Source organism: Barbus barbus (assembly GCF_936440315.1).
Source record: "Barbus barbus genome assembly, chromosome: 39".
Classification (NCBI taxonomy): domain Eukaryota; kingdom Metazoa; phylum Chordata; class Actinopteri; order Cypriniformes; family Cyprinidae; genus Barbus; species Barbus barbus.
In genome coordinates this window covers 5043028-5115116 of record NC_136717.1, presented here as the reverse complement: position 1 = coordinate 5115116, position 72089 = coordinate 5043028, and the positions used below count along the sequence as shown (strand labels likewise).

General features: G+C 38.9%; 2 protein-coding genes across 2 annotated transcripts; both read left to right on the top strand.

The window, feature by feature from the left end:
* The first annotated feature begins 35236 nt into the window (after positions 1–35236).
* LOC306858875 (uncharacterized protein) lies at positions 35237–46804 on the top strand. Its single transcript, XM_079399649.1, has 3 exons — positions 35237–35307; positions 35405–35742; positions 42922–46804. The coding sequence occupies exons 2-3, from the start codon at positions 35472–35474 to the stop codon at positions 44595–44597; spliced, it is 1947 nt and encodes a 648-aa protein (XP_079255775.1). The 5' UTR covers positions 35237–35307; positions 35405–35471; the 3' UTR covers positions 44598–46804.
* Positions 46805–59844: 13040 nt separating this feature from the next.
* On the top strand, positions 59845–68027 carry LOC306858876 (uncharacterized protein). Its single transcript, XM_079399650.1, has 3 exons — positions 59845–59893; positions 60639–60802; positions 65471–68027. The coding sequence occupies exons 2-3, from the start codon at positions 60748–60750 to the stop codon at positions 67345–67347; spliced, it is 1932 nt and encodes a 643-aa protein (XP_079255776.1). The 5' UTR covers positions 59845–59893; positions 60639–60747; the 3' UTR covers positions 67348–68027.
* The last annotated feature ends 4062 nt before the right edge of the window (positions 68028–72089 follow it).

Genomic DNA, 72089 nt, shown 5'->3' with positions numbered 1-72089 from the left:
GGCTGACTCCATAAAAAATACAAAGCGAGCGGCCCAGGAAGGTGGGGAGATTTGCCAGTGCGATAAAGTCTCTCGTGTGGTCCTCGCTCTAGGCGGAGGAGCTGGACAGCGGGGATATCCATCCGGGAGGAGAGAAAAAATTGAGAAGAAAAAAAACAAAAAGGAAAGAAAAACGCCGCAAATTAATCTAATCTTGGTCTTGCGTTTTGTCACGGGTAGGTAGGGATGAGGCACACGGTGAAGGGGTAATCCAAAATAGAGTCATTAATAGGTCATTCCCAAGGAAACACTGGAGAATACAGGAGAAAACTACCACCAAACAACATTAACGCAAGACAAGGGAACCGAGGAAAACACATGGCTTATAAACACAGGGAACGCAATTAGGGAGAACAGAAACAGGTTTGGAGCAATTAATCAAAAACCAAGGCAACAAACCGGACAGGAGAACGGAAACACAGAAAACTAAAGCAAAACAGAACATAAATGTGACAATTTTCACGAAGCAAAAATTGCGGTATTTTTTAGCGATATGCCGTTTACGCTTAGTGTGAATGACTGGTCTCGTGCCTGGACTCCTTCCCCTCTCTGCAGTGTGTTCGGAACTGTTACATTGAGTGTCTCGCTGTGTTCCCAACGGGATGCCGTTTCACTGCGCTGCTGCCATTCTTTGCATGTTCTGTGTAATTAGGATGTCTGCAACTAATAAACTGGTTCCTAATTCTCAAGGCTCCTCGTCACACTGAGCAACAGAAATGCCTTCTCCGCATAGTTTTTACAGCATTTCAAATCCGCCAGTTATCTCCATCTCTGAAAAGCCAAGCTGACGTTGATTCTTGTTTTATCACAACGTCTGTCGCGTTCTTTTTTGCAAGCGTATTGTACTCTGTTCAACATTTGTTTTTCTTTTACAGGTGATTCTCCAGAGTTTGGAGATGTAGCTGCTCCGTGTCAACCTTTCTCACTCGTTGTAACTGACCTACGCCACTCCGACACACATCAAAGGAGCCGGTGCAACTTTTCTCTATTTGCTGCTATGACGAGATGCACGGAGGAGTGACATAAGTACAATTTTGCACAAAAAGCATCCCGCTCCGTCTAAAAAAGAAACGCTTATAACGGGCTTTCCTTAGTGAATCAGGAAAAGCACATTTTTGGAAGAAGGATCGATGGTGTATTCAGAGCGTAGAACAAAAAAGTTACACAGTGCCACTTTAATGGTTCTCTTTCCTCTTTCTCAATTCCTCAACCTTACTACTCTTGCAGACTTTTTGTTATTATGTCTACAAAATGCAAACACCAATGCCTTTGTACATTTTGTCACAATGGTCTGCACTCTAGTGGTTAAACAGCACTACTGTTGTTGGACAGATTAGCATGGGATAATTGTTATACCAGGCTGTTTTTAAAGCATGACGTTTCCGTTTGTCCCTAACCTAGAACATATATGGTCTCGCATAAACAAAGCATGTGCTGACAGGCTTACAGTACATATACAATGTGGGATAGAGCCAATTAAATGAATTATTAAAATAGTTTAACAAGTCACCTGATAGCGATTCGATTGGCGATGAAGGTGTTGGAGAGGTTGGTGGCTGTGAGGATGATGATGGTGCTGAGGTTTGTGAAGGTAGAGTAACTGGCAATCTAGATGATGAGGATGGCAGAGTTGGTGAGTGTGCTGCGCTCCATGTTGATGGTGGTAAGGTCGTTGATGAAGATGGTGGGGATGGAGATGAAGGCGGTGAATGCGCTGATGATGGTAAAGATGAGGAAGATGATATAGAATTAGCTTCTGTGACATTAAAGTGTTGTGGCTTTTTAACACTTTTTTAATTTATTTAGATTTCCTGGATGAAGGATTTGAGTTGAGAGTATGTAGTCTTACGCTGAAAGCATGTCTGATTGTAGTCAGGACAGCAGTCACCGATTGTGAGGCAAGCCTCATCACAATAACACCCACGGGAGCATCCGTTATCATGTCCAGGACAGCAGAGCAATGTGGGTACTGAACACTGGCCTGAAAGACACAAGACATCAACAAAGAACGTGAGTTGCGTGCGCCTCTAAAAATGATCAGGGCTGCGTTTCCCCAAAACTTCTTAACGCTAAGTCATTCTTAAATTATACCTTAAGCTGTACCTTATCGGTAATGCGTGTTTCCCGAAATTTTCTTAGTTAAGTAATAGTTAAAGCTGCAGTCCGTAACTTTTTTTTGGTTAAAAATGATCCAAAATCAATATTTGAGAATGCACATAACCAGCCAGTGTTCAAAACTATCACCTTTCTTTAGCCCGATTCACAACGGTTAGCTTATAATAATGTTTTCTAATTTGAGTGGTATGGGTAGGTTTCCGCGGGAAATTCGAGCATGGCACCGCGTCATTACGTCACGTTTGTAAACAAAGAAGTTGCCCCGGCTAGTAGGCTATCGTATGTGAGGATCCTGCAGGTGGCGGCTCATTTATAGCCTTTTCTCACAGCAGCTAGAATAACTAAATTTATCATTTTTGATTGAAATCTACACGCTAATATTATACCCATAGTCATGCAATGCTGATGTTGTTAACATTAATCATTTGAGAACAAAGTATAGCAATGATAATACTTTGCACAGTTCGATGTGATATGAGATAACTGATCTTTAGATTTAAATCACCATTGGTAGCGCAATTTATTGTAATGCTTTTTTTCCTCAGTTGGGCAGAACAAACGTGGCAGGCTTGTTACTTACTTGTTCAGATGGCAATATACGGTGAAAATTCTGATTTGGGTCATATCTTCCAAGACATGGGCTAGAATCTGTGATTGCGAAGTACAGTAAACATCCACACAGGTGCAGTGACTGACAACTACACATTCACCTCAGAACATTAGATTCATCCGCGCTGGAGCCGTGCCATATGACCGGATCACAACCCCACGCACGGAAGATAATTCCGCAAGAAACCGCAATTCCAGGTTTTCAAACATAGATGGAGACAAAGAGGTAAACGTTACAGACTGCAGCTTTAAGCAACCTTATGTAACTCATACTTTCGTAAGGTTGGTCTTGACCACTCTTAGGAAAGGAAGGAAAGGAAAGGATGTGGCATCTGGCCGAGTACGGTGTCCCATACTCGGAATTTGTGCTCTGCATTTCACCCATCCAAGTGCACACACACACACACAGCAGTGAGTAGGGTAAACGTACCTATTAAGCTCACCAAAATCTACATTGAGACTTTTTAGTGCACAGGATATTGTTTTTAGTACAAAAAGTTATGCTAAAATAAAATATGAATCTCTCGCACAAAAATATTTAATTTTATTCTAAATGTCAAAAGCATTTCAATTAAGATGTACATCATTAAATTCAAAAAGTCTGGCTGTGCTTAATGGGTACATTTTTGTACCCTTTAAGCACACCCCTGTTCCCGTTAAGCTCACATCATGTTTTATTAAAAATGCTTGTTTATTTTAAAATGGGTTGAAGGACCGAGGTAGAATCCAGGCCACGGAAGCTGGAGGCGGGGACAGGGGATCCTCACGCCAAGGCACAGACAGGAAGGACCGAGGCGGATCAGAGCTCCCGGATGGCGCCGACTGAGGGTGAGTTGAGGGACTGACAGGAACCAGACGAGACAAGGCTGAGGAACTGGTTGGTCTTAAGAGAGGAGGCGGGAGAGAGAGGCTGGGTGGGAACAGAAGAATAACAGGGGGCTCAGGAGACGCAGTAGAGCTGGATGGAACTGGCGGAGACTCGGGAGACGGGGTTCAAATCCATTCCCTCGATCTCCACGAGGACTCCCACAGCGATAGACGGTGTTGCTGGCTCACGCACCTTAATCACGGCGGGCTCTGACTCTACGTCTGCGGTGGGCTCTGACATCCGTTCCGCGCAGCGAGACGAAGGCTGGCTGGGCTCTGGGCTGGAGATGTCCTCCTTAGCGGGGCAGATGCTAGAAATACGGTCCATTATTCTCCAGCACCCACTCCACAAATGCGGCAAAACTCCCTCGAGGACCAGACACGGGCATGTTTGCTCTGGACCGCTCGCAGAGGCTGACTCCATAAAAAATACAAAGCGAGCGGCCCAGGAAGGTCGGGAGATTTGCCAGTGCGATAAAGTCTCTCGTGTGGTCCTCGCTCTAGGCGGAGGAGCTGGACAGCGGGGATATCCATCCGGGAGGAGAGAAAAAATTGAGAAGAAAAAAAACAAAAAGGAAAGAAAAACGCAGCAAATTAATCTAATCTTGGTCTTGCGTTTTGTCACGGGTAGGTAGGGATGAGGCACACGGTGAAGGGGTAATCCAAAATAGAGTCATTAATAGGTCATTCCCAAGGAAACACTGGAGAATACAGGAGAAAACTACCACCAAACAACATTAACGCAAGACAAGGGAACCGAGGAAAACACATGGCTTATAAACACAGGGAACGCAATTAGGGAGAACAGAAACAGGTTTGGAGCAATTAATCAAAAACCAAGGCAACAAACTGGACAGGAGAACGGAAACACAGAAAACTAAAGCAAAACAGAACATAAATGTGACAATTTTCACGAAGCAAAAATTGCGGTATTTTTTAGCGATATGCCGTTTACGCTTAGTGTGAATGACTGGTCTCGTGCCTGGACTCCTTCCCCTCTCTGCAGTGTGTTCGGAACTGTTACATTGAGTGTCTCGCTGTGTTCCCAACGGGATGCCGTTTCATTGCGCTGCTGCCATTCTTTGCATGTTCTGTGTAATTAGGATGTCTGCAACTAATAAACTGGTTCCTAATTCTCAAGGCTCCTCGTCACACTGAGCAACAGAAATGCCTTCTCCGCATAGTTTTTACAGCATTTCAAATCCGCCAGTTATCTCCATCTCTGAAAAGCCAAGCCGACGTTGATTCTTGTTTTATCACAACGTCTGTCGCGTTCTTTTTTGCAAGCGTATTGTACTCTGTTCAACATTTGTTTTTCTTTTACAGGTGATTCTCCAGAGTTTGGAGATGTAGCTGCTCCGTGTCAACCTTCCTCACTCGTTGTAACTGACCTACGCCACTCCGACACACATCAAAGGAGCCGGAGCAACTTTTCTCTATTTGCTGCTATGATGAGATGCACGGAGGAGTGACATAAGTACAATTTTGCACAAAAAGCATCCCGCTCCGTCTAAAAAAGAAACACTTATAACGGGCTTTCCTTAGTGAATCAGGAAAAGCACATTTTTGGAAGAAGGATCGATGGTGTATTCAGAGCGTAGAACAAAAAAGTTACACAGTGCCACTTTAATGGTTCTCTTTCCTCTTTCTCAATTCCTCAACCTTACTACTCTTGCAGAGTTTTTGTTATTATGTCTACAAAATGCAAACACCAATGCCTTTGTACATTTTGTCACAATGGTCTGCACTCTAGTGGTTAAACAGCACTACTGTTGTTGGACAGATTAGCATGGGATAATTGTTATACCAGGCTGTTTTTAAAGCATGACGTTTCCGTTTTTCCCTAACCTAGAACATATATGATCTCGCATAAACAAAGCATGTGCTGACAGGCTTACAGTACATATACAATGTGGGATAGAGCCAATTAAATGAATTATTAAAATAGTTTAACAAGTCACCTGATAGCGATTCGATTGGCGATGAAGGTGTTGGAGAGGTTGGTGGCTGTGAGGATGATGATGGTGCTGAGGTTTGTGAAGGTAGAGTAACTGGCAATCTAGATGATGAGGATGGCAGAGTTGGTGAGTGTGCTGCGCTCCATGTTGATGGTGGTAAGGTCGTTGATGAAGATGGTGGGGATGGAGATGAAGGCTGTGAATGTGCTGATGATGGTAAAGATGAGGAAGATGATATAGAATTAGCTTCACACACACACACACACACACACACACACACACACACCTTATCACTGTTGACAGTTCCGAGTTCTTTACATCTCAGTCTCTACGAAGTTGTAAATTGTAATACACCCAGTGTTCAATTAGGCTAGTAAATGAAGACACTATGGAAAATATATTACGATAATATAAACGACCCTTTCAAAGGCCAGTGAAGGCATACTGCCAGTTAGTGAAATGCATGGTACTTTGAGCATGAGGTTTCAGGTTCACACACTCATTTCGAAATTATGTAAAATTTCCAGGGATGGGCTTGGTATGTAATTTGGATTATTTTTATAAGATTCCAAGAGTCCTGATAAATGCAACTATTTCTGAAGTGCTTCTATTTGGAAAGCACTCTTACCAGAATGTTTTTCTGTTGGACTTTTGTAGGCCTATGTTTTTTGTTTGTTTTATTCCTTCTGTTGAGAGCTTTTACATTATTAAGGAGTGTCTCATGTAGGTTTTTTTCCCCCGTTTATTTTATGTGGTGACCACTGGGAGGTGACATATATTTTTCTAAGGTATAGTTCGGGGAACACGCCTAGAAAATATATACCTTTAGGTAAGATATACCTTTGAGTCTTCATAGTACGCTAAGAGACAACGTTATCAGTAACACTTTATTTTATAATGCAGTAACACTTTATTTTAAGGGTCCAGAATTATGCATTAGTTAAGTATAAATACACTAGTAATCAATAGAGACAGAGTGCATTTAGGCCACGCCCACACCGGGGGGAAGGGGGAATGCAACCCTGTCCATTGACTTTGTATTGCGGGAAGCTGCCTCCTTGTTATTTCTGACTTATAACAAAAACAGAACAATGTTTAAAAGCTGCTATGTGACCAGGTGTACAGCAAGCAAGCTAAAAAACCCAGAACAACGTTTTTATAAGCTGTCAACCAAAATTAACTAATTGGAGTGTTTAAGGACACAAATAGTTGTAGATCAGGGTATTTCACGTTGGGCCATTCAGTTGGATAATTTCTCAAACAAAAGGAAGGTAAGGAAAAGGGGCACTGACACAGACCAATAAAATTTAGTTTCTCAATATATCTCCTCCTCTCAGGTTCATATAGGGTGGTGAAATATTCCTTTGACATGGTTAAAAATAATGAATGTTTCCTGTCACCGATTACGTTTCTCTCCAGTGGGCGTAGTTCTCAGAGTAATATGACACATTGCGCTCTACTTTTGTGTCCTTAAACGCTCGGTTTTTTGGGGTCGACAGCTTATAAAAACGTAGTTCTGGGTTGTTTCACTTGTTTACTGTACACCTTGTCACATAAGTCAGAAATGACAAGGAGGCAGCTTCCCGCAATAGATAGTCAATGGAGAGCGTTGGGTTATTCAAGCACCCCCCCCCCCCCCCCCCCCCCCCCGGGTGGGTGTGGTTTTCCAATTATGACGCGTCGCTCTGTCTCTATGATTAACTTGTCCACAATTGTGCATTAATTAAGCATGAACACACTAGTAATAAATAACCAAGTTAACTAACAGTTAGCGCATATTAGCCGTTATTTACAATTTATTATCAATTTGAAGGACCCACATAATAAATAAACTAGTAATTAGTAATTGACTGAATGTACAGTAAACTTTAAACTATTAATTTACAACAGTTATGTTGTACGTTACTACACCATATATTGTTTTGGTGTAGTAACGTACTTAGTACTTTTTCAATTATGTTTAATTAGTGCTGGTTTTAGTTATAAATTGTTAGAATAGTGTAATAAAGACAATTTCCCCCCCTGTTCTAAAGTGGAAGTTATATCCACATTTATTATGGCACTTATTGGGTGATATTTAAGTTTCTTGATCAGAATAAGCATTCTCAAAATGCTGTGACTGACAACAGAACCAGATAATACACCAAAACGCAATAAAAATTCACAAAAGACATCAATTTAATTTGTTCGCTGTAATCCCCATCTTTAGAATCAATGCGATTGTGATGAACAAATCCAAATTCAAGCCTTTATTCTGTGATCTTCATCTCCATGCTCAGCAGCGAACGTAAACGTCAAATCCAGCGCTCGTTATGAATTTGAAAATGCCAAAAGCTTGACATTGCACGTTTTACGGCAGTGATATCGTTCATCGGCTCTCGTCTGCTTCGTCAAAAGATTGAGACATGCCATGTTTTGGGGGTTACTGTTGGTTTCAATGAGAAACGCGCGCCTTGTGAAGGAGTGAAGCGAAACGGTATAAAATTTTCAATGATTAATAACTTAAATTCTTCTCTGTACCTCATATAAAACTATTATATACCACCAGAGAGGACTGCGACGGCAATAAATCGCCGTTTGGACTGCTTTTGGCACCGCTTTTGACATTTTCGCAATAAATAAATGGCAGTGGCTATTTGCACTAAGTGATGCCATTTACACTAAGTGCAAATAGCAATGGATTTACGTCATGGGTAGGTTGGGATAAGGCACAGGGCGAAGGGGTAATCCAAAAGAGAGTCTTTAATTGATAATTCCCAAGGAATTATCCTTGGGAATTATTAAAGGAATTTGGCCTTTGTGTTCCGTATATTAATAATCCTGTGGTGCTCCTAGTCACCCTGGTGTGCTAAACAATGTAAATATGAATGGGAATATACTTCAGAGATATTTTACTTGTAAGAATTTCTAGGGATGCCAATAATTGTGGCCAGCATGCATTGGAGAAAAACATTTATTTCATTATGAGATTTTCTCCCCACTTTCAATTGTTTTACTTCAATGAAAGGTTAAAATTATTGTGATTTTTTTTTTTTTTTAAATAAAAGATAAAAAAAGATCAGCAAAGCAGATTTATTTTCACAGCTGCCTGTGCTCATATTTACCAAGGGTGCCAATATTAGTGGAGGGCACTGTATATATAAACTAGTAGTGTAATGCTTTGCAGAGTATCGTGGTTTAGACACAGAGTAACATTTGGTAAGTAACATATTAAGAAAATTTGGTCACACTTTAGAATAGGTAACACTTGTTAACTATTAACTATGACTTTTTCCTCAATAAATTCTTAATTTGATGCTTATTAATAGTTAGTAAGGTAGTTGTTAAATTTAGGTATTGGGTAGGATTAGGGATGTAGAATAAGGTCATGTAGAGTAAGGCATTAATATGTGCTTAATTAGCACTAATACATGGCTAATATTCTAGTAATATGCATGCTAATAAGCAACTAATAGATGTAACCGTAAAATGTTACCGAAAGTGTTACCGAAAATTTACATAAGTCATGTGATATAATTGAGAAAACCATAAATACAACACCCTTCAGTCTCACTAAAATAGTCAATGTACTTGATACATCATGAAATTAATCATGAATCTGGTTTTGAGTGAAAAAAGTATTAATACATATATTTCTCAATATTAAAGTTAAAATAGCTTACTATTTGAAAGGTATTGCATTAAAGTTACCCTTTTTATTTATGCTTTAATAACTGTTTATCAACAATTTGTAATGCATTTGTAAATGAGTTATTAGTCATTAATGAACACTTTAATTAACCTTTTTAGAAAGAAAACCTTAATCTAAAGTGTTACCACTTTGATTATAGATGAAAAATAATGCAGCACTTCTTTCTATCTTCTGTGATTTTTTTCCCCTGTGGTATATCACAAAATATGTATATACTCAGGTTACCTGAGGAGTATTGTCTGTCTTACCTGAAGCTAGGTTCCTGTTTCCTTGGTGCAGAAGTACTAAGAGAAGCCAGATATGGACAACTGAAACCTTCATCTTGGTCCAGGCATGTGTGTCTAACTCAACTCACTTTACTGTCACTTTACCATGTACACAAGTATGATGTGGTGTATGCGTGTACTCGTTTATAGGTGGAAAGAATTTGGCTGAACAAACAACATTCTTTGTTTTGAAAGGCTGCATACAATTACGTACAGTCAGGTCCATAAATATTGGGACATCGACACAATTGTAACATTTTTGGCTATATACACCACCACAATGGATTTCAAATGAAACGAACAAGATGTGCTTTAACTGCAGACTGTCAGCTTTAATTTGAGGGTATTTAAATCCAAATCAGGTGAACGGTGTAGACAGTTACAACAGTTTGCATATGTGCCTCCCACTTGTTACAACAGTTTGCATATGTGCCTCCCACTTGTTACAACAGTTTGCATATGTGCCTCCCACTTGTTACAACAGTTTGCATATGTGCCTCCCACTTGTTAAGGGATCAAAAGTAATGGGACAGAATAATAATCATAAATCAAACTTTCACTTTTTAATACTTGGTTGCAAATCCTTTGCAGTCAATTACAGCCTGAAGTCTGGAACGCATAGACATCACCAGACGCTGGGTTTCATCCCTGGTGATGCTCTGCCAGGCCTCTACTGCAACCGTCTTCAGTTCCTGCTTGTTCTTGGGGCATTTTCCCTTCAGTTTTGTCTTCAGCAAGTGAAATGCATGCTCAATCGGATTCAGGTCAGGTGACTTGGCCATTGCATAACAGTCCACTTCTTTCCCTTCAAAAACTCTTTGGTTGCTTTTGCAGTATGCTTTGGGTCATTGTCCATCTGCACTGTGAAGCGCCGTCCAGTGAGTTCTGAAGCATTTGGCTGAATATGAGCAGATAATATTGCCCGAAACACTTCAGAATTGATCCTGCTGCTTTTGTCAGCAGTCACATCATCAATAAATACAAGAGAACCAGTTCCACTGGCAGCCATACATGCCCACGCCATGACACTACCACCAACATGCTTCACTGATGAGGTGGTATGCTTAGGATCATGAGCAGTTCCTTTCCTTCTCCATACTCTTCTCTTCCCATCACTCTGGTACAAGTTGATCTTGGTCTCATCTGTCCATAGGATGTTGTTCCAGAACTGTGAAGGCTTTTTTAGATGTCGTTTGGCAAACTCTAATCTGGCCTTCCTGTTTTTGAGGCTCACCAATGGTTTACATCTTGTGGTGAACCCTCTGTATTCACTCTGGTGAAGTCTTCTCTTGATTGTTGACTTTGACACACATACACCTACCTCCTGGAGAGTGTTCTTGATCTGGCCAACTGTTGTGAAGGGTGTTTTCTTCACCAGGGAAAGAATTCTTCGGTCATCCACCACAGTTGTTTTCCGTGGTCTTCCGGGTCTTTTGGTGTTGCTGAGCTCACCGGTGCATTCCTTCTTTTTAAGAATGTTCCAAACAGTTGTTTTGGCCACGCCTAATGTTTTTGCTATCTCTCTGATGGGTTTGTTTTGTTTTTTCAGCCTAATGATGGCTTGCTTCACTGATAGTGACAGCTCTTTGGATCTCATCTTGACAGTTGACAGCAACAGATTCCAAATGCAAATAGCACACTTGAAATGAACTCTGGACCTTTTATCTGCTCATTGTAATTGGGATAATGAGGGAATAACACACACCTGGCCATGGAACAGCTGAGAAGCCAATTGTCCCATTACTTTTGTTCCCTTAACAAGTGGGAGGCACATATGCAAACTGTTGTAATTCCTACACCGTTCACCTGATTTGGATGTAAACACCCTCAAATTAAAGCTGACAGTCTGCAGTTAAAGCACATCTTGTTCGTTTCATTTGAAATCCATTGTGGTGGTGTATAGAGCCAAAAATGTTAGAATTGTGTCGATGTCCCAATATTTATGGACCTGACTGTATCTGCCTTTTGCTAAGCATGTTTTGCTATACATAAAAACGGCATTTGTCATAATGCTAAATAGCCTTGAAGTATGAAAGAAATGCTGGAAAAAATTAAGTAAAGTCGTGACGTATTGTCAAGTATGGTGACCCATACTCGAAATTGGTGCTCTGCGTTTAACCCATCCAAGTGCACACACACAGCAGTGAGTAGTGAACAAATGCACACACACACACACACCGTGAACACACACCCGGAGCAGTGGGCAGCCATGCTGCAGCGCCCGGGGAGCAGTTGGGGGTTCGGTGCCTTGCTCAAGGGCACCTCAGTCGTGGTATTGAGGGTGGAGAGAGCGCTGGATATTCCCTCCCCCCACCTACAATTCCTGCCAGCCGGGGGCTCGAACTCGCAACCTTTCGATTACGAGTCCGACTCTCTAACCATTAGGCCACGACTTCCCAATTAATGCTCTGAGGGGTCCGTTCGAAGGGAAATACATTTGATTTTTTACTTCTTTCTCTTATTAACGTTTTTTGTTTTGCATAATTGTTGAGCATAAAATATTGATTGCATATTTTCCCTAGTCTTGTTTAAGTGAGCCCACTGTTTATCTTAGGTACTGTTTACACCTGGTCACTTCATGCATTTTCTCTGATTGGATAGCTATCCGATTGTGAAAAGAGCAGGTGTAAATACCCTCCAAAATGCATTTGAGATTGATATCAATAAAAACTACTCAGCAGTAGGGATGGGCAGATCGATCCTAAAGTATCGATACTTTCGATACTGATGTTGTATCGAAAGAATCGATCCTCACATAAAAATATAAAAATATCAATTCTAAAGTGCTTTTTTTTAATCACTAATTTTATTAAGAAATTCTGTGCATAAATAAGCTTTTAAGTGTTAGTCTAATTGTGTTAAGAGCGATTTCTCCTGCTCGATCAGAACGCAAATGCTGAAAGACAGAATCAGTCAATCACAGACAGCATTCGCTGCTGACGCATGGCTCAGTCTTAGTGTTTGTTCAAATAGAGTTGCGTTTCCCAAAAGCATCAGAAGCATAAGTAGATCTTTATAAACCATTGCCACATTATTACATTACATATCATTGTTACTATGTATAAAATTAATTCTGAAAAATGCATCACGGTTTCCACACAAATATGAAGCAGCAATAATCAGAAATGCTTCTTGAGCAGCAAATGATATAATAATTTCTGAAGGATCATGTGACACTGAACACTGGAGTAATGATGCTGAAAATTCAGCTTTGATCACAAAGGCATTTTAAATTACATTTTAAAATATATTAAAATAGAAAATAGTCATTTAAATGGTTATATTTACTGTATTTTTGTTCAAATAAGTGCAACCTTGGTGAGCATAAGGTTTATTTAAAAAATATGACAAAATCTTACTAACCCCAAACTTGGTTTATGTAATATTTATTTTAAATAGGCTAGTTTGTGCAAGTAAATTTATTTAAACTGGTTGTTAAAAGTTCAAATGGATTCTGTAATTGCTGTTAATAAAAAAATATGCTAAAGTTTCACTTTTAGGAGTACAGCAGCCTGGGAGCCTTTTACAAAAATTAACCATGGTTTTATTACAGTAACCACAGTTTACCACAGTATTTGTAGTAAAACTGCAGTAACCACAAATTTATCATAATAATAATCATTTTAGTACTTATGTAACACCATGTTTATTTTTCAAAGCATGCATACTTGTATGGTACTAATATGCTCCCTTTTAGGGTAGGTGCACCTTTGAGGTTACTTTATTTCTTACGGTGTAAACAAAAAACAAAAACAAAAAAATCCTATGAAATGTTAAAAAACATCTAATATTAAGTGAGTAAAATTGCTGATTATATTTTTTTAATAATTTAAAAGATCAGTTTAGTCGAGGTTTCGGTATTGGTATCGGTATCGATATCGACGATACTGGGCTTGAAAATATCGGTATCGGACCGAAAATAAAATAAGTGGTATCGCCCATCCCTCTGAGTGCTTAAGTGCGTTAACTCAATTAGTTATGAAAAATAACATGATTAAAATATTTTATTGGAGTTAACGCACTGGCCCTGCCCCAGACCTGTACATTATCTTACATTTCATACAGTTGAATGTTGACAAATATGATGCAGGGCAACAACTCCATTCACGCCCTAAAATTTAAAGGGGTCATCAGATGCAAAATTCACTTTACATGTTGTTTGAACATAAATGTGTGTTGGAAGTGTATGTACACATCCATCCTATAATGATAAAAATCCACCCAGTGTTTTTTTTTTTTAAATCCCTATTTTAAATTCCCCCTTCTCTAATCAGGCTGCTCTGAGATTCCTGTCAGAATGACATAGTTCTGCACAGGCCGCTCCCACGATAGTTGATTGACAAGGCCGTCTTACCTTAGTCCTGCACTGAGTCAGCTGAGACTGTCCGCTATTGTGTCGACTCCGGTACAGGGGAAGACTAGAATGTCTCCGATTAAGTGATTGCTGTCTATGGGAGGATCAGAGAGCTGTCAGAATGCATCAAAAATATCTTAATTTGTGTTCCGAAGATGAGCAGAGGTCGTACGGGTTTAGAAAGACATGAGGGTGAGTAATTAATGACAGAAGTTTAATTTTTGGGTGAACTAACCCTTTAATCAAATGCAATTGTCATGTACATCTTGTCAGTAAAGCCGGTTCTGTAATCAGTAGTAAATCTCCATCATTTACTACACAAAGCCAAAGTTCACTGACAAGCTACTTAAAAAAAATTGAAAAATTTACAGACGATGCAATCATTATGAAATCAAATTGGTTTGCGTAGCTTCTTAGTGAACTACGGCTCTGTGTATTAAATGCTGCTCCATCCAAGTTAAAATAAACATGTATAAAATGTTCCACTAATAATTTTATATAAAAATGTTTGGTAACACTTTATTTTACAGTTACACCTATTAGTTGCTTATGATTGATTTGCATCATGATTAATTTCATGATGTATCAAGTACATTGACTATTTTAGTGAGACTGAAGGGTGTTGTATTTATGGTTTTCTCAATTATACCACATGACTTATGTAAATTTTCGGTAACACTTTCGGTAACATTTTACGGTTACATCTATTAGTTGCTTATTAGCATGCATATTACTAGAATATTAGCCATGTATTAATGCTAATTAATCACATATTAATGCCTTATTCTAGATTACCTTATTCTACATCCCTAATCCTACCCAATACCTAAATTTAACAACTACCTTACTAACTATTAATAAGCAGCAAATTAAGAATTTATTGAGGGAAAAGTCGCAGTTAATAGTGTTACCTATTCTAAAGTGTTACCAAATGTTTTTATATTGTATGTTTACAATGCCAAGAAAAGGCAATTAAATAAAATAAACAATTAAATAAAAGTGTAATTGACAGTAGTCTACCAGGGCTCCAGACTGCGACTAAATGGATATTTTGCAACCTTTTTTTCTGCCAGTGACACAAAATTTAGCTAGAGATCGTGCTGGTGCCACTACTAATCTGCAAATCTGATAAGCGTTAGCATTCTGTTGTGCATGATAAATACGTATTAAACGGCAAACGCATGAAAAGCAAAAATAAATAGTGCTTCTCGTTTGAAACCACGCGTCGTACAGACCTTTTATCAGCTCAGCTCAAAAGAAAAGAGAGCGCAGTGTGAGCTAAAGCGAATACATTTACTACATTGGCCAGTCGCAATCACGAGACCAGTAAACAGCGCTGTGAGATCTAGTGATCACGCTCGAGTTCAGCGCAGAGTTCTCCAGTACAAATCACATAGGTATGCGATTTAAACTAGTTTAAAGCCAAATAAATCAGAGCTGGATCATTCCCAACAACTGATGTGGAAACACCTGTGCAACAACGATCCAGTTAGAAGGCGTTTCAATCTACAAATCACTAACATTTACCATGGTTTTACTGTAGTAACATTGACAGTAACCATGATATTGTGGCAGAAAAGTAGAATATTCATATTGAATTTTATTATACTAAAAACGTACTAAATATATTAAGAGTAACGGAATATAATCACAGTATTTTTGTTATTAAGTTGTAAGGAATTTAAGCTCTTATTTTATTCTTTAGGGAATTAATTATTAAGATTCAATATTGATTTAATTAAATTAAGCAGATTTAAAACTTATGATTACACCTTATCAACTTAAAACATCCAGCGTCTAGCACTTAGTGTATCCTACTCATTCTGCTTGCTTCGTGGCCACCGAAGTTAGCATTAACCAGCATTTTATTTGTTATGAGCAAGGTAACAAAGGACCGACAGCGCAAAGCAGTAATTGATCAAGTACAAAACACAAACACTAAAATGAAAAAGTTTATTTGCTAATCTACGATAAAGTTGACATGATCTCCGGTTTCGTTTCCCTTTCCTGGTTGGGAAACCTCCGGGGCTGCTGAGGTCGTCGTTGCGTGACATCACTGGGGGAAGCCCTCCTGTGATCGGTTGGTTTCTTTGTGACGTGATGACGCTCTGGAAACTCTTAGGAAGTCTGTTTGCAAAGAGTTTGAGAGAGCAAGCAGCGCAAAGCCTTTGTCTCACGGAGTTTTAACAGGCTGAATTCTGTCCATCCCACGGCACTTGATCCAATCAAATTGTCCCTGTAGGCGGAGCCCCGCCCATACTGTTTCATTTGAACACAAAACTTAATCTAATCTGTGATCTTCCATGTGGGGAATATATCTGTAAATTCTATTAAAAATGCCATCTTATGAACACTATATATACTACTCACTTGTCATGTCATTCAACATCCTGCATTTAAAATAAGCTTCAACATGATACTAAACACTACTATTGTTACGAATCCTGGCCATGAACTTCCATTAACTCCCCACCAGAGGTCACTCACTCACCACATGGACTCTTGCACTACACTACTGTTGCACACCACCTCAGACTACAATTTCCATCATCCATTGCACTGACATCACACAGCTGATTGCACTGATCACACACCCTTCATAAACCATGGACTTCCTCTTCCTCTCGGCCAAGTATTGTCCTGCGTATAACACTCTCCTAGTGTTAGCTGCTCTACCGAGCCTTTCTGTGTTTATGTTTAGCTCCGAGTCTGGTTCTGTGTTTAGCACTCTCCTAGTGTTAGCTGCCTTACCAAGCCTTTCTGTATTCTTTAAGTATAAGTTTATTTTATTTTGTTTACCGTCTCGTTTCCTGTTTCCTGCCCTTGTATTGTGGATTAACCCTTGTCTCACCTTTTGGATTCAGTTTGCACCTCTCTTGGACTATTGCTCGTGTACCTGGATTATCTCTCTGCCTTGCCCTGTTGGATATTGTTTGCCGATCGTCGACCCACGTTTGCCCGAGGATTACTCTTTGTCTTGCCCGTACCATACCTGTTTGCCGTTGTTTGACCCTGCCTGTTTATTGACTACGCTTATAAATAAAAGCTAGCAAGAAGAAGCTAGCAAGACACAGCAAGAATTTTGCTAGCCCTTAAACAAGGCTCGCGATCGCTGGAGAACTATATCCGCACATTTTTAGCCATTGCAAACTACTCTGATTTACCGGACTGTTTGTTAATAGAGTTTTTTGTGACGGCATTAATAAACCACTGCAATCTGAGTTTAGACGCGAGGGTCTGCGTTCATCAATTGCTCAGTTTATGGATTATGCTTTATTGACTGTTGGCTCTTTGTTTACTGTGGGTATTGCAGAGGAAGAACGCGACTCTGCATTTATGACCGAGATAGCAGCTGCGTTAGAGCACGCTCACAAAATGACTGCGACAGCGGATCCCTTTCACAAAATGGCGGCCACAACAACACCCCGTCATGTCATTGCTGCCGCCTCAGAACCCATTAACATCGAGGCTGTTGCATCAGAGTCTGTATAGGTCTCGTATGATCTGTTAGAGTTCGGTCAGGTCACCGCTGATCTTAAAGATCTAAGTAAAGTCACAGTCAATGTTAATGAACCAAGCCAAGCCACAGTTGATCTTCGTGAGTCAAGCCAAGCCACAGTTGATCTTCGTGAGTCAAGCCAAGTCACTGTTGATCATCGTGAGTCTAACCAAGCCACAGTTGATTGTCGTGAGTCAAGCCAAGTCACCGTTGATCGTCCTGAATCAACCCATCTCACAGCTGATCTGCCAGGATCTTGTCATGTCTCAGCTCATCATCACAAGTCAAGTCACGTCTCTGCGGATCGTCTCAAGTCAAGTCACACCTCCGCTGATCTTCCAGAATCTCTCCTCGTCTCGGCCGATCATCCAGAGTCACACCACGTCTCCGCTGAGCTTCCAGAATCTCTCCTCGTCTCGGCTGATCATCCAGAGTCACACCACGTCTCCGCTGGTCATCCAGAGTCACACCACGTCTCCGCTAATCTGCCAGAGTCTCTTCACATCACAGCTGAGCAGCCTGAGTCTTATCTCGTCCTTTCTGTCACACCCAGATATTTAAGGTCAGTCCTTCGAGTTCCCTGTCTGGTATCCAGCGTGAGGGATGCACCGCTGGTGTCTGCACGCGCAGCTGGTATCCCCAAATCCACTCATTCTATCCCTCCTGTTCCTGAACTAACTCCCTTGTCTTGTCGCTCTTTTGTGTGTTTGGGTCGCGTACACCACCACAGAACTCCCAGAGATAGCGGAATGATGAATCCTCGTCCTGCCCTGTCACGGCTATGGAGGCCATCTATGAATCCTTGTCCTGCCCTGTCACGGCTATGGAGGCCGTCTGTGAACTCTTTGCCTGTCCTGTTGCAGCCAAAAGGGCTGTCCCTGAATTCTCGTCCTGTCTTGTCGTGGCTACAGAGGCCACTTATGAATGTTTGTTCTGTTTTGAACTGGCCACGGAGGCCATTAATGAACCCCCTGCAAGAGTTCGAAGGCCAGCGACATCAACGGCAAAGGTTAACGATTCTTTACCGTGATGTCATTCAACCCCCGATAGTCTATACAGGGGCGCAGCGAACCATCGTTTTTTTCCACAAAGAAGAACCCCGCCCCAGCTGGAGAGGAAGAAGGACGGATAATGCCTGCTACCAGAGAATCGTGTATATATCTCTCCATGGCCTCCCTCTCTGGTCCGGACAGAGTAAAGGCGCCCCTTAGGTGGGGAAGTGCCAGGCAACAGGTCAATCGCACAGTTGTACGGGCGGTGCGGAGGCAGAGATGAAGCTCAGGACTTACTGAACACCGCTCTCAAGTCATGGTAAGCCTCCGGTACATTCACCAGGCTCACCGGCTCCTCCTGCAACACAGAACAAGACATGACCGGGGAAATGCAGCACCCAAACACTGAGTTAAACAGAAAGGGCTCCAAGTCAAAACTGAACTGCGAGCCTAATCAATATGGGGGTTGTGTTTGACCAACCAGGTGTGACCCAACACCACTGAAGCGGTGGGTGAGTGAAAAAGGAGGAAACGGATCTCCTCAGCATGATTACCAGACAGTGTTAACGTAACAAACTTAGTAACATGGGTAATATTAGTCAGTAGGGTGCCACAAAGTGTTCTAGCAGAAATGGGTTCGGCCAGGGCAACAGACAAAATTCCCAGGCATGTGGCCAATCCAGAATTCATAAAATCGCCCTCCGCTAACCGTAACGAAGCCTGAAACTCTAAACGACCACCAGATGGCAGTCGAGTGCCAGTCACGCTCACCATATGCTCTCCCCTGCGTGATGAGCATCGCCCCGCTACAGGGCACGCAGCTGCCACATGACCCGCCTCCCCGCAGTAGAGACACAGCTGATTGGCCAAGCGACAGCGTCGCTCCCCCACAGTCAACCGTGCTCTTCCGGCCTGCTTAGGCTCCTCCTCTGGGAGGACGAGGCGTTGAGACAGCGTGTCACAAGCTGCTGTCGACTTGGCGCCTGTGACACGCTCGCGGTGAAATCCCCCTCTTCGGTGCCGGGAACGGAGAGCGATCCAAAACCGCTCGACTCGAATGGCGAGGTAGATCAACCCATCCAAGCCAGCAGGCAGCTCAAGGGAACAGATCTCGTCCTTCACGTGCTCTGCCAAGCCGTAGAGGAAGTGATCCCAGAGTGCCTTCTCGTTCCAGCCACAGGAGGCGGCGAGCGTACAGAACTCAACGGAGTAACCGGACATGGACTGCTCGCCTTGCTGAAGCAGTGACGAGGCGAGTGCCGCCTCAATTCTCCGAGCCGAGCGATCGAACACCTTGCGCAGCTCCTCCGAGAACACCTCCAATGACTGACAGCAGGCATGCTCGCCATCCCACATGGCCGTGCCCCACTCCCTCGCTTGACCTACCAAGAGCGTAATGACATACGCTACCCTGGAAAGCTCCGTGGGAAAACAGGATGGCTGGAGAGCGAAGATGAGTGAGCATTGGGACAAAAATGACCGGCATGAGTTGGGCTCACGTGGCGAGGAACTGCTTCTTCCGGGCCAGGAGCGGGTGCAGCAGCCCGAGCCGCCTAAGAGCTGACCTGTAGCTGGTCCAGCCATTCCACCAGCTGGCTAAGTTGGAGCGAATCCTCCGCATAGGCGTGACGAGAAGCCTCCAGCTCTTCCTGCTGCCGACCCAGTAGAATGCCCTGCTGCGAGAGGGCTCGATGCAACTCCGTTTCCTCTGCTGAATCCATAATGTGGTGAGTAGATTCTGTCACGGTGTCAGTAATAGAGGACTTAGATGCAGAGTAGAGTAGGAGAAACTTTTATTTTTTCGCCACCAAAACACAAAATAACATAAACAATATATAACAGCGGCTTCAGGAAGCGGAGATTCCAGAGCTGGCCGGCAGCGTCTGCGGACCACACAGGCTGCTGGATCTCCGTGCTACCAGTCCTGTAGCACAAGGGAACAGAGGGTCAAAATAGAGAAGTGAGATTCTCATACACAACACGAGCAAGGACAAAACAATCTACTCACAACGAGGAACAGAAAAACAGGGACATATATGGGAGTGGGGGAATGAGCGACAGGTGGGGGAGAGTCAGCTCGTGATCCACGCCCTCCCGCTGCACGATCAGCACTGATATCCCAGACCACGAGCTACCGAACATGACGGGACAACACAGACAGCACGAGGAGCCGAGAAGGCACCCTGAACCGTGACATGCACTTGTGATGGTTCGGAGAGGGGGAAGATTTATATCAACGTGTCCGATATAAAACAATCCAATTCATCCAGGCTACATACATACACAAAAAATGTACCGCAAAGAAATTCTTTGACACATTTAAATGCAAATAATACATAAAATGCCAATTTTATGGGAAAACTAACTAGGTCAAATGGTTAAACATTACTAATACATTAAAAGTAGTAAGAATAATTCTTTGTTCAGAGCCATTAGTGAAAAAGATGTTTTATAAAGTGTAGAAAAGATGTTTGTGGCAAGAAATGCTAGCAATTAATCTGTTAGATATGACACCAGATAATGATTTTATCATCACAAAATTTGGATTTCTTGTTTTTGGAGCACAAAACTGAACTCAGTAGGAATGTGGCTCTCCAGGAATGAAGAACCAGCTTGACAGACTTGTTGACGAATCTGTTTTACATCTGTCACTGAAACACAGGACCAGGAAACTATTTCAACTCCTAAGTTCAGGGAAAGAGAAACTTACAGTTGTGGTCATAGGTTTAAAACATTGACATTAAAAATGTACATATACTTTATTCAGCACAAACTCTGCTATTATAAAGCGTGAGCACTTTATAATATGTAAAACTTTGTATTTTTTTAGAAAATTGTTAATGCGTGGCTAGTGAATTTTATGTTTGTTTGTTTTACTCAAATGAGGCCATAAAACACATACTGAACATGACTTTTAACCAAGTTAAAATATTTTAACTTCAATATTTACCACATATTGTGACATAAAAGGCAAATTCACTGATTACATAAAACATACCAAGCATATATAAGACATAAAACAAATTAGCTGTGGATATACTTGCTCTAACAGCAATGGAAATGAATGATCGTCCTTTAGAAATCCTTTATGCAAGTTTGAGTTTCTTTGTTGAAAAGAGGGTGAGTTGGGTTTCAGTTGGTCAAAAGTCATGGGATAGTCACGTCGTGTGATGTCTGGTGGTTGCATGCCTGAGGGCATCCGTGAATTATCTTATGGTCCATACATAGGGATCATGATCACGAGGCTTCTCTGTCAGTTCTGGATACAAAAAATCTTTGTTGTTCTCCTGATTGAGTTAATTATTATCACCATTCTGAGTAGAGAAGCTAAGGCGCTGACAGGAAACCGCTCAGAATATTGACGTCAGTGGTAGTGATAATTAACTTTGCACTTGTGATGGTTCGGAGAGGGGGAAGATTTACATCAACATGTCCGATATATATAAAACAATCCAACTGAACTTCATCCAGGCTATATACATACACAAAAAATGTACCGCAAAGAAACTCTTTGAAACAACATTTACATGCAAATAATACATAAAATGCCAATTTTATGGGAAAACTAACTAGGTCAAATGGTTAAAAAATAAAACATTACTAATACATTAAAAGTAGTAAGAATAATTCTTTGTTCAGAGCCATTAGTGAAAAAGATGTTTGTGGCAAGACATGCTTGCAATTAATCTGTTAGATGTGACACCAGATAATTATTTTATTATCATAAAATTTGTATTTCTTGTTTTTGGAGGACAAAACTGAACTCAGTAGGAATGTCCAGGAATGAAGAACCAGCTTGACAGACTTGTTGACGAATCTGTTTTACATCTGTCACTCAAACACAGAACCAGGAAACTATTTAAACTCCTAAGTTCAGGGAAAGAGAAACTTACAGTTGTGGTCATAGGTTTAAAACATTGACATTAAAAATGTACATACTTTATTCAGCACAAACTCTGCTATTATAAAGCGTGAGCACTTTATAATATGTAAAACTTTGTATTTTTTTAGAAAATTGTTTATGCGTGGCTAGTGAATTTTATGTTTGTTTGTTTTACTGAAATAAGGCCATAAAACACACACTGAACATGACTTTTAACCAAGTTAAAATATTTTAACTTCAATATTTACCACATATTGTGACATAAAAGGCAAATAATTGTATTTGAATGCCTATACATAAATCTACCCCTGCATTTAACTCTTTTTCCCTCCATTGATGGAATTTTCTGTCATTTATGAGACAGCGCAGACAAAAAGCAGAAACAAGCAATAAAAGCATTGCTTAAACAGTGTAGTGTTTAAAATTAATACCATTTTCTCAGCTCAACTCATTTTTTAAAGTATATTTAAAGTAAAAGACCCGCCCTTATTTACTGTTGCTATGTCAGACAAACCATATTTTTGTCTTTTGAGCTGATTTGGGGCTGCGCCAGTGACTTCCTTTCTTTAATTTAACTATCTTGCCCTGTTCGAGAGTCCCTCCTGTTGTGTTGTCAACTTGTTCGTTTGTGTTTTCTGTTTCACCAATGGCTTCTGTTCTCTCAATGGTGGTCTGTTTTTGGGTTACGTTTATCTTCCTTTCTGAGTTAGCTTGCTCCTGCTCTGTATTGGGACCTATTTGTTGTTTGGTTTGGTCTATCACTGTTGTTGTTGTTAGGGGGGCTGTTTGTATATCTGGTTGTTCTTCTTGGCTGTTGTTGTTCAGGAGCGTTAGAATCTCTCTGGATGTTCTAATGATCGTGAATTCTTTGAGTCTGCGGATATTACGTCTGCTCCATTTTATGGCTACTTCAAGAGCTCCGTCTCCCTGGGATCCATCCAGTGTTGAGAGGTCTGTCTGTACTTCTCGTATTACATCATTATAATGTTGTTTAAGGATATCAATACTGATATGGAGCCAATTTCTGGCGTTTCCATATAGCATGAGTTACGTTTCTGGTGTTGGAGTGGTTGGGTAGATGAGAGTTTCAAGCCATTTTGCCGCATCTTTTAGACGATGAGGACCTGGGTTTCCTTCATCATCGTATCTGCTGTATACTCCATTGTGTCATTCTGTAAATCGAAAATTTTATCAATTAATTTTCTTACAATGTACTTTCGAAGACACAAATTTTGATTAAGTCTGTTTAGGTATCTAAGGTATTCCCAATAGGAGGATCCATTAAAATTGTATTGTACATGTATGATGATGTCGGTTGGCTAAAATAAATCGAATCATGCCGAGTAAGAGAGTAGGTTGAGGAATAAACGCGGAACTGCGCTGGATATTCCTCCAATGCCAATGAGCAAGGGAATCAGATGTGTGTCAGTGGGCCACTAATAGATTTGAGGGCTCATTGTGCACCGCAGTGGCTAGCATTACATATGCCTATAGGGGAAGGAGAGGAAAAGGGTAACAAAATAAAATTGAAAATTAGAAACAAAGTTTCTAATTTTAAAATGTTCTAATTGCTTAGGAAAGTAAATGGAAAGTTGTTTTAAATAGATTTAAAATCTAAGTAAATTCAATTTTGCTCAATAGGTGTAGCTAGACTTAACTACACACTGGAGTAGATTAAATAAAATAAGCCCAAATAAAATAAATAATTGCTGCAAATAACAGTAAAATAAAATACACAAATAAACCAAAGCATGTGGGGGAGACCAAAGTAATTGATAGCCCAACAGAACGTGGAACAGAAAGAAACTGTAGAGGGAAGAAGGGTACTGTTACACTTTACACACACTGTCTCCAAGTGTTAGTCGGACGCTAACATCTAATAGCTGAGGTAAGGGGCTTTAGCTGCTATCCATGCAGGGCCGTTAGCGCGGTAGCTTCGGCTGCATACAGTGGTCTGTTTACATTAGTCTGTGATGTGTGCGCTGTCTTGAGTTTGAACCGGAAAGGGTTCGCTATCGCCTTCCGTGGTCAGACGTTGCTAAGAAACCGGTGCACGCTTAACAGCCAGTGTGCGCGAAGCACGTGAGTCGGACGTAAACATGCATGGGAATCTCGCGCTCAGCCAGTCATGACCTGTTGTTCACACTTCATTCATAACTTGCACGGCGCGTTCACTTCATAGACAATGGCAAATCATTACACCATTAAATCGACCATCAATTGCATCACATCAATGGATTAATATGAATGCAATGATACGCGACAAACAGATAACCAAAATACCAAAGTACCAAATACTGTAGTGCATTACAGTGGTACCACAGTCCTGCCTCTGAAGGAACTCAGGCAGTACAGCATTGATTGGGAGCGCTTGTCCGTGAGGCGTGCCGTCATACTCACCGAGTCTAACTCCACACAGAGAAAAGAGATTCTCTGCACAGGGGAGAGATTGCTCTTTTCCCAGTTGACCCGAAGCCCCAACTGGCTGAGGTGCCGTAACACCAGATCCCTGTGATCGCACAACTGTTCTCGGGACTGGGCCAGAATGAGACAGTCGTCGAGATAGTTGAGGATCCTGACGCCCACTTCCCGTAACGGGGCAAGGGCGCTCTCTACGACCTTCGTGAAGACACGGGGAGACAAGGAGAGCCCGAAGGGGAGGACCTTGTACTGCCATGCCCAACCTTCGCACGCAAACCGTAGGAGCGGTCTGAATCGAGGAAGGATCGAAACATGAAAGTAAGCATCCTTTAGCTCGATCGCTGCAAACCAATCCTGGGGCTGGATGCACCTGATCATGCGCCTGTGCGTCAACATCTTGAACGGGAGCCTGTGCAGGACCCGGTTTAAGACTCGCAAATCCAGGATTGGTTGAAGACCACCGCCTTTCTTGGGTACGATGAAGTAAGGGCTGTAAAACCCCTGCCTCATCTCGGCTGGAGGGACCGGCTCGATTGCATCCTTTGCCAGGAGGACAGTAATCTCCTCGCACAAGACAGGAGCTTTCTGAGCTACCACGCCGCTGAACTTGGGAGGTCGCCTGGCGAACAGAATCGCGTAGCCGAGTCGAATTGTGCGCACGAGCCAACGAGACGGGTTGGGTAGCGCAAGCCACGCTTCCAGACACCGTGCAAGGGGCTCCAACGGCACAATCGACGTACCTGCGGTGGTGCAGCGCAGGGGAGTAGAGATGGATGGTACAGAAGGCAGCGCGTTCTGAAGCATCCTTACAGAACTCCCTGGGTCCCAAAGGGGACTGGCTAGAGGTGCGTGGGGAGGCACTGCGTCCCCAAACCGCACTCTCTTGGCCGCTGGCAAGATAGGTCGCGGGCGAGAGTGAGGAGGCAGCGCGTCACACACTGTCAGCCCGCAAACTGAGAACCCGGAGGAAAGGGAAATTGCTCTCTCTTTTGACAATGTGGTCCTTGAACCAGCGGCGGAACAGAATGAAATGATTCTCCCCCTGCCCTCCTTTGGGGGAAGGAGCGGCGCTGTCCTCGCCATCTCCTGAGATAGATCAGCTTTCCACATCTCCGGGTTGCCGTATCAGGGCCTTTTTATCGCCTCCTTGGACGATATCGGGGCCAGCTGGAACACGGGGGGCGCCACGCTTCTGTAAGAGGCTCGACGCACCAGCATGAGGTGGAGCAGCTCAGGGGAACACAGGAGGGCAACCAGCAGACTGGGGCTTGCCCTGCGGCGGAGTGGTGCATCACGCCGGGGCAAGATGTGCTGGATGGCCTCGGTCTGCTTCAGTACTGCCGAGAACTGCTGGGTACAGTCCTCGACAGTGTCGCCGAACAGTCCAGCCTGGGAGACGAGAGCGTCGAGAAAGTGTACTTTGTTGACTTCGCCCCTCTCAGCAGGCTGAGCCATAGATGGCACTCTTGGACCACAAGTGTGTGGACATCGCCTTCCCGAGCGACTGCGCTGTAACTTCAGTTGCCCATAGGGCACGGTCAGTCACTGAGTGCAGCTCCTGCGTCAACCTCGGGTTGGTACTACCCTCGTGCATTTAATGCCTTGGCTTGGTGTACTCGCAGGATAGCTGTGGCATGCAGGGCAGGAGCGGCATGGCCAGCAGCACTGTAAACTTTGGTCAAGAACAGCCATCAGCCTATAGGCTTTGGACGGGAGACGTGGACAATTCCTCCAAGTGGCGGCGTGACCGCTCTCTCCACCTGGGGAATGTCAGCGTCACCCTTTGCCACTCCGCCATCGAGGATGGGGGAGGCAGACGCGCCGCTTCTGGCCGTGAGCCACAGCCCATGCCGAGGAGCCAATCATCTCACTGCGAGGGCTCGGGACTGGGAGGTTTGCACGCCTCCAGCCCGATCTGGAGATTAGAGTGTGGCACCAGGTGTCTTCAATATTGAACATTTTCACAATATTCTAATTTTCTAGGATACTGAATTTGTGACTTTCATTAGTTGTCAGTTATAGTCATCAAAATTAAAGGAAATAAACATTTGAAATATATCAGTCTGTGTGAAACGAATTAATCTAATATACAAGTTTCACTATTTGAATGGTATTACTGAAATAAATCAACTTTTTCATGATATTCTAATTTTATGACCAGCACCTGTGTGTGTATATATATATATATATATATATATATATATATATATATATATATATTTCTGTCAAGACAACTCTCGGAGGGATTGGCATGGGAATGTACATGACAATGTTAATGTATTTGGTCTTGGCGGAATACGCTGCTGCTGTTGCGGCAGAGCAAGTACCGAGACTTGCTACTGCCGATACATCCACAACATTGTAACGTAAAAAACGTAATATGTAATTTAAAGCAAATAGTTTAATTTAGCTCAAAGGGAATCATTTATGATTTTATAGGGAATTTGAACAGAATCACTGTTTTACAGCTGATCACTGAGGCGGCAGCGATTCATTGACCAAGCCATATAACATCTACTCTGCACTGGATATTATAATCCAAAATATAGTGAAAACACTATTTAATAGCACAGTAACAAGATCGGCAGATTAAGACATTAACTTGTAAACACAAAACACAAGATACTTCTCTTTTCAATATAAATAAGATTTTATTTATATAAACCTAAGACATAAACTCATGAACACACGCATTCACACGTTGCAGAAAGAGAGTAAGGAAAGGATGAGTTTAAGAGAATGAAAATGCACATATTGTTGTAAACTTGGAATTTCACAATTGCATCGACCTGAACAACCATCAATCACTTATTTAACCCTCGCTTTGAGTTTCTCAATGAGGCTAAAATTTGTATTAAACTGCTGCACCGACTCAGCAAAAGTCTGGAGGTTACTTGCTTGCTTTGCCTCTGGGATTCCCTTTTGTGTCGTCGTCATAGGGGGGGTTTTCCCAAGTTTGCTGATTGGTTGGATGTTCAGTAGTCGTTGAAGTGACGTCTTGGGAAGCCAACGGCTGGGTGTTGGCTGAAGATGCGGAGTTGTGGCTGGTAGAAGTTTTGAGGCGGTCACAGACTCGAGTTGAACTCGGAGACGAGGCGTGGTGGCAAAACTTAAACTGAGAACACGAAACTTGCAACGGAAAATAAAATAAACTAAAATAAAAGGATGAAAAGAGACTAGGTGGTTTTTCTTCTCATTGTGGTGGCAGCTGGCACATAGGCCAGAGCATGCTCAAAGAGCGCCTGAGCACACAAGTGCTCACTTTCTCCCTCTTGGGGAAGTCGTGGCCTAAGGGGAAGTCATGGCCTAATGGTTAGAGAGTCGGACTCATAATCGAAAGGTTGCGAGTTCGAGTCCCTGGCCGGCAGGGATTGTAAGTGGGGGAGTGAATGTACAGCGCTCTCTCCACCCTCAATACCACGACTGAGGTGCCCTTGAGCAAGGCACCGAACCCCCAATTGCTCCCCGAGCGCCGCAGCATGGCTGCCCACTGCTCCGGGTGTGTGTTCACGGTGTGTGTGTGTGTGTGTGTGTGTGCATTTGTTCACTACTCACTGCTGTGTGTGTGCACTTGGATGGGTTAAACGCAGAGCACCAATTTCGAGTATGGGTCACCATACTTGACAATACGTCACGACTTTACTTTTTTTTTTACTTTACATTTGTTTACTGTCGTCGTTAACAGTTCTGTCTAATACGGATAGAAGTCTGTCTAATAATCAGATAGAACTGTTAAACAAAGGAATTAAATGTATACAAGAAGTATTATAATGATTGCTTTTATGTTATTTATAGTAGAAAGGCAAACATTATAATACTTTCTCTTTTGCTGTCTGTTGGTCCGTGAGTTTTGAGTGGGGACAGGAGAGATGCACGATCGACAAACTTTAAACTCGTAATTTCAAATTATGTTGTGCTTTATGCATTTCCCCACTGTCATATTCATGTCATTTTCACTGTGTGCTGTATGTAAAATTAGTGTTATCTGAAAATGAGTGTTATCTTGGCTTTATTAGAAAAAATATGATTCCCAATGCACACAAACTTCCCAGAATTCTGAGTGCCCTGTTGGTTACAGTGTTTACTTCCTTTTTAATTATATTTTTATTAAATAATTATCTATTTGTGAAAAATACTGTCATCTAAAGCATAAGTATGTTTATTTTACACATTTATTTTTAATCCATTTTCAAATGATTTCAAATTTCTTAAATATTAATTAAAATAAATAACATTATATCGGCCACCCAGCTTTCCAAGATATAGGCATCGGCTGTCAAAAAAACAATATCGGTCGACCACTAGCTTTGAGCATGTAAGAAATACTGCTGCTGCAAATATAACATACATGAAATAACCCCCCACATAGCATGAGACATAGAAGGGACAATACAAGCCAAAACAAGAACAAAACACCCCCGAACATGCAGACCTATCCAAGACTTCTGCTTCTCCGAAGAGCCATGTGAACCGCATGCATTACGATGTATTGGCGCTTTTCCACTGCGTGGTACGACTCGCCTCGGTTCGATTCAGAATGGCACGGCTCAGTCCGGCTCGGTTTGCGTTTCCACTGCAGTTTAGTACCGCTTTTAGAGTGGGCGGGATTATTCACGTGTTGTTATAGTTGCGCCGCCTCTACTGATAGACACGCACTATGTGTAATGTTAATTAACAAAAATGGATATACATTGAAATCTGACCCCAGCACCCACCTGAGCAAAAATCATAATTTAGTCATTTGATATCTGCTTTTATTTTTTACACTTCATCAGTCACAGCGGTAGCAAAACAGCTCATTAATTATTGTACATGCAATGATGAGAAGGACAAAGTTAGGCGATGTATGCAAATAAAGTTGTCAGAGTTAAAGTGCACAAAACTCCTGGGTGGACTGAACTGAAATAAAAGCAGAATATAAATGTTCTTTTTCCTTTTTCTGAACTACACAGCACAGCGAGAGCACACATCTTACGAACAACATTTCTCCGAACCACACTGCCCATAATGCATTTCACTTGGGGCTACTACAGCCGTAGATAGTGATCTTCAGCAATAACTTATTTCCCTTCTCTCGCAACACTGTCATTGATATAACCACGATAAGCGCATGCTTCTGACACTGCACACAGCTGAAATCAACCACACACTCATCACGATGAAAACATCGATATACGCCGATTTATATGGCGAACCCCCTTTAAAATGCATACACAAGAATGCGTATTTAATTTAACCTGTTTCATGTCTGTTACTATCGGTGTGTCTTCAGTTACATATGCTCTAAACTGCATTTGGTCTAGCTGTATAAACACAGATTAATTTAGCATTTAGCTGCTAATTGTATTTAGATGCTGCTAATATGCTTAATATTTTGCTCCTGCATATCCTCCTGCGGGACATTTGAAAATGTTTAACGTGGCTTAATGCATTAAAACAGTGATACGATGCATAGACAAGCAGCTGAGTCCAGAATAAGAACGTAACGCGTTTAATTACGCGTAAAGCGTACATTGATGCAAAATAAATATACTTGAATTATATGTGATTGGAAAGTACCTGAAATAGTTAAATATATTTATGTACTGAGTACAAATACTTCCTTTATTTGAGATGAACAGGATGTAATAAGCGAAAGGTGTGAAAAGTAAACACGTCAATTTAAGACTGGCGAAAGCCCTATTCTCACGAGATTAGTATTACCTGGTGACCTCCAGTGATTTGTAATAATTGCGGAGGTTGTCTGTGATCTTAATCCCGTGCGAATCGGCCATGTCTGTAATTTGTAAAGTAAAAATTCCCCCGCAAATGACCTACCATATTTCATGAACACAGAGGTCCTGTGATAATATTAGTCCTGTGCGAATCGGCATCTATGTGATTTGGCGGGACGTATATAATTTTTCAAGATTTTTGTTCCCTTTGCGCCTTTTTATCAATATTTCGCAAAGAATGGAGCTGCGTTGGAGTGTTTGATAGTATTTTGGGTGCTGTCATATCGCTACATCATACAATTTGCAGAAAGAGAAAGCTGAAAAGGTTTAATGTATTACAAATAAATCAAGCATAAAGCTTGAGATATTATTTTAACCTGGTGAAATGTAAATGACACGGGGCACAAAACTATATTAGTTTCTTTTTTTTAAATCCATTTGGACCATAGAACTAAAGCCTTAACATCCGGGTATCCGGAGATAAGTCAGTAATTTTGAGTAAAATCACAGGCTTCGCTTATCCCGTCCGAATGCACCACATGAAATTCAGATGTGGGGGGGTAATTTCAAAATCACACATGGTGCCCAGATAATACTAATCCTGTGCGAATAGGGCTGAAGACTACAATGAAGGAGATGAGTGGAGTAAAAAAATTAACAAATAGCATAGGAGAAGGCAGAATGACATGAGTCACAGAAATTGATGTTGAAATGGAATTTCCCAGCACTGCTTTCGGGCAAGCAACCGAGCAAGTTTGTCTCTGACTCAGCACAAGTGCAAAGACAATTAGAATTTAGCAGTTCATCTCGTCACACACTGATCATTCTAAACACATGTGATGCATGTGAAGGGTAAATATTCCATAACTGAAAAGTGCTAACTGATTGACTTGTACACAATAAAAGAGATCAAAACAGAAAAACACTGTGTTAATATATAACACCAATAAATATGAGATACATAATGTGCAGATAACATCCAGGTTTTTATTCATTCAAAACCTGATTTTAAAGGGTTGGTTGACCCAAAAATGCGCATACATTGTTTTCGTTCAAATCAAAGACTAAACAGCGTATCCGCGTACAGCGCTGCTGACACAGAACAGCGTATGTTATTTCCTTATGTGATACTCTCCAAAATGGTGCTATAGGGTGACGCGGAGGAGACTAATTGTTGAATAAAGTTATTTTTGTTTTCTTTGCACACAAAAAGTATTCTTGTAGCTTCCTAAAATTACGGTTGAACCACTGATGTCACATGGACTATTTTTACCAAACTCCTTGCTATGTTTCTGTGCGTTGATTAAACTGTGTATTATAGCAAATCGACAGGATATTACCGTTTTGATCCAGTCCTCAAGCACCATTTTGACTTGTTCAGTTACCGGCTTTACCACTCATCAGTCACCAAATACACAGTGTTTGTAATTTTCCAGGTTGTTACCCGTTTATTCCTCAAACTTTGCATATTATTTCCTTATACCTACACGGAGATACTGTATATGTGTACAGTACATCTCACTATAAGTTTTGCTCTTTATCAACGTTGTTTACGAACAAGTGATTTTTATTTATAAAAAGTTTGATATTGTATAGTTGTATAGACTTTTTACTGGTGTGATAGCGTTCACACATCCGTAAACGTGAATGACAAATATTTGAAATGACTTTAGCTTTAGTTTCTCTATATTTCCAGTTTAACAACATTGATTTTTCACCTTTGAGTGACAGTCAAAGGGAATGATTACACAGAATGTGATTTTGCTCTTACAAACATGAGACAAAGGCGTCCGTTTTATTTTGAAAAGCAGAACAATGAAAGGCAGAGCTTTGCTCTAACCTCGTACATGCTCATACCTTAATCCGGTTCTTTGTTTAAACCCAGCATACTGGTAATTAATGGTAACGATAAAAATTCTCATACTGGAAAATTGCCAGAACTGTTTCACAGGTATTTTTTAAGGCCTGTAAACACATGATTTCTTAATGTGAATTTACTGGTAAATTGCCAGTAAATCCTGTATGTGTGAAAGGTGTTATTTAAACTATTTGGTTGTCATTTAGTCTTTCATGAGTTTTATACAAGTATGACAAAGCCATAAAAAACACCCTTAAGCAGAAATCTTATTAAGCGCAAAGCAGAGACTTCTTGGGAAAATGCAGTGACGTTCAAGTAACAGTAGACTATGGACATCTATAATTACTTAAATGTCTCATTTTAATTAAAATATACATGTATGTGTTACAAAGGAGCTCATGACAACAGAGTTAGGGATCTGGGATCCTCCAACCCTGGTGCAGCTGGAGGCTGGATGTCCCAAGGCAAATCATTAAACTCCCATGAACCTGTTGGACAGACAGACAACAGCGGATTCCTTGGAAGTGGAAAATACTGGCTTTTTTTGACAAAATGTGTCAATCAGCTCATTTTATTTAAGTGCCATCTACGTATATATATATTTACATTTATCTCATTTAGCAGATGCTTTTATCCAAAGCGACTTACAAATGAGGACATTAGAAGCAATCAAATCCAACAAAAGAGCAACAACATGCAAGTGTTATGACAAGTCTTGGTTAGCCCAACGCAGTACACGTAGCAAGGTTTTTTTTAAGAAAACGAGTAGATAGAATATAGAAAAAAAGAAACTTAGTGTTTTTTTTATATAAGAAACAAGTAGATAGAATAGAAAAAAGAAAGCTAGTGTTAGTTTTTCAAGAAAAGCTAGCAGTTACAGAATAAATATGCAATTGATAGAGGGTCAAGTGTGTGTGTTTTTTTAGAATAGATAGTGCTAGAGTTAGAGGGTCAAATAAAGATGGAAGAGATGTGTTTTTAAACGTTTCTTGAAGATGGCTAAGGATTCAGCTGCTTGGATTGAGTTGGGCAGGTCATTCCACCAGATGGGAACAGTTAATGAAAAAGTCTGTGAAAGTGATTTTGTGCCTCTTTGGGATGGCACAATAATGCATCGTTCACTTGCAGAATGCAAGCTTCTAGAGGACACATAGATCTGAAGTACTGAATTTAGGTAAAGGGGTTGCAGAGCCAGTGGTGGTTCTGTAGGCAAACATTACTGCCTTAAATTTTATGTTAGCAGCTATTGCCAGTGCATTCTTTTCGGCTCATTAAAGATGAATCTTGCAGCGGCATTTTGGATTAATTGTAGAAGTTTGATGGAATTGGCTGGAAGACCTGCCAAGAGAACATTGCAATAGTCAAGTCTTGACAGAACAAGAGTTTGAACAAGGAGTTTTGTCGCATGTTCTGTGAGAAAGGGCCTGATCTTCCTAATATTGTATAAAGAAAATATGCAGGACTGGGGAATGTGGCAATGTTTACCAGTGTGGTCTAAGAAATTCAGCTTTTCATCAATCACAACTCCAAGTTTTCTGGCTGTTTTTGAAGGAGTATATGTATATTTATTAGGTGTAACAGTACACAGATATGACGGTTCGGTACGTACCTCGGTTTTAACGTCACTGGTTTGGTATGGTTTTGGTACAGCAGGGGGGAAAACTTTATTCATTTTTTTTAATGAACAGTGGTTTACTGAACAAGTTGCTCTCTCTTTAATCTTTTTTTTCCCTCTTCTCAAGAAATATCTGCGTACACATGAAACCGTGAAACTGACACAAAATGATGTAGTATACATGCCAGACCAGTATGTGGTGATATGATTCTGCATTTATTAATCTGTAATTAATGTTCCATGATCTTATATGGAGATGGGAGAAACTTACAGAAGGACAAACATTACTGCGACACATAAGAAAAAACAATATTATAATAATAAACAATACAATAATGTTATTTTTATTTATTTATTTTGCTTTTTAACAATTATTTTAACTACACCAATTATCAGCGCATGCATATTTCAATTATGCAAACAGAATTAAATTCTGCAGTTAAGCAGCTCTAAAAAGAAACGGAATGCATTCATTCTAAGGACAAATAGACCATTTAGTTAGTAGAGGATATTTACATTAACTCCGCCCACCAATGCCTGGCTGCGATTAATAAAACTGCAAAACACACGTCTTTCCGTAGATTCAGTGGCGCAGTGAGTAAATGATGCGAGATGTGTGCTGTTGATGCGAGCGATCCGAGTTCAATTCTGGCTTTTGTCAAACTCGTGCACCTTTAACCATCACATACCAGATCAGAAAGGCATTTATTTTCAATAAAAAAAATTATATTTGAAAAGTGGAAATTAAACACCTCATTAATAATACGGTGTGCTTAGCTGTAGGTAGGTTTTTGCCCCAATAAAGTGGCATTCATCAAATAAAATTTATGATAATTTACACTCAATATGTTATTGCATATTGTTTTCATGTACTACAGTACTGAAGTATAAATATCTGCCACCTAATTACTATTTACACACCTGTTGCTAAAGAAAATGCTGTTATTTTAGTGTAAACAGAATTTATCATTATTTGCACTTAGTGTAACTTCCAAAAATATCATTGCTCAGTTAAAGACAACCCATTCAGTTCAGTCCAATAGCCTCTGTAAAGTTCTTCAGTTATGAAATGAGTTAAATTGGGCAATATAGCATTGTTTACTAATATGAAGCCTTATTAACAAGCCTTTGTATAAAGAAGGGATAGCACATTTGTTTGTAAGGTAACAACCTTCACAGCTGTGTTGAATTAATATTCAGTGTTTGTCATGTGACAATTAAGCATACTACTCTGAAACATTTGTTGCTTATTGTATACGGTACACTATTCTTTAAAAACAGTAAGCAAGTATGCCATTTGGACACAGCTTATTTCTCCCCTCTCTTCACTCCAGTCCAGCGGGTGGCGCTAAAACACATACGATACCATTAAACCTCAGAGGAAGTTCAGTTTCACCATGCTCTCTGCTGTTTTGTTGTGATGCAGGTTTGATACAAACTGTTTGAAATTTCATTTCTGTAAATAAAAAAATACAGTTTGTGAATCAGGTCAGTAAATCTCTGTAATATTCTTATCCTCATAGTGTTGAAGTGTTGAAGCAAGCAGGAATATCTGGAGGAGTATCATCTGAACTGAGATCTGCTGTGAAGATGGTGTTTGTTAAAGAAGAGAGTGAGGAGAACATGAGTGAACCAGAAACCTGGAGAATCAAACAGGAGGAACCAGAAACCTGGAGAATCAAACAGGAGGAACCAGAAACCTGGAGAATCAAACAGGAGGAACCAGAAACCTGGCGAATCAAACAGGAGGAACCAGAAGAGGAACCAGAAACCTGGAGAATAAAACAGGAGGAACCAGAAACCTGGAGAATCAAACAGGAGGAACCAGAAACCTGGAGAATCAAACAGGAGGAACAAGGAGGTTGGTCTTTATTCTTTATTCATCTTTAATGACTGTTTGTGGTATATTAGGCTTAGGAAGCATTGACCCTCTGGGGTCTGAGGGGGTTTTGGAGCCCTGAAGAAGTTTTGACATGCCCTGACATTTGTGCTTTTTCAGTATCTTAAAAACATATTAATGACTTATGATATTAAGTTATACTTAATGACTTACACTGTAATCAGCAGAAACTGGGCTACAATAATATATGAGCAGCATGAATGTAGCCTACATGTTTGTGTTTTAGAGAAAACTTTTAAGTCACTAAAATAAGACCCTAAATCACATACAGAGCTTTTGTTCACAAGACGTTTGAGAGCTGGATGTGGTAGTCTAGAGTTTTTGCTAGGGCTGCTCGATTATGGCAGAAATCATAATCACGATTATTTTGGTCAATATTATAATCACGATTAGGCCTATTTAACATGATTATGAGTGGGCCAAAACTTTATATGAGTGATTTATTTAAAGATATATAATACACATATAATATATATATATACACACACACACACACACACATACACACACACACATATATACACATACATATGTACACACACACACATACATGTATATATGCACACACACACACACATATATATATATATATATATATATATATATATGTATGTATGTATGTATATGTATATATACATACCAGTGGCGGCTGGTGAAAAATATTTTAGGTGGGGCTGTTTGTGCGGGGGGTCTAGGGGCTCCTCCCCCAGAAAATTTTTAATTTCATAGATGTGATTTCCTGCATTCTGGTGCATTTTAGGCCACCCATGTCCCTTGCTTATACCAATAAAATAACTCAAACCAGTCAATACCAATGGTCTAAAAAGACAATATTATTTGAACTGCCATGTAGAAATCAACAGTTTCACAGGTAATGATAATGAACAAGTTGCATGTTTATTATGCTCCGTGTCCAGATAGAAAAAGTGCAAACGCATAACGATAAATTATTATAGGAAATACAACAATCTAGTTCTTTAATCAATCCCCAGCTGTAGACCTCATATCTTTAAAGTTCACTGTAGACAAATTGGATAATGGATAACAGTCTGTGTTGATACTAGAGAAAGAGAGAAGGCTCTCAAAGAAAGCGTGGGACAACATTCTTGAAGAACACCAAGTATGAGAAGAAAAATGATTTTAACATTTTAACTAGTATGAAACACCGTAATCCAGAACTTCGAAACAAAAAAAGCAAAGCAAACATACAGTTACATTCCTATTGAGATCACTATTTTAATGGCAAATGTGTGTGAAACGTGGTGTGTGACTGTGAGTGAGAGAGAGAGACTGAGTGAGTAAGAGAATGACAGCATAAAAATGAATACGCTATATTCACTCAAAATTGTGGCAACAGATTACAAGCAATATTATTAAATACCTTTAACAAATTAGAATTGAGTAATAATTAATCTAATTAATTCCTTAAAAGTTAACCATTTAAAATGAGTAAAATTTACAAAAAATGTTTTTAAACAAAAATATCTGAATTAAGAATTCTTTCTTTTTTTTTATTTACATTAATGCTACTCGACGTCGCCGGCGCTGCCATACTGCACTCGCACTCCTCTGAGGTAAATGTCCCGCGCAGCAGGTGCACTGCTCTAAGTTGAACGTGTCAACTGGTGTGGCCTGTTGTGTTGTGGGTTCGAGTCCTGCGTGGTGCGACTTTATAAAATTGTGTGTAATGTTGTGCTGTTTTGACTCGTTTCTTATCCAGATCAGCATTGTACGAATCTGTATTGCTCCTGGATTAAAAATAAATGGTTTTATCCGTGCTGCATGCATTTTCATTTGAACTTCTGTTCGTTCTCACCAATAATCCCAAAGTTTTTCACGTTAATTCAATTTGTGCCGTTTTTAATTTTTAATCCTCCCACTCTGCACTGCGCTACAGCCCCTTCAGGGGCTTGGCCCCGTAATCTCTTCTTGCAGCTATATTTATTATTATTATGTTGCACATAAAGCAGCCGTTTTAGAGAGGGAGAGGGACCCTAAGAAAATATGATCGAAGAAGATTGTGAAAATAAACCTGTTTTTGTTGTTTTTCTTTACCTTTTGGTTTGTCAAAAAAGTAGATAAATACAAAATAAATAAATAAAAAATCACAAAAGAAAATCCACATATGTATAACTCCAGCTACCGCTAAATGTTCAAAATGATGATTAAACGCAAGGACAATAAAAACTCACTAGTGACATCGGTAAAATAGTCCAGGTGTCATCAGGGTTCCAACCATAATTTTACAAAGCTACGAGAACACGTTTTGTGTGCAAAAAAAAAAAAAAAAAGACTTTATTCAACAATTCTCCTCTTCATCATGTCTGCCAGGCTCGCCGCCATTGTGGACGCATGCGTTTCAGAAGTACCTACTTCCTTTTCTGAAAAGTGAATTTGCCAAGTCTATTAAACCTCCTCCTTTAAAAAAGTCTAAGGCCTTCTCAAGCCGTACGGCTGACCCATCTAACCTGCGGCCTATAATGCATCAATCTAAGATTGCTGTAGAGACAAAATGTAATTCCATCAAGTTAGCATTTTTAAACATTCGCTCACTTAAAAATAAATCATTTCTGATCAACGATTTAATAACCACAAACAACCTGGATTTTATGTTTTTAAATGAAACATGGTTAGAAGACAGCTGCAGTGCAACAGTCCTTCATGAAACAGCCCCTCCTAACTTTAATTTTATAAGTGTCTGCAGGACTGTTAGGAGAGGTGGAGGTGTAGCTGCTCTGTTTAAAGATGTTTATCAGTGCAAGCAAATGTCATTTGGTCAATATTCATCTTTTGAATACCTAGGTATTGTGCTGAAAGGTGCTCCACACACCCTGTTTATCATTATTTACAGGCCTCCAAAATATTCTCCAGCCTTTGTTGATGATTTCACTGAACTGTTATCAATGATTTCCTCAGAGTTTGACTGTTTTGCTATTGCAGGGGATTTTAATATTCACATAGATAATGCAGAAATCAAAACTACAAAAGAAATTATAACTGTTTTAAACACTTTTGACCTGAGTCAGCATGTGCACGGACCAACACACAATCGTGGACACACCCTAGATTTACTCATCAGTAGAGGTCTAAACATCTCATCCATTGTAATTAAGGATGTAGCACTATCTGATCACTTCTGTATTTTCTTTGATATATTGATCTCGGTCACCACTGAATCTAGATCTGTCTCTATCAGAAAGAGATGCATTAACGACAACACTAGTGCGCTATTTATGGAGGCAATATCATTAACACCAAGCATTTCTGCAGACTCTGTTGATCTTCTCCTGGAGTCTTTTAACTCAAAAATTAAGAATGTTATTGATGATATTGCCCCGATAAAGGTCAGCAAGAAGACGGGGAAACAGAAATCAATTTGGAGAAAATCAACAGCAGTTCAGAGCATGAAAAGACAATGCAGAAAAGCTGAGCGGATGTGGCGGAAGACAAAACTCGAAATTCACTATAGCATCTATAAAGACAGCCTTCATGCTTTCAATGTGGAACTAGCCACAGCTAGACAGACTTTCTTTTCAAACCTTATAAACAGTAACTTAAACAACACCCGCACTCTTTTTGCGACTGTTGAGAGACTGACAAACCCCCCAAGTCAGATTCCCAGTGAAATGCTCTCCGACAGCAAATGCAATGAGTTTGCTTCCTTCTTTTCTGAGAAGATCAATAATATCAGAAAGGAGATTGGCACATCCTCAAGTTATGCAGAGGTCACACAGATTCGACCGCAATTTCAAAAAGAAGTGACTATGTGTGTTTTTAAAGAAATTGATAACAAAATTTTGGAAGAAATAGTACAGCACCTTAAATCTTCAACCTGCTATCTTGACACACTTCCCACATCCTTTTTCAAAAATGTGCTTAACTGTTTAGAAGCTGATCTCTTAGAAGTGGTGAACGCCTCACTTCTTTCTGGGACTTTTCCAAACTCCCTCAAAACTGCAGTTGTTAAGCCCCTTCTGAAAAAGCGCAATCTTGATAACACCATGTTGAGCAACTATAGACCCATATCAAATCTTCCTTTCATAGGTAAGATAATTGAAAAGGTAGTTTCTAATCAGCTGAACAACTACTTAAAGTCAAATGGATACCTGGACAATTTTCAATCTGGTTTCCGAGCACATCACAGCACAGAGACAGCACTCGTTAAGATAATAAATGATATTCGCGTCAATTCTGATTCTGGCAAAATATCAGTGCTGGTACTACTAGATCTTAGTTCTGCGTTTGACACTGTCGATCATAACATACTTTTAGAGAGACTAGAAAACTGGGTCGGGCTTTCTGGGATGGCACTCAAATGGTTCAGATCATACTTAGAAGGGAGAGGTTATTATGTGAGTATAGGAGAGCATAAGTCTAAGTGGACGGCCATGACATGTGGAGTCCCACAAGGCTCAATTCTTGCACCGCTCTTGTTTAGCCTGTATATGCTCCCACTAAGTCAGATAATGAGGAAGAACCAAATTGCCTATCACAGCTATGCTGATGATACCCAGATTTACCTAGCCTTATCTCCAAATGACTACAGCCCCATTGACTCCCTCTGCCAATGCATTGATGAAATTAACAGTTGGATGTGCCAGAACTTTCTTCAGTTAAACAAGGAGAAAACTGAAGTCATTGCATTTGGAAATAAAGATGAAGTTCTCAAGGTGAATGCATACCTTGACTCTAGGGGTCAAACAACTAAAAATCAAGTCAGAAATCTTGGAGTGATTCTGGAGACAGACCTTAGTTTCAGTAGTCATGTCAAAGCAATAACTAAATCAGCATACTATCATCTCAAAAATATTGCAAGAATTAGATGTTTTGTTTCCAGTCAAGACTTGGAGAAACTTGTTCATGCCTTTATCACCAGCAGGGTGGATTACTGTAATGGTCTCCTCACCGGTCTTCCCAAGAAGACCATTAGACAACTGCAGCTCATCCAGAACGCTGCTGCCAGGATTCTGACTAGAACCAGAAAATCTGAGCATATCACACCAGTCCTCAGGTCCTTACACTGGCTTCCAGTTACATTTAGGATTGATTTTAAAGTACTTTTACTCGTTTATAAGTCACTCAATGGCCTAGGACCTAAATATATTGCTGATATGCTCACTGAATATAAACCAAACAGACCACTCAGATCATTAGGATCGAGTCAGTTAGAAATACCAAGGGTTCACACAAAACAAGGGGAGTCTGCTTTTAGCTATAATGCCGCCCGCAGTTGGAACCAGCTTCCAGAAGAGATCAGATGTGCTAAAACATTAGCCACATTTAAATCAAGACTCAAAACTCATCTGTTTAACTGTGCATTTGTTGAATGAGCACTGTGCTATATGTCCGAACTGACTGCAATAATTTTATGTATAATCATTTTCTTTAAATTTATTTAAATCATTTTCTATATCATTTTAAAATTCTTTGTTTTTATTATTTTTATTTCCATGTTTTTATTGATTTTAATGTCTACTTCACTTCCTTTTATGTAAAGCACTTTGAATTACCACTGTGTATGAAATGTGCTATATAAATAAACTTGCCTTGCCTTGCCTTTAAAACTATATAATATTTTAGAAAATAAATAGCACAAATAAATTAACCCTTTAAGATGCATGCCTAAATAGTCAAATACATGCAAAACCATGTCAAAATGCAACGCTTGGTGTTTACTCATGTAAACCTTCGTCAGTTATGTTTTAAATTAACAACAGTCAAGGATGAAAATACTAGTGTAACAGTAACTTGGATCCGTGAGGCTCTTAAAGCAGCAACAAGTAATATACCTTTCGCTGTTTCTGTGCTTAATATTAATCAGACAATGGACAAAGACAAAATCACTCACTTCTCTTGACTTAAGGACTTTTGTAATTTTTATAAGAAACAAAGCATGTTTAATTCTTACAGTGAAGACTATGCTGTTTTATTTTTACATTAAATTAATTACATTATCTGTTAATCTGGTTTAAATGGGCATTTTAGTCCAGGACTAGGCTTAATCTCTGTCCGGGAAACCGCCCCTCTCTCTCATTCCTCTCAGCATGCCTTCTTCCAAAAACTGTATCTGAGATGAACCTTTTCTGAGGTTATGTGGGCATTTACATAATAATTTTCTGGGTACTCAAAGCGCTTTACATGAAGGGGGGAATCTCCTCAACCATCACCAATGTGCAGCATCCACCTGGATGATGCGACGGCAGCCATATTGCGCCAGAACAACCACCACACACCAAACTTATTGGTGAAGAGGAGACAGAGCGATGAAGCCAATCAGTGTATGGGGATGATTAGGAGGCCATGATGGTCAGAGGCCAATGGGGAAATTTGTCCAGGATGCCAGGGTGTCACATGGTTGATCGTCATATCAAAAGCGGAGCTGCTCGTGTACATGGTCACATTACAGATAATGAGCTCAGATAAGTAAGACTGTACCTCGAATTGGTTTCATATGGATTACTTTATAAGAGAATAGTTGCTTTCCATGTGACTTACGTCATTTAAAAGCAGATTTTTAAGCTTTCTATACGTGTATTTCACATGTCTGTGAAGCAAGTATTCGCTGAGATTCAGGATTTTTAATTTACGTGTCTGTGAAGAGAGGTAACAGACGGCAGAGAGCACACCTTGTTTATTTTCTTTATTTTACAAAAGCACATTTTTTTTGTTATGACCATACACAAATAAAAGTAGCCCCTTTGCAGTTTCAAATGATACTTTATTCTTATCTGTGATAAAAAATAACAGATTTTTTTATTTTTGTTTTATTAAGAAAAAACATGATGTGTGGTCTTCGACCACAGGAGATTAATAATACTGACAGTTATAAAGTTTCAAGTAGTTTTAGATTGTTTCTATTACAACAATCTTTAGAGCTGTTGAATAAAATAAATGGAGCAGCAAATAGGGGTACACTTTTTTCAACAAAATGTGTGTTAGATAATTTTGTAGTTGAGCAAACATATTGAATAGTTATCCTTATAGAAACATGGGGTTTGTGTATATAATGTTTTAAAAATGATATTTTCAGGGAAGTTTAGTCTATAAAATTGCATCAGAATAAACAAATGTTTATCTACTTTCACATTCCTGTTTTTTTCCAAGTTACTGACAAGTGAACTGTTTTTGCTTTTATTTTAGAGTTTATTGAAGAAAGTGAGGAGAACAAAAAATGGAGTGAAGTTGAGGAGAAAAGTCATGTCAAAACTGGAGGAAAACCTTCGAGTTGCTCTCAAACCAAACAGAAAGATTTTAAAAAAAGAAGAGCCAAGAAAACTTTCACCTGCACTCAGTGTGGAAAGAGTTTGACAAGCAAATATAATCTTGATGTTCACATGAGAGTTCACACTGGAGAGAAACTGTTCACTTGTGATCAATGTGGGAAGAGTTTTGCACACTTAGCAAACTTTAAGGTTCACATGAAAATTCACACTGGAGAGAAACGGCACATATGTGATCAGTGCGGGAAGAGTTTCACACAAAAAGGAAGCCTTATGGCACATATGAGAGTTCATACTGGAGAGAAACCGTTCACATGTAATCAGTGTGGAAATAGTTTTGCACACTTAACAAACCTTAAGGGACACATGAACATCCACACTGGAGAGAAACCTTATAAGTGTTCACACTGTGACAAGAGATTCAGTAACTCAGGATACCTGAAAACACATGAGAGGAACCACACTGGAGTGAAACCGTACACATGTAATCAGTGTGGAAAGAATTTTGCACGAAAAGGAAACCTTACAGAGCATATGAAAGTTCATACTGGAGAGAAACCGTACACTTGTGGTCAGTGTGAGAATTGTTTTGCAAACTCATCACAACTTAAGGATCACATGAAGATCCACACTGGAAAGAAACCACACTCATGTGAGCAATGTGATAAAACATTTTTGAGGGCTTCAGACCTGAGACGACACTTGACAGTTCATACAAAGGAGAAGCTGTATTCATGTTATTTGTGTGGAAAGAGTTTTTCACGTTTTTCGATTTTGAAAGAACATCAGAAAATACATACTGGTGTGAAAGAGTACATGTCCTTTGAGTGTGAAAACACCTTTACTTCAGCAACCTGTTTAAAACAGTTGTTCCACACTGGAGAGAAACCTTATAAGTGTTCACACTGTGACAAGATATTCAATAGGTCAGCAGACCTGAAAACACATGAGAGGATCCACACAGGAGAGAAACCTTATATGTGTTCACACTGTGACAAGAGATTCAATAGGTCAGCAGACCTGAAAACACATGACAGGATCCACACAGGAGAGAAACCTTATAAGTGTTCAAACTGTGACAAGAGATTCAGACAGTCGTCACATCTGAAAACACATAAGAGGATCCACACTGGAGAGAAACCTTATAAGTGTTCAAACTGTGACAAGAGCTTCAAGAGGTCAGCAGACCTGAAAGCACATGAGAGGATCCACACGGGAGAGAAACCTTATAAGTGTTCACACTGTGACAAGATATTCAATAGGTCAGCTGACCTGAAAACACATGAGAGGATCCACACAGGAGAGAAACCTTATAAGTGTTCACACTGTGACAAGAGATTCAAACAGTCGTCACATCTGATAACACATGAGAGGAACCACACTGGAGTGAAACCGTACACATGTAATCAGTGCGGAAAGAATTTTACACGAAAAGGAAACCTTACAGAGCATATGAGAGTTCATACTGGAGAGAAACCGTACACTTGTGATCAGTGTGAGAAGTGTTTTACACACTCATCACAACTTAAGGATCACATGAACATCCACACTGGAGAAAGAACACATGAACATCCACACTGGAGAAAAACCTTATAAGTGTTCACAATGTGACAAGAGATTCAATAATTCAACACATCTGAAAAGACACAATCGGATCCACACTGGAGTGAAACCTTATGAGTGTTCACACTGTGACAAGAGATATAGTCAGTCATTGTATCTGAAAATACATGAGATGATCCACACTGGAGAGAAACCTTATGAGTGTTCACACTGTGACGAGATACAGTCAGTCATCAAATCTGAAAACACATGAGAGGATTCACACTAGAGAGAAACCGTATCACTGCACTGCATGTGGGAAGCGCTTCAATTATTCATCTGCTCTACACAGGCATACAAAAAAACTATCACAGTAAGGCCCTGTACACACGGAGATGCGTTTAGCTGTATATGTAAAAATTGTGTATCATATTGGTGTTTCCTCTAGACGGATCCGGCGTTTTGGCAGCCTGAAACTGCTATTTTTTGAAACCGGGTCCCAGAGTGGATAAATCTGAAAACGACACCTTTGCATTTTTTTGTGTACAACTAATCCATATATTTTGTGAAACGATGAAGTAGGGGTGTGCGATATGATGATTTTTTGATTGTGGACGATAAAAATGTCTTCACGATCTGCTTTTGAAGAAATATTGTAGTACATTCTGTCAGCTGCAGTTCTGGTGTCTCTGTACTGCACAACACCACATACATTCACATCGAGTGACTCTCACACGGGTCACTGCACTTGTTCTCAGTCACAAAAGTACATTATTTGCATGTGCTTTAAAGCCTTGCTGGTTAAATGTTTTATTCACGCGCTGGTCTGATGTATGCCTTTTCTGAGCGCCGCATACACCCGAAACGTGCGCACTAAAAAGCCCGTCAAACAGCGCCTGTTCACCGAACTAATATCTTTAGCGCTAATACTGTCAAAATTACTTGATTAATACAGTTGGTTTGCCTAAAATGAAAGTAAGCTGTTGAGAGAAAAATGGATGCATGCCTGTATATTAGATGCATGCAGGTCTTAAAGGGACAGAACTAAACATGCAGCTGACTGTCATTTAAGGGTTGGTTCACCCTAAAATTTAATTTCTGTCATTATTTGCTCACTCACGTTGTCCCAAACCTGTATTAATTTCTTTTTTATGCTGAAAACAAAAGAAGATATTTTGAAGAATGTGGGTAACCAAACATTTGCTGGTCCACAGTGAACTTGATAGAAGGGAAAACAAATAGTATGCAAGTCACTGTAGACCAGCAACTGTTTAGTTTTCCATGTTCTTCAAAATAGCATTCATGTTCAGCAGAAGAAAGAAACTCGTTCAGGTCACTTTTGAGTGAGTAAATGATGGTATAAAAACAAAGCGCTATGACAGAATTAACAGACAGATGACAGAATATTTATTTTTGGGGTGAACTATTCTTTTAAGGATAATAAAACAAAGCGCAAAGAGAAAAATCACTCACTATTCTGTAATACAGTTGCTTTGGGAATCAGTCTATATAGTGTTTTATTTTTAGATTTGTTCATTCAATTTCTTACACCTATTGTACCTGAAAATAAGCCATTGTTTGTTTGATTTGTATATTATGTGTAGTTGTAATGTGTATCTTTGTTCTTATTTTTTTTAACAAAGATAAAATAATGACAAAGATTGTAATCTTTGCCCACTTTGGCCTAATATCTGCCTTTTTTTATATAGTAGGCTTTTTCTTTATAACAGGGAAGTTAGTTTGGCTGTTATGCTCAGACAACTTGATAAAATTGTGAATCGTGATATTAAAATAAATTCATATGATATTTTTTTCCATTTCGCCCACCCCTACGAAGTCATCGCCCCTCATCTTTACCACTACTTCACATGACAACGGCAGACTACATGTTTGTGTTCGTGCTGCAGAAGCCTATTAGCTTTACTAACTTTTCTTGTTTTTGTGTTGGGTTTGTACACAGCAGCGGTTCCCAATCCCAGTCCAGTTTATTTGTGGTGGTCAGTTTTTATATTGTGACGGATGCCACAAATAAATCAATGTATGAAGAACACTGTAGTCTCTTAATTGAAGTGTGAAGTGTAATTCTTAAAAGTTATCTTTTTATTAATACATTATCTTTACTTTTTATATTTTATCTACAACTTGAATGGTCTGATTGTATTTGCATAGGGAAAAAAGCAATTTAACAATTCTAGTTTTAATAGTTGAAAGTCATAATGTTTTGAGCTTTGTTTTAAATTTCTTAATAAAACTTTTAAATTGAATTGAATTGAAAGCTTTTATTGTCATTGTATTTTTCTGCATACAGTGAAATTAGGAGCACTCCTCCTGACTGGTGTTAGAAAATGAACATGAAACCACAGACAATACATGAGAATTTCTGTGGTCTAATGTGATAGTTATTCATGTTCTTGTTCATGAGTAAATTTTATTTTATTGTTGTAATTCATTTAAAGAATTAACAAGGTAACCTGCTGAATTAATTTTGGGGGAGATTTTTTGTCCAGTGCCTATAGGAAAATATTAGTACTGACCAAGTTCAGCATCTGTCATATGTGGATCAATTTACTTTGTGTATTTTCAACAATTTCAATATGAAAAATAAGTTTTATATTGATTCAATGGATTTATCGCATTTTGAAAAGAAAAAGAAAAAAAACCATCATGGATTTATTGCATTTTGGGGGAAAATAATCAGATTTTATAATAAATCTTTGAAAATCAAAATCAAAATCTGGATTTTAATTTTGAATGTTATTCTAACCTAAAAATGCTATGTGAAAGTTTGAAACAGAAAATAGTGCTTTTCATCTTGCCACTTTTTTGGGTAAAGATAACACATTTTTACTCAAATTAATCCAAATGGATTTATAGCGTTTTGGAACCAAACTCTTCATTCATATATATATATATATATATATATATATATATACACACACACACACACACACACACACACACACACACACACATACATACACTCACACAAACCGCTGGCCACAAAAGTGAATACAACAAGTTTGGACATTTTCAAAAGTGAAAATGTCCAAATTGGGCCCAAAGTGTCAATATTTTGTGTGGCCACCATTATTTTCCAGCACTACCTTAACCCCCTCTTGGGCATGGAGTTCACCAGAGCTTCACAGGTTGCCACTGGAGTCCTCTTCCACTCCTCCATGACGACATCACGGAGCTGGTGGATATTAAAGACCTTGCACTCCTACACCTTCTGTTTGAGGATGCCCCAGAGATGCTTAATAGGGTTTAGGTCTGGAGACATGCTGGGCCAGTCCATCACCTTTATCCTCAGCTTCTTTAGCAAGGCAGTGGTCTTCTTGGAGGTGTGTTTGGTCGTTATTATGTTGGAATACTGCGGCCCAGCCTCTGCTTCATTATGTCACAGTACATGTTGGTATTCGTGGTTCCCTCAATGAACTGTAGCTCCCCAGTGCTCATGCAGTCCCAGACCATGACACTCCCACCACCATGCTTGACTGTAGGCAAGACACACTTGTCTTTATACTCCTCACCTGGTTGCCGCCACACACGCTTGACACCATCTGAACCAAATAAGTTTATCTTGGTCTCGTCAGACCACAGGACATGGTTCCAGTAATCCATGTCCTTAGTCTGCTTATCTTCAGCAAACTGTTTGAGGGCTTTCTTGTGCATCATCTTTAGAAGAGGCTTCCTTCTGGGACGACAGCCATGGAGACCAATTTGATGCAGTGAGCGGCGCATGGTCTATGCACTGACAGGCTGACCCCCCACCCCTTCAACCTCTGCAGCAATGCTGGCAGCACTCATACGTCTATTTCCTAAACACATGTTCTGTCTGAGCCATCATGTGGTCACAAATAATCAAGATGAATGCTATTTAATGCTGGCAACCGTGTTTTGCATAAACCTTTATTTTTATTTTTTTAAAAGATAAAGGTATAGCCTACATGCAGATTAATAAATGCTCACACACTACATACAGTATGTGGGTATTTGTTTTCATGCACATTTACTGTAAACACACATACACATACAGTAGTACTGGTCAAAAGTGTGGGCTCTATTACTAGTTTTAATGTTTTTGTAACTTACAAAATGTTACAAAAACGTTTTTAATGTTAATGCTCATCAAGCCTGCATTTAATTGATCAAAAATACAGACAAAAACAGTCATATTTTGAAATAATGGTTTTCTATTTTAATGTGCTTTAAAATATCATTTATTTCTGTGATCAAATCTGAATTTACAGCATAATTACTCCAGTTATCTGTGTCACATGATCCTTCAGAAATCATTCTAATATGCTGATTTATTATTAGTGTTGGAAACAGTTGTGCTGCTTAATATTTTTTATAGCCTGTGATAATTTTAGGAGTCTTTGAGGAATAAAAGATCAGCATTTATTTAAAATTGTAATATTTTGTAACAACATGCACTACTGTTCAAAAGTCTGGGGTCAGTATATTTTTTATATAATTTATAATTTGAATAGAACAACACCAATAAACTTTGGGTAATATATATACACATATATAAATGTTTTTATTCATTAACAGTTACATCATAGATCAGATTTTTTTTCTTCAGGAAACGGGTAGACTAAATAGCACCACAGGAGCGAACAATAAACGATAGAAATGGCTAAACAAAAATGTAATATTTAATAAAAAATTTGAACAATTATGAGTAACATTAGGCTAAAACATAAATATAATATCTTGATCGCTATCAGATGCTGAGCCAACCAGGATGCATTACTTATCCTACTACCATCAGACTCTCCATCGCTCGTGGTATTTAGTGCTGCTTATACCTCTTCAGCATCGCCGCCTTTTACTCATTTTGTCTTTATTTATTAAACTGATAACCGCTAATTCAGTGAGTGAAAGGCAATGTACATTAGGGCCTTTCGCACCACAGGAACCTTTTCATAGTACCTGAAATAATTGTGTAACTAGCCACTTTTTGGCGTGTTCGCACCGCACCGTTTTAGTTCACAGAACTCCGTTTGGAGGAACTAAATTAGCTCCTTCTTCAAAGTAGGGTCTAAAACAGTTCTAGGAACTATCCGTGATGTAAGTGTATACTGATTGGCTAAATGTGTACGAAAATGCCCTCACCCGCCATGATTTAAAACACTGTGTACACATATAGTGTGTAAACATTGTATCATACTTATGAGCATTTATAAACAGCATTTACTTGAAGACCTCGTCAACGGCGTTTTGTGCTTCTATCAGCCTCAATGAAATGTAGCACTGCAGATTGTCATTGGAGATTTTTAGTCCTCCTTTCCATTCTTTTAATCGCTTGACATATACGTCGAAATTCCATGTCCATTGCCTAGCCCAGATTTGAAAAGTTATGCAAAAGTAACATAACACATTACTTTCCATGAAGTAATGTAATTAGTTAATTTTTTAGGGAGTAATGCAATATTGTAATGCATTACTTTTAAAAGTAACTTTCTCCCCCAAAACTGGTGGCCAGCAACTTTATAATGAACTGCAGCATTATAAAATCAAACTGTTCATGTTTTTGAATGACACAAATAGCACGCCAACATACGGCGCAGTTACGCTTCAGGTATCCAGAGTCACAAATCCTGCCTCGCGGACCTTTCCCGATCTCCTCCTCCTCCTCCTCCCACTCGCTTCCTGCAATATATCCACTTGTCCTATCAAGGAAAAATGCATTTCTTTCTTCTTTTGTTCAATGTTCGTTTACATGCTTGGTGCATATCGCCACCTAATTAATGGTTGTGCAATTTTTATTTTTTTTGTTTAATCTTTAATCCCTGAGCATATGAATTATATTGTTTGTTTGAGGCTAATTATATATGAAGTCATATCAGATACTGTATGTATTTTTATTATAGAAATACAGTATAGAAAATGCTGATCAATGTAAAATTAAATATATATATATATATATATATAATATAATAAATTAAATATTACCTTGTCATAAGTGTTTTATAATTTCAGATAACTGTTATAAATAGCAATAAAATATAATAACCGTATTAGAACAACAATATATTAGGTCTACCCTATTTATTACTCATATTAGAGCTTTATTATTAACATATCATACAACTGTATATATACATACTGTACACTAGGCTGTATACATAACTGTATTGTAATAATATATATATATATATATAATGTGCGCTATCTGTCACGCCAACTGAAGGCTCGTCAGTAGATCATGCATGCACTGATAGCACTGGAGTGAACTAACCCTGGAACATAACCTGTTTCGGAGCAGGTTATCTTCAGAGAGAAAGTTACTATGGTTACTTACATACCCTGAAAGTGACCTCCGATTTTGGAACCAAAAGCTGAGGTTATCTGTTTGCTTATCCTCAAACATACCCGGGTATGTCACATAACCTGCTTTCTGGAATGCACCCCAGGGGAAGCATCTCTTTCGCAGTTCAATACAAACTCTATTTTTGGTTTTAAGCACATTCTGCACATTACGACTGTCACGTTACATGATTTAACTGATTTGGATGTTACATAGGAAGCTTGACAGTGCATTGCTTTTAATGACAGGAACAGAATCAAGCAAGGTGTTTTTATAATCATTGAGAAAAAATAAACTAACATTCCTTTAATTACACAGCTGCAGTGGGGCCGCTTGGTGGTTCGAGGGCCATATGCAACTTTCGTACTTTGCTCATAGGGAGAACTGGCACTGATGAATTATCTTTTGTTTCAGATTGAATTTAGCAAATGCTGTGGCCAGTAACTGTTTATTCCCTGTGCAGTTAGTCCTCCAGACTAAGATGATGCTGAAACTAGCTGTGTTTCCATGATGTTCCGCAGACGTGTGCAGTTAAATAAGGGGTTATCCAAACATTACTGGCACCTTATATTTGAGTGGCCACATATGAGGTGTTTCTTGTAGGTTTTAGTACATTAATAAAATGATCATGTGACTTTTACGCACACTAAGTGACCTGTAAATGCGAATAAACTGTTTCCATTGCAGTTTTATGATTTTTTTTTTTCTTTTCAAATTGCCTAAAAAACACCTTGTGAGCATAAAAATATTTTTTTGCAACATATATGGGAGGTTTTTTTTAGGGTAAATTTGAAGGGTAATGGAAACACAGCTAGTGGACTAGCAGAATATTCAACCAGCTAGCGCTTATTTCTTGATCCTGCAACAGTTATAAAGCCACGATTATAGACAAAACAATTTGTGAATGCAACAACCAGGTATGTAAATGTAATGGTGCATCCCTCCATCAAGATCTACATGAGTGGAGGTCCTAAAGAATGGGGATGGGGTCCTAAAGAAAGCAAAGGATTAACAATATCGACAAGACTTTCAGAGATTACAGGTTACACCTCTTTCAGTAGTTTAGTAGGTATAGCATCCAGGATATGTGTTTGGATTTGATGCTTTTCATGTCTGAATGTTTTGATGTTTGTTGCTTCGTGCCTTTAAACTGGTGTTAACTTGTATTTGTCTCTTTTCAACTCAGACCTGATGGCACTGAAAGAGGAGAGTCCAGAACTGAATGAAACGGAAGAGAAAGATCAAAACGAGAAACATCATGATTTGCAATCTGAAGAAAAATCAAATAGTTGCTCGCAGAATGAAAAGACTTCCTCACCGAAAAAACAGAAAACCTTAATGCCCACTTGAGAATTCACACCGGAGAGAAGCCTTTTACCTGCCCTCAGTGTGGAAAGAGTTTCAGCCGCAATGGAAACCTAAACGCTCACATAAGAAGTCACACTGGAGAGAGACCATTCACATGTGAGCAGTGTGGAAAGAGTTTCAGATACAATGTAAATCTTAAAAGGCACATGAAGATTCACTCAAAAGCGAAGAGTTTTAAATGTCATCAGTGTGAAAGGAGTTTCACGGACACAAATCACCTTAAGAATCATGTTAAACTTCACATTGGAGAAAAGCCTTTCATGTGCCATCACTGTGAGTTGCTCAAGAGAAGGAAACCTCGAGTCTCACATTAGAGTTCACACTGGAGAGAAACCTTACAACTGTCTTCAGTGTGAAATGAGTTTCACATATAAACGTCATTTGAAAACTCATTCTGGGAAGAAATTGCCGTTTTCCTCAGAGTGACAAAGAAAAAGGAGTAATTTCTACAATCATCTGCATATTCATTTTGGAAGACATTTAATTGTAGTCAGTGTATTAAACATTTTTTTGCCATCACACTTACAGATCATGCAAATGTGAGACCCTGTTTGCATTCTTTGTTGAAGAGCATGACAAGAAAATAAATGCTGTGTGAAATCAAGGCTCACACTTTTGCGATGTAGAGCCGGGGTACTCAACAGGCAGCCGTATCCGGCCCATCTGCATTAATTTTGTGGCCCATGTCATGCTGAAGATAAATGTATTTTTATTATAATTTGTGCTGAAAAGTAGCGGACATATTAGGACGTGTGACTTTATGCTTGCGTTGCTTAAATGCAGTTGATACTCCTGACACTTTGCATTGTGTAAATGGCAGAAAGTCCTCTTAATAGCAAGAAATAAACAAGCTTTTATTCACATTGTGAATGGGTTAAAGCAAGCAAAAATCTCTCCCATTACAATGAATGGAGCTGAAACCACGTCAATGTGTTCACGTAGTTCTATACTGTAATAAAGTCGATTAGCATTGGATTATAAATATAGGCTACTTTATTATGGAAATACCAGAGATGGCACACCTAAGCACAGATAAATCATAAATTGTTGCGTTGTGTCTTCATGTTTGATCAGTTCGTGTATCTTGTCAGTGTGTGCACTTGCTTGGCCATTTGTAGTTGATAAACAGGAAAGTGGGTTCAAGCGCCAGCAGAAGGCAGTGTAATGAATTAGTCTTTAAGAGAAGCAGTCTATCAGCGGAAGTTTAAAATCAGCTCGCAAGTGTATTTACTTGTCTCAGTGTTTAGCGCATTTGCCGTTGCTAGGAAACGCTTATTTTGTTTACTGTGTTGAGAGTTGCTGAAATCGCGTTTGGTCTCGTACTGTATCGCGTATCTTGTCAGTGTGTGCACTTGCTTGGCCATTTGTAGTTGATAAACAGGAAAGTGGGTCCAGCTGAATTGAAATGATCATTTGTTGGATTGGTATAAATAAGGTTATTATACCGCGGCAGCGGCAGTCGTCGTGTGAAGCCCTCTTAGTGTGAAGACCGAAGAGTGTAAAGACCATCAACTCTACCGTGCGACTCCACCGGGCAGGGACACCGGCAAGGGATAGTAGTATCGCTTTTTATTAAATTTTTTCATTGATATGTTTATTATTGAAATGTTGTTATATGCATGTGTCAATTTTATTTAATTTCTTTATTTTCTTAAATATGTGGGTAGATAGTATTTATAGAGTTGTAACTTTTTAGTTTTAAGGCATCTTTACACAGCAAAGGCGGCACTGAAACCAAATCTGAAGCGGCATAAAACCACGAAAATGTGCATTTACACAGACCGTTTAATGCTGTTCTGAAGCGGCATAAATGCATTTACACAGGAATTCAAATTGTGGGAAACATATACCTTTTATAATAACTACAATTTTAAAAACAAATGCTATAAAATTAAATAACAAATATAAAAAAGAAGAAATAATATAAAACGAAATAAACACAAAATAAATTAAAACACGACATTTTAAAATGTAACAACATTAAATTTAAATTTCCTGCACGTGCTACAGTGTATCTTGCGCTGGACGTTTGTCACAATGTTAGCTTCTGTGGTATTGACAGTTATTTTCTTTTTCTTAACAAAATTGTTCCAACTGGAAAAAACACTTAAAATAAATTATGAATTACTGCATCGGGAACATCGCCGCACGATTAAAAGAGGCCGAAATTTGTTTCAAAGAGCCAGAAAGTCACTGAGGCGTAGACACAATAAACGAAAATTATTGATACTAGCGTTAGCGTTCCAGGGGAGACAGCAGATGTCTCCAGACCGTCGTGTGTGGGTGAAATGTCGTCCGCAAGGAGATGTTTTTTGGAATGTAATGGTACACAATTACAGTGATGCTGACTGGGTTAAGCATTTTAGGATGAGTCTAGATACTTTTATGTCCTTGGCAAATGAACTTAAACCAGCTCTACAAAAGCAGGTTACAAACAGGCGAAAGCCAGTTGATTACAGACGACGACTTGCCGCTGTGATTTGGTGGTTTGCTACACCCTGTGAGTACAGGACTGTGGCTGAATTGTTCGGCATCGGCGAGGCGACATTGTGTAAACTCATTCGTGAAGTTTGCCGTGGAATTAAACTATTAATGCTCAGAAAATACATTCATCTTCCATTTGGCCCTGAACTTGAACACACATTATCTGGTTTTGCCAGTCGAGGAATGCCTTTTTGCGTGGGTGCTATTGACGGTACACACATCCCAATCATATCACAGAGAGAAACCCCCGCAGATTATCATAATCGCAAAGGCTGGCATTCAATAATCCTACAAGGCGTAGTAGATCACAAAATGTGGCAAGTAACTATACAGACAGTTTTCTTTCCTTTGGTTAAATAATTATTTAGGCTAGTAATCACAATTTGCTGCATGTTGTTTATAGTTTCACAGATGTTTACGTTGGGTGGCCTGGAAGGACACATGATGCTAGGGTACTGGCAAATTCCTATATTTATTGTCTTGCTGAGCATCAACAGGGTGGTTATCTTTACGCAAGAGAGGTGAGAGAAGTACTTGTAAAATAGTCTGTGACAATTTGTGAACTATAGGCTGGAGCACACATTATCAGTCTTAATTATTTGCTAGAATGATTTATATTTAATATTCATGTTTCATAGCCCATAAATGTTCTTTACGTTAGCTAAAAGATATGGAGCTAGCTTACGTGTTTTTGGCTCGAACTGACAGGCGTCCTTTGGGTTGTCATGACAACGACACTGCTTTAGAGCGGCACTGTTTCTCGTTTCATTTACAATTAATCAAAACAGCATTGCGTCGCCTTTGATACTAGGGACTGAGGTGGGTCAGACCCGGCGTATTTTAGGTCTGCTTTTATGCGGCATTGCGTCTTTACACTGAATTCTGAACAGACACAGATCCACTTTAGAGCAGCCTTAAATCGGCTGTGTAAAGATGCCTTTAGTTACTTTTTCTTATTTGTAAGTCGCTTTGGACAAAAGCGTCTGCTAAATGACTAAAGTAAAGTAAGTAAAGTTCAAGTGTTTCTATCTTTTTATTCAGTAACAGTGATAGCTGCACTGCAAAAAAATGCTTTTCTTAGCTTTTTTGTCTTGTTTCCAGCCAAAATATTTTAAAATTCTTAAACCAAGAAGGATTTTCTAGACAAGTAAAACTAATTCTTGTTTTCAGAAAAAAATAGTCAAAATTAAGTGAGTTTGTGCTTGAAATAAGCAAAACAATCTGCCAATGGGGTAAAAAAAAAAAAATCTTGTTTTCTGTTTGACATAAGATACATTTTTTTACCCCATTGGTAGATTTTTTTGGTTGTCTCAAGCAAAAATTCACTTAATTTGGATAATTTTTTTTCTGAAAACAAGACAATAATTTTTACTTGTCTAGAAAATCCTTCTTGATTTAAGAATTTTTAGATACACTATATCGCCAAAAGTATTGGGTCACCCCCTTCTAATGAACAGGTTTGGCTACTTTAGTAATTTCCATGAGTACAAATCTTAATGTTTAAGCATATAATGATATTCTACGGAATTGTGTGTTTTAGTCCTGATCCCAGCTGAACACCTCTGGTGTGACTTTAAATGCAGACCTTCAGCCAAAAACTCATCACCAAACACCAATGACTTGTACAGACACTATAAGGACAAAAGTGTTGGGACACCCCCTTCTTTAGAACAGAAAACAAAACTGTGACAACAAAGATGGAACCATAATTCATGCATTTAAAAATTGCATTTCCATCGCTGTTGCAACAGTTTTGGACGTGTCTAAAATGACAGTACCCTTATGTACAAGTCATTGGTGTTTGGTGATGAGTTTTCGGTTCAAGGTCTGCATTTAAAGTCACACCAGAGGTGTTCAGCTGGGATCAGGACTTGGCTGTACTATTCAAACATCAGTTATTAATTTACCCTTTCATTGCGAAAAAGCAGAGATCTGTCTCCTCCAGGCTGTGCGTGGCGCATCAATCTGAATAGAGGCGGGGTGAAGTTACGAGGTTTCGCTGAGAGATGATCCAATGGCGTTATGAAGTTTTACTGACAAGCTCTTTTTAATGCTTATTATTGGTTAAACATTTTTAAAACCCTCTGATTTAAAATAAGAATAACGAATTATAATAGAGATATGAAGTTTGGATAAATTTCCACTGGGCTATACGGAAACGCCACCCCTGCTCGTGCAGTATATCGAGATATTGCTTAGCCTGGTCGTTGGCACTGATGTGAGGAGGCAGGTGAGACAAATTTGCCGCCATTGTTTCTTGACAGACTGCTCACATACACCGACGTCATCACGTGAACAACATCTGAATCCACGTAATGTAAACTAGCCTAATTCAGATTATAATTTTATGTTATGTGAGGTCTTTTATTTAATTTTTTTACAACATGCTCCTGTTGCGTTGTTTTCACCCTCTGAGTCTGCACAAATTGCATACAATAAGTTTTCAATAAAAACAGTAACAAAAACATTGCATGTCTTTGCACACGTTATATAGATCTGAGGTTTCTAGTTGCCTTTTTCTACGACTACTATGACGTAATCACGTTCTGTGCACTATGACCCCAAGGTTTGTCGCATGTGGTGGCGTCACAAGCCGCGACATTTGACTTTCATTTGCATGTGTTCTATTAGTCACTCTCTCTTCATCATTGCAATCTGTTGCGTCATCTTTTCTTTTTCATGCATACACATAAATGCACCTTTACAAATACAAGCACAATCACACACTCGCGTGCATAATGTTACGACTGCATGAAAAAGTAAGTACATGAATGCAGAGGTTTTGGAGCTACTAACGTTATTTGCGTCCGACGACGAGGAACTCTCCGACTGCTCATCTACAGATATTTCAAGTAGTGTAACTTATTATTTTACATTGTCTTTTTTAGTTGTTCAATCAATATTTCTCTCAAAAGCAACATGTTGTCGGTTTGACTTCACGATGCATTGTTTATAAAAATGAGTGTATCTCACAAACGAAGTTATGTAATCAGTCCAAATAAATTGTATGTAGTTTCAAAGTGTTTTATGCAAGTTTTTTACATTTACAAGTTTGAGGTTGACATTTGGGGGTGTAAGGATTATATTGATATATGACATTTGAAAATACTCAAAAGAATGACAGCACAGCATGTAAAAATACTAAGTAGACTCTGGCAGAATTATTCTATGGCAGGTCTTAAAGGGTTAAAGTTTATTTCTTCAAGGTACTACCCCTGCAAACAAGCCTGTACTGGCTCTTTATGGGCCCACTTAGGGCCCTTTGACAATTTGCTCAGTGGCAAAACATTGACCCCTTAGCACTGACCCTGCATGGGCAGCCCTCACTTAGCCTCCAGGAAGCCTAATGCCGAGTTCACATGACACAATTGTCAATGTCATCAGATCATTGTTTTCACGCTGTACGACTATCTGGGGTAGCATTCAGTCGCTGCTCTGTTCACATTGCACGATGGATCTGCGACAGGAAGTTACACATTGCATGACTTTACAATAGGAAGAGTTGCCGGAAACTCTTATCTGGTCCGCAGACTACAGCCAAACGCACACGAGAAGTGATAAGGTAATAACGTAAGATTACGCTGATATTATGCTCTATAAGTCCTCCATAATAATTAACACAGATGACTTGTTAACAAACAAACTTCTGCTGGGAAATTTTTATATACACAAATCTAAGTAGCCTACTTGAAAGTGAAACTTAAAAAAATGGAAATTACTGTAAAACAGAGCAAAACATTTCAGAAAGATAACACGTCTCGCTGTGGCTTTGACAAATCCGATGATTCGCGTTACGTAGCACGACATGATCTAAAATGTCTTGCATAATATTTATCTTCACTGTTGAAAAATATTTCGTTTTTCCCAGAACGACCACAGTGCAGAAAATCACAGTTGACACTGGAAGGAGGCGATGCTGAGGAGAAGAAAAAGAACAAAGACTCTGGTGTTTATTATTAATTTCATATTATAGATGCTGACGGTCATTATGTTGATGCTCGCTAGATTCAGTGTTTGAAGAATAGCATGTTTGACTACAAACTTAATAAATATTACACTTTTACAAATTATTTGATGTTAAAACATTTATTGCATCCCTTACAGACAAAAACTAAACAAATCAAAACATGAATTTCTGATGTTTTCCATTTGATCACGTGTGGACAACAAATATCCTAATGAATTGATTATGCACTTTTTCTAGAGCTTTTCTAATTTTGACATTAGTCACTAATTTATTTATTTTTTTCTAAGATTTACTGGAAATGAAATGGTTTTACTTTCATTTTAGACCTTATGGAAGAGAATAAGGAGAGTGAAGAAACTTCATGTCAGAACAAGAAAAACAAACAAACATTTCTTTCATGTGATCAATGTGGGAAGAGTTTCCAACAAAAAGGAAACTTACATTTAAATGCAGTAAGTATTTGGCCATTAAGCCAAAGCCGTGATATTCCAGAATGCTGCTACTGTTATTATCGCTGTCAATCACAAATTTGCAAGTGACATGGGATTTAGCAGATTTACTATTTGATCTACTTTATGATCTGTTGAAAAAAAGGTTTAATAAAAAAGCTGAACCATTTATGTTTCATGTTGCAATGCATCTGTACTTTGAGAGCTCTTTGCAACATTAGCATAGTCTTTGTTACATTACTGAAAGTACTTTTTACAACTATTTAAAACAGCTTAGGTCAGAAAAACAACATCAATTTTAAGCCCAGCCCTGCCTCCATGTGTTCTGGGGTCTTTGGGAGGTGAATTACTCCTCAGCGACTCGGAGGACAATGCGGTGGACAGTGGAACGAGGCATGTCAAACACTCTGGAGACCACTCTGTATGATGTACCACTGGCAGACAGAAGAGAAACACCAGGGTCTGGATTGTGGCACCTCTCAGATGATCCAGCAGCACTGTCAGGGCCTCCCCGCTCAGCCCAAAACCATTAAAAACCTGTCCAGCTCTATCCTGCAGAACAGGGGTCTGCTCTGATTTATGGGAAAATAAGAAAAGACAAATTGTTTAGAGCTATGATTAGAAAAAAGAAATATTGAGGTAGATAAAAACACACTAGTGACTCGTCGATAGGTGGCGCTAATGCACTCATATGTGTGAGATCCGACCTAAAACAACAGGAAGAAGAAGAAGAACCAGCTCATCAGTCAGCGCTGGCTTTCCTGAGGTAAGACAATCAGTTCACGGTGCTTCATAACTGTAGAATTATAAAAACACAGAATGTTAAAGAAGCATTTTACAGAGTCATTCTGTATCGTTTTCATCAGGTTCAGCGCTATTTGTGCGTCTGTTGACTGAAACATTCAGCCTAGCAAACAACAACAATATGAGGAACTACTAAAACACAATAGAGCCCTGAACAAAACAATAGAAAATGTAATGGATTTAATGGTTATGATGGGAATTGTATTGGTTTTAATGGAAACTATAATGGTATGTGATGGATTCTATTGGTGGATGTTAAATCCTATTGGAAAAATCCCCAAAACATAATAGAAAAAGGAATTTTGTAATGGTTTTACTGGAAAAAGCTAATGGTTTATAGTGGTATTTTAATAGAAACCACTGGAATTTCTGTGATGGTTTCTATTGGGCTTCTATTGTTTTTTTTTTTTTTTAGCAGGGATGCTAAATACTTTTAAGAGCTGTGCTTGTGTGTGTTTTCGAGTATTTGGAGAAATTATGGAATTGTATTTGAACGTCACTTGATCAAAAGTCAAAGTAGGATCTGTGAGGGGAATTAATGGGAGTCTGACTTGATTTCTTTTCAAACTAATTCACATATTCTGTTTTTTGGCTGTGGGTTAATGCTTTTTTTGCATTATTTTGACATGAAGAGGCTTGGCTGATTATAACACTCAATTTGATGATGAAAGCATTTAATTGATAACTGATTTATTTATTTTTTACAGCAATTAACCGACTGTTCAGCGCTTTCAAAGCAGTTTACCAATAAATGCTGGAATGTTCCCATTAGCCTAAAAGTGAAGAAGATAAAGTTTGTGAGGTAAAATTGAAAACATGAATGATCCAGAGCCCTGCGGAATAAAACAGGAAGATGTTGAACAACAAATAGGTTGGTGTTTTTGTTTTATTATTATTTTGTAGTATAATTCTTAAAGATGCAAATGTTCCAAAATCAATTATCGAGCAAGTACATAACCAATCAGTGTTTGTCCGATTCACAACAGCAAGCTTATACACTGCGAGAAAAAAAAAAGATTCTTACTGAATATATTTGTCTTGTTTTCAAGTATAAATATCTAAAAGAATCTTGAATCAGGATTCATTTACTTGACAAGTAATATGACTTAAGACACAATGTCTTGTTTCCTGAAAGAAATATCCACATTTTGTTAGTTTTTGCTTAAACCAATGGGGCAAGAAAAATAATCTTGTTTAGCCTTTGAATTAAGATTATTTTTCTTACTCCATTGGCTAGGGCTGGGAATCACCAGAGGCCCCACGAAACAATATTATCATGATATATTGCAATTTATAACCATTTTCCAACTTCAAATTATGTCCCTAAAGGAAAACTTTGGCAACATCTGTTTTAACTAAAAAGAAACATTCCTCAAACATTAACCAGGATTATTGAAAAAAAATATTTAGCGCTTTAAAATATTTACGATATAGCTGATGGAAATGCCAATTTTCGCGTATTAAATTTCTCATGTGTCCATTTAACTGTAGAGCATAAATTCTATATCCATACTTCAAATGTCAAAAAAAATTATTTTGGAAAAACGTTTTGGTCGAGAAAAGGGGCTTTAACGCAAATAAATGTGGTGTCACATGACAGAATTAGCCTATAGGCAGTGTCCGTGTTCATGGTGTTGCTCACGTTAAAGCGCTGTTTCCCTGTAGTTCAAAAGTGCATTAAGTCATATTCATATTATTAAATTGTATCTAAAATTATTTTACACATGGTAAGAAAAAGACAAGTTACCTATCAAACATACGTATTTAAATTTGGTGTGGTGTTGCTTTAGTTGGCTAGCCTCCGTTTACATTATGTATTATTTTTTTACAATGCACTGTTCAGTTTAAATAGCCTGTAGTCCGTGCCTTTCAGCTTGACCACCATACCCCCGTGATATTATGCCAAGCACAGTTTGTTTTACATGGATATTGGAACGCGAAGTACAACATTTTAAATTAATTCATTTTGGCTTGTTAGCTTCTTATATTTTTATTCTTGTTTTGTTCTGAGTTCTTTATACAGTTAAATTTAAGGATTTGTTGTGGAGCGAGGGGAAATAAAATATCATGTTTTTTCAATATGTTTGGCTGACTATTTTATTATGACAATGAATAGGCTGCATTGTCGAGGCTAAAGGGCCGTTCACTCCAAGCACGACGACGATAAAGATATAGTTCTAAAAATCGTTCTCAGTATTAAATAATAGCAGCGTCCACCGCTACTATAACGATAAAGGCACAAATAAACGATAGCGTTGGAATCACTTCCAGAATAATTTTTTTCCAGCTGATGAATGATAAAAACACTGACAGCCAATCAGAATCCATCCTGTTATAATGTGCTTGAGAATTTAAAGCAGCAGACGCACGTGCACTTAGAATAAACAGACATTATTGTTCGCTGGCGTGGACGCTAATATCGTTATCTTAATCCCTGGAAAACAAATGTAGTTATTTGTAATGGGTCACAGCCACCTATCAGTTTAAATTTAATTTAATTGTAATTTAACAATCTTGTCGGTTAACGGTTAATACGGCTTAAAAACCATCGGTTAGGAGATATAAAATAACTGAAATGAACATTCCTATTTCCTATAAACGTTAATCAGCAACAAATATTAATAATAATTCAACTGCACCTGTTTATGATTATTTCTTGATTATCAAGAAATAATTACAATTTTAAATAGGCTGTTTTGTTTCAAATGGATGAAGAACAGCCTATAGCCTATAAATTACGCAATGGGTGAAATTATGTATGGAAACAGCTCAAGGGCAATTTATTTTTGCGATACACCAAAACTTATGCAACAATTATTATTTTTTAGGGATGACGTCATCACGCACACCATTTTATAATTTTATAGGCCAGTTGGATGGAAACAGCCTGCAGACAACAAATTTCATATTTCTTTTAACGCTTTTTCTCTTTGTCGATAACAAAACAGCGCAAAAACTGGATGGAAACTTGATTATTGCTGCAGAGCAAAATGGGATTGTCAAGCAGACAAACTGACCAACACTCATGAAAACCTGTCATAAATGTTGTATGCACCTGGCAAACTCAACTATTTGTATTACAGTCTAGCCCACCTTAATTAAATGTGAAGAGATATGCACTGCTGTGCTACTACAGGTATTTTGAACAATGCAACTTGAACTTGTACAATAAAAAGCAGACCCTTCAGCAGTTGGGGCATTTGAAAGTAAATTACTGTTGAATTTAAAATAAAATATAGTCTTACATTAAAATAAAAATGTTACATTTAAAAATAACATGTACGTGACATAACATAAGCATAACATGTGCATGTATTAAAGTGTTGTGCTACAACCGGTATTCTATGCACTGCCATCTGCGTCTATCTTTGGAATGGTGGCTGTGTGAGATGAGCCCTTAAGTTTGTGATATTCTTATGGGATTTGCAAGGTGTGTCATATTAAAGTAAAATACTCTTTGTCCAGGGGTGCACATATGTTTTTTTAGCCTGGTTCTCACAAGAGTACCTGGAGATTTTGGTTTGGTCCTCACACTATACATAGTAATATTTCCTCCCATAGAATACCATATGGGCAACACGTAATGTGGCTTAATGCATTAATAATAATAATAATTCATTACATTTATATAGCGCTTTTCTAAGCACTCAAAGCGCTTTACATAGTAAGGGGGGGGGGTATCTCCTCGTCCACCACCAGTGTGCAGCATCCACCTGGATGATGCGACGGCAGCCATAGTGCGCCAGAACACCCACCACACACCACCTTACTGGTGGAGAGGAGACAGATTGATGAAGCCAATCAGTAGATATGGGGATGATTAGGAGGCCATGATGGTCAGAGACCAATGGGAAATTTGGCCATCAAGGCAGTGTTTTTAAAAGACCAAACTCAGTAAACGCATCATTAAAGGAACACTCCACTTTTTTGGAAATAGGCTCATTTTACAACTCCCCAAGAGTTAAACAGTTGAGTTTTACCATTTTTGAATCCATTCAGTCGATCTATGTGTCTGGCAGTAGTACTTTTAGCATAGCTTAGCATAGATCATTGAATCTGATTATACCATTAGCATCTTGCTCAAAAAGGACTAAAGAATTTCGATAATTTTCCTATTTAAAGCTTGAGTCTTCTGTAGTTACATCGTACACAAAAGACAACTCCCATTGCCTGACTTATTATTTTGAATGCTCTCTGGGAGGTCCGTGAGCTCCCATCGAGAGGCCAAAGATACAGAGCCCACAGCTCGGGCCGGGGATGTCACATTGTTCTGTTTGCCTGAGAGAGGAGATCTCGTCTCAGGGGAATGCGCCAGGGGGCTGCGGTGAGCAGCTGAGACAGCTCTGACAACCAGTGTTGGTTCCACCAAGAGAACTTTATGTTTGTGTTCCCTGATTCGCCTGATGACCTGTGGGATCAGAGCGATCGGGGAAAAGCATAGAGGAGGAGGTTGGGCCAGTCGTGGGCCTCGGTTCCCTGAGAAATGGGAACAAGTACTGAGTTCCTTGCCGTGCTATGGCTCTGTACGACTCAGTTGTCACTTCAGTCGATGTAAACCTGAGGATCCTATGGCGAAATGGCCGCTTATATAGCCAAATGGCCCTGCCCATTTTGGCGGGCTTCATCGTCAGGCTCGTGCAGCACCGCTGCTGCGCAATTGGTTCATCTTTATAGCACTACACGAGCCAATTGCTGTGCAGTAACAATGCGTTATTGAAAAAAGGCTTTAGTTATCTGAGAAAAAGTAGTTTTCCCCATATGCGTCTAGTAAGATGCAGTACTCATTCCCGTATCTCAGGGAACCGAGTTTACGATAGTAACGTTATGTCGAGATCACGAGAAAACAAAAGGAAAAAATAATAATGCATGGCCGCTTAGAACTTCCGTACCCACCCCTACCATTGTCAGATACTTTTGTGCTTGTTTTAAGCAAAAACTAACAATTTGGATATTTTTTTCAGAAAACTAGACATTGTGTCTTAAGTAATTTTACTTGTCAAGTAAATGCATCCTTATTCAAGAGATTTTAGATATTTATAATAGAAAACAAAAGAAAAATACTCAATTATATATTTTTTTATGTTGCAGGCCAATGATTGATTGTTTGATATTTTTTCATAAAAAAAAAATAAACTGCAGATATAAAGCAATTAATATCCAGGTAACTTTTCATGAATTGGGCATAAAATGGAGCCTAGAACTACATTTTCTTACCAAATATTATCTGAACCATTTTATATTTATATTACTAAAATTTTTAATATTTTACATCTCTGACTTAAAATATAGTTAGTAGTTTTATTTACAAACATGTTAAATTTGTGCAATCTGTAATGTTTAAAAAAAAATGTATTCAATAATTCAAATGAATGCATCATAATGTTAATATATTTCTACTATTATGTCAGGATTCACATGTCGTTTTCCTTTCACATTTCTGTCTTTGATTTTTAATTGAAGTTTATTTATTTTAGTAATGTTTAGTGATTTGCTGAAAATCAATCTTTTGAAACATTTGAAACCTTTTACTTTCATTTAGACCTGATGGAAGAGAACAAGGAGATTGAAGAACTCATTGATGCGGGAGAGAAACAGGTCAAAACTGAAGAGATATCCTGTAGTTCCTCATTGAAAAACGACAAAATATGTTTCACTTGCTATCGCTGTGGAAAGAGTTTCTCATGCAAGCAAAATCTTGACCTTGACACATTTCATTGTGGAGGGATTCCATATGCATGTGATGAGTGCGAGAAGATTTTCACAATAAAAGGAAACCTTATTGAACACATGATAATTCACACCGCAGAGAAGCCACACACATGTGATCAATGTGGGAAGAGTTTCCCACAAAAACAAAACCTTGATGAACATAAGAAAATCCACACTCTGCCAAGGCCATTCGAATGTAATCAATGTGGGAAGAGTTTCCCATATAAAGTAAAGCGTGACAAACACATAAGGATCCACACTGTAGAAAGGCCACACAAATGTGATCAATGTGGGAAGAGTTTCCCATATCAAGGAAACCTTAAAGAACACATGAGAGTCCACACTGGGGAGAAGCCATACACATGTGATCAGTGCGGGAAGAGTTTCGCACATAAAGGAAACCTTAGCATACACAAGAAAATCCACACCGGAGAGAAACCATATGAATGTGATCAATGTGGGAAGTGTTTCATACATAAAGCATCTTTTAATGATCACATGAGGATCCACACTGGAGAAAAGCTGCACAAATGTGATCAATGTGGGAAGAGTTTCACACAAAAAAGAAACCTTGAATCACACATGAAAGTCCACACTGGGGAGAGGCTGTTCACATGTGATCAGTGCGGGAAGAGATTCTCACATAAAAGTAACCTTAAAGTACACATGAAAATCCACACTGGAGAGAAGCCATATGCATGCGATCAGTGTGGGAAGCGTTTCACGCATAAAGGAAACCTTAGCGTGCACCAGAAAATCCACACCGGAGAGAAACCATATGAATGTGATCAATGTGGGAAGTGTTTCATACATAAAGCGTCTTTTAATGATCACATGATGATACACACTGGAGAAAAGCCGCACAAATGTGATCAATGTGAGAAGAGTTTCGCACAAAAAAGAAACCTTAACGAACACATGAAAGTCCACACCGGGGAGAGGCTGTTCACATGTGATCAGTGCGGGAAGAGTTTCACACATAAAGGAAACCTTAATGAACACAAGAAAATCCACACTGGAGAGAAGCCATATGCATGCGATCAGTGTGGGAAGCGTTTCAAACAGAAAACAACCCTTATCAAACACAGGACAATTCACACAGGAGAGAAACCGCACAAGTGTGCTCAATGTGGCAAGAGTTATACACAAAAAGGAGGCCTTAAAGAACACATGAAAGTCCACACTGGAGAAAAGCCATACACATGTGATCAATGTGGGAAGAGTTTCAGAAAATCGTGGGTTTTTAAAGAACATCTGCTTACTCATTCTAGAGAAAGGCTATATAGCTGTGATCAATGCGATAAAAAGTTTTATAGGGCAGGTTTCCTGAAGGATCACCTGAGAGTTCATACAAAGGAGAAGCCTTACGTATGTTATTTGTGTGGAAAGAGTTTTAGTCAGATGGGTAGTTTAATACTACACCAGAAAAGACACAGCGGTGTGAAGGATCATGTTTGCTCTGAGTGTGGGAAGGCTTTTTTTACAGACGGTGCACTGAAAGTGCACAGGACAGTTCACACGAGAGAAACACCTTACAAGTGTTCACACTGTAACAAGAGCTTCAAACGCTCAGAATATCTGACAATACATGAGAGGATCCACACTGGAGAGAAGCCGTATCTCTGCCATTCATGTGGGAAGAGTTTCACTCATAGTTCTGCTTTAACCAGTCATAAAAAAAAATGCATGTCTGAAATTATAGAGTAATTACAGAGTAGTAATTTGAGTTATATTGATAATTGATTAATCAAAGATTATTAGAACAAGTAATGGATTGTTGAATATTTCAGATGAAAGTTTTTTTTATTTTTTATTAATCATTTTATTCAGTTTATTATTCATAAAAATAATTTCACAGGCCATATCCCACCTGAACAACACATAACACACGTCAGTATTAGGGCTGTCAAAAAAAAATTAGAATTTCGAATATTTGTCGCATTTAAAATAAAAATCCACATTTGAATGCAGAAACGCTGAATATAGAATATAGAACTAATATAGAATATTTTCTCAGGAGCGAAAAGCCCCCCCCAAAACAGAAATTATGCCTCTTTAAATTCAAATATAATTTGAATATTGATAATATTTTAGTACATAATTCGAATTGAGTTTTTCAGCCAATTTGACAGCACTAGTCAGTATTGCACATCTTTAAATAACTCATCAAACCTTCTTTAAATAGCACATTCACAGTTCTGTCAATGGACGTTTTTCGTTTTCTTATATTTTTATAACTATTGCCTATTCTCTTTAATATTACTGTTTTATTACCTTAATTTGATGCATGTCTGCAGTATGTTTGTACTTTCTATACTGGAAGCTCCTAACACTAAGACAAATTACTTGTGTGTGTGTGTAAACACGTGGCAATAAAACTCTTTCTGATTCGGATTCATTTGTCTTTCTCTGTTTTTAAATGTATATCAGTTAGGGTGGACTAACAAGGATTAAATGAAGCAAAGTTTAGAGCGAATCAAGGATTCGTTGATCTGGGTTTTATTTTAAATCGAGATGTGTTGCACCACTTAATTTAGACACAAATCAGGGATTAGAATTCTAACCTGCAATTAAAATCTCCAGCTATGATTAATTTTCTCCACCATGATGGCTTCACCATGTAATTAAACTGCAACAATGTTAATATTCCTTGTCCTAAACTCGATAAGCAATCGACAAAAGCAACTTACGTCAGAGATAAAGGAAATAGACCTGTGGACCCAATACAATAAAACAGCACATTTTAGAGTGGCCTTTTATTGTGGCCAGCCTAAGGCACACCTGTGCAATAATAATTCTGTCTAATCAGCATCTTGATTGTGGATGGATTATCTCGGCAAAGGAGAAGTGCTCACTAACACAGATTTAGACAGATTTGTGAACAGTATTTGAGAGAAATAGGCCTTTTGTGTACATAGAAAAAGTCTTAGATCTTTGAGTTCAGCTCATGAAAAATGGGGGCAAAAACAAAAGTGTTGCGTTCATAATTTTGGTCAGTGTATCTTAAAATTAGCAAAAACAACAACAAGTGTCATAACCATCAGCCCTAAATGCAGGGCATGTGGGTGGTGGCAAATGGTCATGGTATATTCTGGCAAACTCTTTACCAATCACGTTTCACAATCGACAAAGCTAACTGGCACATGCCACCTACCAACTCGCAAAGCACAATGTTCCTTCCTGTTTCCCCAGCACGAGACCATAGAAAGGAATTTAAAGTACAAGGTTGAGAATTAAGAGGCAGGGCAGCAGTTAAAAAATTTCAAAGTTAAAGTTCATGCAAATAAATATTAATAGACAAGTTTCAGTCAAATATGTATGGTTTATAGCGAAATCCAGTGTTAAAGTAGAGTGCAAACAATCATATTTTGAACATTAGCATATATTACTCCAATTAAGTATAAAGAATCCAAATTAATATAATTTTACGTTAATCATTTTTCAACAGGAGATTCAGTGACGTGAACGAATGCTGCAATTAATACAGAAATCAATAAATACAGAAATTGCAGTATTACAAATGGTTCCTGGTGCATAATGTCTGCTCATTTCATTAGTAGGCTAACCTTTTATATTGTCCATATAAATTGACATAACTTATAAAAAGACATTTTAAAAGTTCTTTAAATAAATAAGCGAATACACATTTGCAAACATAACTATTGTAAATGTGTTGGTCAAATAATACATTTATATAATTATTTAAGAAATAATGCAGTCCAAGGGCTGGATGGTCATAATAAACTTATTATTTTAGTCAAATGCTTTATCAAAGTATTGACATAAAACAGCCTCTAAGTGGCGTACTGGCGCAATCGCACGTCAAACAGACGTGACATATATATGGCACTGCATTCGTTTAAATTGGCGCGGTTTCTCGCGGTCCTGAAAGTAGTACAAGATGTCTTTGGGAACAACTTATACATTAAGAAGAGACACTTTGTCTGCAGTACTTCGAGAGGATGACATTACAGTGGGCAACTTGGCCAGGATTTTTAAGGTTTGATCTCATTACACTGTTTTAATCATTGTTAGCCTATTAACGCGAGGGCAACAACCTCCCCCCCATTCTCATGAGCCAAATTGAGTGTGTATCTATCAATCAATCAATCAATAGAAATTTATACACTGAGGCTGATGATACACAGGGCAACTTTTTGATCAATTTTGCCATTCAACTTTTTTTTTTTGCCAATGTTGCTTGGGCACTTTCCCACTGAGAATGGGTAACACATTTCTATCTGGATTGGTCATGGGCCCTGTGTCTCACCTAGTTGCCCGTTGATGGCAACATTAAACAAAGTTGCCCAGCAACATTGCTCAAAAACTTGTCCCTTGTATCATCAGCCTTACACAAATTGATTCATGCAAACACATTAGATAAATTACATTACCATTCTCAGCCATATCTATGTATAGGTTTGTGACTGTGAAAATGTATGTATAAACTTTTGATTGTCCAGTCCTCATAGAAAGTAATTAAAATGTTTGCATATTTTAAGTGTATTATAAACAGTGAAATATAAAATTGACTATTATTATGAACAGCTTTAAAATATTTAATTGTCTTAATGCTGAGAATAATGTACAAGATGAGTTTAAAAATAAAAATCCAGTAATCATGCAAGACTGGAAAACGAAACAAATCTTTTGTTGCTTAAAGGAATCTCTCTTACTTTCACTCTCTGTTGTTTAAAGTGATAATGTATAACTTAATTCCATATTTCTGGTATTATCAAACTAATCGAACTAATTTGATCGTTCGCTTTTTGCAGCGAGTGCAGCGCGTTAGCTTGTCACTCACATTCCTATTCACACCTATTATTGTTCTTTTTTCTCGCTCCAAGTTCATCAAACAACAGTGGTAAGCGAATCATTCTTTAATCACGGTGAGTAATGGCTTCTTCTCCTGCTATTGTTGTTTGCGCTGTTTGCCACATGTACAGTTTATCTCTGTCGGCGATGAGGGATTCACATGTGATAAATGCAGGAAAATAGTTAGGCTGACAGAGAAGGTTTCAGAACTAGAGACACGCATCCAAACTTTAGTTGAGGACAGTAAGAATGTGAGGGCTGTAGATACTGCTTTGGATGCGACTAGCTCAGGGAGTCCAGTACATTGTTCGGTTCCAGTTGAGCCTGTGCAGCAGGGCAGCTGGGTGACTGTGAGGCGGCCTAGTCGCGGATCAAAACACGCTCTTCCGTTCCGATCAGAACATCAAACAGGTTCTCCCCACTCAGTGACGCACCCACTGAGAAACCTGATGAAAGTGCTCTAGTTATTGGCGATTCTATTGTACGGAACGTGAAAATAGAGACACCAGCCACCATAGTCCAATGTTTACCGGGAGCCAGAGCGAATTTAAAAGTGCTGGCTAATGCTAAACGTAAATTCAGTGTTTGTTATTCATGTTAGCGCTAATGATGTTCGACTTCGCCAGATCACTAAAAATAACATTAAAGAGGTGTGTGAACTTGCAAGTACGATGTCAGACACTGTAATATGCTCTGGCCCGCTCCCTGCTTACCTTGACGATGAGATTCATAGCAGACTGTCGTCACTCAATGGCTGGATGTCTAAGTGGTGCCCGCAGAATAACATAGACTTTATAGACAATTGGACGAGTTTTTGGGGCAGACCTGACCTGTTGAAAAGAGATGTGTGCCGCTCTTCTCTCTAGAAATATGGCACATAGTCTTAGAGTTCATACTTGACTAACTGGAGCCCAGGTCAGGAAGCAGACAGACTGGATTAGCCGCCTCACGTCACAGAAGTCAGTTAATTCTCAGCACATAGAGATTCCTTCACCTAGATATCACACTATAGAGACTGTATCTGTTCCCCGAACTAGAAAATACAGAAAACGTCCAAACCAAAGTAAGAGTAACAATTTAATTGATGTTCAACAAATAAAAAAATTCATAACATAGAGAAAAACATTATAAAACTTGGCTTACTGAATATCAGGTCCCTTTCTACAAAAGCACTTTTTGTAAATGATATGATCACTGATCATAATCTAGTTTGACAGAAACCTGGCTAAAACCAGATGAATAGATTACTTTAAATGAGTCTATCCCCCAAGATTAGAGCCTATAGTACTCTGCTGTGGTATTGAGAATTAGGGATGCATCGATGCGATTCACAGTATCGGTATCAACTCAATACTGGCATTTTCTGCCGGATCAGGCATCGGTATATTGTGCGTATACTCTCCTGTGTTATTGTTGAGCCCCACGAAAGGCACAAAAACATTATAAAGCACCATACGTTTTTGTGCACTATATTTCAAGTGTTCGGAAGGAGTGCCATAGTCCAATGTGAGGCACAGATGAATATTTAAATCATTAAATTCAAGTTCACATAAACTCTTCTTTCTGCTGCGGCTGTCAGTCATCCTCCATTCAGCATTTAAACTGTGTTGCGTTCGGTTAGACTACTACAGTCA

What these genes read in the sequence shown, in the direction of transcription:
- LOC306858875 (XM_079399649.1), top strand. Translation starts at nt 35,472, where the DNA reads ATGGTGTTTGTTAAAGAAGAGAGTGAGGAGAACATGAGTGAACCAGAA. An exon ending in CAAACAGGAGGAACAAGGAG is followed by an intron (nt 35,743 to 42,921) that starts GTTGGTCTTTAT and finishes CTTTTATTTTAG; the next exon opens with AGTTTATTGAAGAAAGTGAG.
- LOC306858876 (XM_079399650.1), top strand. Translation starts at nt 60,748, where the DNA reads ATGAATGATCCAGAGCCCTGCGGAATAAAACAGGAAGATGTTGAACAA. An exon ending in AGATGTTGAACAACAAATAG is followed by an intron (nt 60,803 to 65,470) that starts GTTGGTGTTTTT and finishes ACTTTCATTTAG; the next exon opens with ACCTGATGGAAGAGAACAAG.